General features: G+C 38.6%; 1 long non-coding RNA gene across 1 annotated transcript; it reads right to left on the bottom strand.

The window, feature by feature from the left end:
* Positions 1-29,869: 29,869 nt before the first annotated feature.
* On the bottom strand, positions 29,870-52,558 carry LOC141419579 (uncharacterized). Its single transcript, XR_012444217.1, has 2 exons — positions 52,471-52,558; positions 29,870-30,347 (listed from the first exon to the last, which is right to left on the bottom strand). It is a non-coding gene; the product is annotated as an uncharacterized lncRNA (long non-coding RNA).
* Positions 52,559-72,089: the final 19,531 nt, after the last annotated feature.

Here is a 72,089-nt window from a genome sequence, read left to right as displayed (position 1 = left end):
GGATTGGCCTTCCATTTTGTTTTGCAATTCTGTTTCGCTCTTTTTTCTGAGGTTTTCCATATCCTGAGTCCCTTCCTCTTTAATATTGTCTATTTTTATCCTGAGTTCATTTATCTCTTTATTTTATTGTGTTCTTTGTTTCACTTTGGTGTTTATACAGTGCTTCTATAGTTTCTTTTATTTGTTCTTGTGCTTTCTCAAATTCTCTGTTTTTGTTGTCTCAAAATTTCTTCAGTGTCTCCTGTACATTTTGGTTGATCATATCCAGTATCATCTCTATAAAATTCTCATTGATTACTTGGAGGATTTCTTCTTTTAGGTTGTTCTTGTGGGCTTCATTGGGTTCTTTGGCATAGTTTATCTTTATTTTGTTGGAGTCTGGATCTGGGTGTCTGTTTTCTTCATTTCCCTCTGTTTCCTGTAGTAATTTATTGCTGGGGGGAAAATAGTTTCCCTCTTTTTTCCGTCTTCCCATCATTGCCCTTGCTATTGTTACTGTCCCTGTACTGTGTGTAATTCAGTATTGTCTAGCTTGTAATAATAACAATGGTGATACCTAGAATGGAAGGGTAAGAGGAGAGAGAAAGCAAAGAAGGTAAAGAAAAAGGGAAAAAACCCAAAACAAACAAATAAACAAACAAAAACAAAAAAAACAGAGCAAAGAAATAAACAGGGAGAGATAGTGTGCTAATCAATGGTAAGCTAAACAGGCATTAGAGAGACAGAGTGAGGATAATAATAATAATAATAAATCCCCAAGTTCAAATGCAATAAAGTGTCAGTATTAATAATTTTGGTGTTAGTCCTTCAGCCTCCAGTCCTGGTGTTGGTGTCTGAGAAGTAGTTCTGGTAGTCTGCTTCTCCCAAGCATGTTAGGAGCTGGCATCTGGCAGTGCGGGAGCCCTCCTGGTTTCTCCATTTAACATGGAGTGGGGATGCTATGCGTAGGCTGGGAGTGTGGTGGCATTGGAGTTTTGCCTCTTCTTGGTGGTTTTTCCTGTAAGGTGTATCTCCAGCGTCTCTCCAAGATTTTACTTTAAGAAGTATGCTTTCTGCTTCCTGCCTCTAGTTGCCATCCTGGAATCTCTCTCCAGATGTCCTATAATTGATGAAGGGATTAACAAAATCTCTTCATTCTGTATGCATATATATGTGTATGTATATATATATATATATATATATATATATATATATATATACACATTCACAAACACAGGAATATTATTCAGTGATAAAGGAGAATGAAATTGTGTCATTTTCAGGTAAATGGATGTAATTGGAGATCATTATGTAAGTAAAGCATGCCAGATTCAGAAAGACATCACTTACATGTCTTCTCTCATATAGGAAAATACGTCCAAATACAAATACAAACATAATCATATATACAGAACATGTTTCCAAAAGTGGGACTGTTAGAGGAGCCTGCAGGAGGAGAGAAAGAAGAAAAGAATGATAGAGAGTGAATAATATTGAAATGCATCACATCTGTGTAGGAACAAAATATGACAAAATGCACTGAAAATGGTTGAACAGTGCAGGGTAGGAGAAAAGGATAAGGAGAGTAATAGAGGGGTTTTCACTGATTGAAGTACAACATATTTGCAGGTGTAATACCAAGGTACAACCCCATTGAATAATGAACAGACACTTACTCAAGGAAGGACAGGAATGTAAAACAGGTCATGATAAGAGGAGGGTACTAGTGGGAAGGGGAGGTAAATTAAGAGGGTAAAGGAGGGTGAATATTGTCAATGTATTTTCTATACATGCATGAATACAGAACATTGAAACCTGTTGAAGTTGTTTTAATAAGGGAGATGGGGAAGAGGGAGAATAATGGAGGGGACGAACCAATCTTGGATACATCGTATGCATATATGGAAATGTCACAATGCAAACCCCTGTATAACTATTATGTAGAAAAATAAAAATGTTAAATAAATAAAGCTTATTAGAAAAAATTAAATTTATTCTTTAGCAAATAAAAATTCTATATTTGAATGGGGTAACATTTGGTGTTGCAATACATGTAGACAATATGCAAAATGTTTAATTGGGTTGAACAAACCTGCTTACTCAAATATTTCTCCTTTATTGTAAAAACTTTGAAATCCTTTCCTTTATCTTTTGGAAAAGTATAATACATTGTTGTTATGTATAATCACCCCACTGTACAACAGCATGCCAAACTTTCTTGCACTCATCTATCTATACCTTAGTACTCATCGATGAGTCTTTCCACATCTTTCCCTCCCTCTTACTCTCTTTGGGCTCTGGTACCCACCATTCTCTTGACTTCGATGAGATCAACTATTTTTAGATTCCACATGTGAGTGAGATAACATGGTAATTGTCTTTCTGTTCCTGGCTTATTTCACTTAGCATAATAATCTCCAGTTCCATCCATGTTGTCACAAGTGACAAGATTTCATCTTCTTAATGATCAAATAGTATTTATTTGCTTATATGTTTCTTCATCCATTCATCTCTTAAGATTCTACATTAAAATATTAAATAATCTCTCTGTTTCTTTAAGCTCTTGATTTTCTTTAAAACAATTCTTTTAAATCCTGAGAAAATTCTTCCATACTGATTACTATCTGTTCAGTGTCTGGCACCTATTTTGACTGTTAGAGCAGATCATGGTATCCTGAAAGTTCCTGAAGCTTGTTGGTATGTGACAAAGTCTGAACATTGAAGGACTAGGTGTTTATTGTAATCTTACCATTCTTGGCTTGTTTTTGCCTCTTTTCTTAGAAATTCTAATCAGTCTGCTTATTTTCTATGAGCCTGTAGTTACTTACACTATATCAGTACTTGATGGTACCCAAGCCCTAATTAGTTGGGAGTTGGCTATTGGTGTGTTTTCACTATGTAAGCACTAGAGGGCGATCCAAGACCAGAATTATCCCAAATCCATAGCTGACACGTGGTTCAGAGTGAAGCAGGTCGGTATGTAGAAAGAGTACTCCATCTATACAAGTCTCTCCCTGGGGCCAGGATAGGTTCAGATACCTCATCCACAGTCATTGTAGGCAGGCCAGAATCCCCATTCGTGAATCAGCCCCAGGCTTATATGCCATATTTGTGGCCACTAATGTGTTATACTCTGAGCCCACAGCCTGTCAAGACCTGAACAGCACTGGGTAAGGACCAAAGCCTATGCTGCTATAGGCTGCCTATTTCAGATATGGACTTATAACTCAAGACCACTGCAATTAGCCACAGGTGAGGTTGGCTGGAATAGATGTCTGATAGACTGGGCTATGTGTCTTGCCCTAGTACTGAGGCTATTCCTGAGGCTCTGTTCCCAGGCATGCCTAGGTATGGGGGCCATTAGGATCTGCAGTGTTGTGTTTTAGCAGTCTAGCACTAAGTTCCAGAGCAAAGTCCTGAGTTTGCTCCCCTGTTTTATCCTCAGTGAATGGAGTCTTGCTCCATGCTACACTGCCTGAGGTTTGGGTAGTGTTGGTGAAGGAAGTTCCTTGGCCATAAAGTCTGACACTAATCTGGGCCATGACTAAATTTTACAGCTTCAAGAAACTGCAGTCTCAAGGGCACACTGAGACACATGGTATAGTTGGTGGTAATGCAAGTTAAACACAAGTCCATCTTACCAGGGCTCAGGTCTCTTCCTGTTGCTAGGTAAATTCTCAAATCCAACTGTGAGCATTGATCTGGCAGAAGCTGTGATGCCCTGGTTTGGGAATGAGTGGTGGAAGCAGTTCTTTGACCACCAAGGCTGAAGCTAAGCTGGGTCACACCTGAGTGTCACAACCACAGAGACCTTCACAGTTTTGAGGAGGAAGTGTGTATGGTTCAGGCCCAGTCCGTTCCTGGCAATGATGTTGAAACTCAAATCTGTCCCATAGTCATGCAGTACTCTGCTGAATGCTGGAGCAGGTCTATAGGCTCTGTCTGTGATCTCTGGCCTGCCTACAGGACCTTTGGTTTCTACCCAGTGCTGGGTCTCACCATGGTAGGCCTGCCACTGAGTTCTAAGACAAAGCCTTGTGTTAGTATTCCATGCCCTGCTCCCCAGAAGGAGGAGTCTTGCTTCCAGGTCTGCATGCCAAGGTTAGGGGAAGGATGGTGGAGGAAGTCAGCCTTCTGGATAACAGGGCTCCAAAAATCCATGGGTATTCACCTGGCCATAAGAGCTGTGGGGCTCTTCCAAACATCAGGTTTCATGTTGGTGGGCCTCATACTCGGCTAAGGCCTGAACTTAATTCCCTCTCCGTCCCCCCAAGTGGGAAATGTCTCTTTTCATGCTGGTTGGCGTAAGAGGAGGGTGATGTGGGCAGGTGACTCCTTGCTTCCTGACTTCCTCAATGCATTTTCTTATTTGCTATATTAAATTCAGGCAATACAGCTAGTTTCCTTAGCTCTTGTGAAGGTAGTTTCATGCATATGTAGCTGTTGTACTTGGCATGTCTCTGGAGATACGATTGCCAGATGCTCTTACTTAGCTGCCATCTGACTCTGTCCCAAGCTTAACATTTTTACTCAACAAGTATTTCCTGTATGCTTACCATGTACCAGGTGCTGTTCTAGGCACTTGTGATATGTCACTGAATATAATAGACCAAGATCTCTTACCTAGTTGGGGCTTGTATTTTAGCAGGGGGAGATACACAATAAAAAATAAATAAGTCAACATATATGTCATAAGGTGGTAACTGCTGTGGAGGAAAGGAGAAAAAGTCAAGTAGAGATGAAGACTGTCGAGAGAAAGGTAAACAATATTAAGTAGGATGATCACAGTTGACCTCAAAACTGAGTGAAGACTGGAAGTCACTGAGAAAATTAACCAGGTGAATATCTGGGGAAATGCTATTCTAGCAGGGGGAGAGAATTACTAAAGTCCTTAAAGAGCAAGTGTGGTTGGCATGTGTTGGGGAAACAGCAAGGTCATTAATTTTGGAGCCAGATGAGTGAGGGATAGAATAGAATGAGAAGAATTTAGAAAACTAAGAGGAAAGGAAAGCCAATTAGGTGGTGTCTTGTAAGATATTATAATTGTGTGCTTTCTTCTGCATGAAAAGAGGGATCATTGCAGGATTTTGAAAGGAGAAATTATGTATTATCTAATGTTTTAATATGATATTGTTGCGGGAATCTCAAGCTGAGAATGGGACACTGAGGCAGTTTAGCAGGAAGCAGACTTGTGTCCAAAGGCTGAGCCCCAAGAACAAAGGGGTCTCCTTATATACTCTTGCAAGCAGGTTACAGAAGCAAAAGGCAAGGTCTAATCCATATATGGTTATATTCAATTCTATAAGCTACTTTACTTTAGTACTACATGACTTTCTCTCCTCCCAGTGCTACATGACCCTCTCCACGTTTAGATTCCTCAGGTTTTATCTCTCTGCTATGCCATCCATACTTCCCTGCTATTTTATCAGAACTCAGGCCTAGTCTGTTTTCTTCTGGTTCTCCTCCCTGCTACATTATTCTCCCCTTTGATGCTTGGAACCACCTAGGGTCAAAGAGTATCATCTTGATCTAGGGGTTTGTATTTCCACAGCATCATTACATGTGCGGTAATTTTTTTGTTTTTTGTTTTTTTATAATGGCCTCCATAATAGTCCTGATAGACCGCAATACTGGGCAGGGCAGTATTAAGCATGCTCCTATCAGGGTTTTGAATCCACCTAAGGCAGAGAACCATCCTCCAAACAGGTCATTGGGATTCCATCCTCTCCGGGTCTGGATGGGGACACAGGCAAGTTCCTCATTCAGTCTGTGATTTCTTTTATGACCTTCCCTTCATTATCAATCTGTCAGCAGCAGTTGTTTAGGTTAAATTTTCCACAAACTCCTCCCTCAGAAGTCAGAAAATAGTCTAAAGCCAAGCAGTTCTGATAGATAGCATTGTGCATTTTAGTGCTTTGTTTTGTCAGCAAATTGGGAGCTCTGGCCATTTCATTAGATATAATTTCAACAACAGCCTGCAGCCTGATGATGTGGTTGAGCATGTACAGAGGTATGTGATAGCCCGAGGACCGTCTTTTGTCTAAGTGGAAGGACCATAGTACTGGATGATTTGCTCAGGAGGCAATTTGTCATCTTTCCAATTGTCAATTTCTAAGGCACCCCAGTTTTGTCTACTTAATCTTTTTTTATATATGAGGACTCCTGGTTTTTTACTTTGAGAGGAAGCAAGAAAAAGGATGGTCTGATTGGGCTTAGGACACAAGACCCAGACCAGCTACTAGGTAGCACTATGTAAACTTGCTTTCCACAGATCCAATACAGCCTCCTGGGTGCCCACCAATCTATGTTTGTGGTAAGATTGTCCAAGCTTTCCTGAAATAAGAATAGCTGGCCAGTGGGTGGGGGTGAGGCTTGGTGTGGTTTGCAGCTCCCCACCATTGGGTCTCTTGGGCAGTGTCATTGTAAAACTTCTGTCCTAAACAAGTTAAATCCCCCACTGAGGTAGAGAATTGGTCTTCTGGGCAGGAGATACAATAATTTCTGATGATGGAAGTCTTTAGGAGCCAGACGCCTTTCCTGTGTTTTGGTAAAGCAGTCTCATTAAAAGGCTCCTGTGGGTCCAGTTCCCTTGCTTCCCAAGGCCAATGGTCTCCCATGTTTGTCCACCCACAAGCATAGCACAAAGTGACATTCAGTGTCTGGGCTATAGACTCAGCCAACAAGAGGAACAAGTTTTTGGCCTTGGTAGAGATAGAAAATTCACTCCTCATCGCCTCATAAAAGGAGTGGAAAAACTTGCTATGAGGAACTCTCATGGGTATCAGTTACTAATTTGAGGTGCATCAGAGTCCCAGGGTCAAGGCCCTCTCCATCTATCCTTATACCAATTATATGTCCCTGTTTCCAATCAGATGGCTTAAGTACAGTGAAATTTACAGGGTTACAGGTGCCAGGGGTACAGTTAGGGGCAGCTATCCCCTTGTGAATGAGGACTGCTTATTTTGCTCTTGTCATGTGGCCCATGAAACACAACCCCAATAAGGGCAATAATAAGAACCCACATCATCACATGGCCAGGAGTTATCTCCCCTTCACATATACTTATCGTTTGATGTATAGGCTCTCTCCCAAGCTGGACCTCCATAGCCATAGCCTATACCTCCATATCCATCTTGGTCTATGGTCACACATGCATCAGAGAACATAGACACTGGTTTATCAGGGCTAAACACCTGGGTGTGGCTGATGAGGTTCTCAGGGTTGTGGATGCTCCCGATCTCTTAACCATTGCTCCTGAGGGTGGTAAGAGGGGTTGAAGCAGATATGCTGATTACCATGGGAGCACACTAGATAGGTGGTATGGTTGTGAGTGTATGACCTGATGACAGAGCCTGCACAGTAATAGTAAGTATGGAAAAGCAAAGTCCTAGTGACAACACTTCCTGCCCGAGTAGTATGCATACATAGGTCACAGGAGGAGGGCTCTGGGACCACAAAGGGAGACCAAATCAGTAACAATAAATAGTGACTATATATCCTGCCCAAAAGAGGTAGAAGGGAACTAATAAAAACCTTTCACTGTGAGTTCAGTTGGTGGGGGCGGTTTCTGTGAAACCTATGGTGAAGACTAGGGCGAGAACTATAGCAACAGATACAGAGAAGGGGTGACAATGCATTACAGTGAAATAACTGGTATGGAAAATAAACCATTAGTCTCATTGGAGAGTCGACTCCTTAAGCTTCTGCCTATGTAGACTACTCAGTTTTCCGGGGTTGACTAGAGCAGGGCTGTCATCCCACTCTTCGTGGTCCCTGGTTGTTTCCTGGGAAGCAGAGTCCTGCCGAGGGATGGTGCTCAGGTTCTGGAGGGTGATCCTACATGGTGAAGCCAGATCGGGGATGCATTCCCACTCGAGAGAAGCTGGCTTGACTCGGTGGTGGTAGATCCAAGGAGCAATCTCTGTTAATTTAATTGCAGTGAGGGTAAATAAGATAACAACAAAAAGGCCCCTCCAATGGGGTTTTAGTGGTTGGACATTTCATTTTATTCTTTTACCCAGACAAATATTTTGGCTTTTTTTTTTCACTCAGTAGAATTACCATGGCAACAATATATTATCAGTATATATGTCTAAGAAAATGTGTTGTTTAAAAAAATGTTAAAACCACCATCTTTAAATATGAAAGGATGTGTTTAGAGCCAGTAAAAATAGCTATTTTTTCCTTATTTAAGTAGAAGACCCTGTCTAAAAATACGAGTTTGTGTCTGGAAGGGCTTTAATGCCAGATAGCCACACATGTATAAGAACCATTTCCTCAATTCTCTCAGCTTTGGTTATTTTTAAGAGGTCTGGCACCAGTGACTGTAATTGAACTTTGATGGCATTCCCCCCTTGTCTCCAAACTGCATGTCTCTGAGCAGTCTCTTCTGAAGATCTGTCCCAGTACTAACCAGGCCTGACCCTGCTTGGCTTTCGAGACCAGATGAGATTGGTTGTGTTCGGGTGATATGGCCTTTGACTGAAGATCTTTCTTTAGTGGTCATTTTTTCTCATTGTCAGGATTTGTTCTTTCCTGAATTTTGTTTGTTAGGTTGGTCTTGGTCCCACGTCAGGGGGCAGGGTGCATAACGAGCAGATCAGGTGGGAGTCAGTGCCAAATTTTGGCCAAATTTAAGCAACAAAGAGACTTAGAAGGAGTGGCTCTTAGGCAGTGGGCTTCTAGACAAGGACAATTCAAAACAAAATCTAAAAGCAGACGTCTAAAAAGCTAACCTGGCTGACATATAAGTAGTTATTAGAGTCATTTTTTTATGGACTTGATTGTAAATACCCCAGAAGGATCACAACTGTACTGACAAAAACTTAAAAGAGCCATGGTTAAAATTTTGATGGACAATTTAGCAACTAACAGAGTAGTATATCAGTACCACTACCTTTTTGTTACCGTGTTTATCTAAATTTGCTATTTTAGTATATTTGATATACTTGAAAAACATAAATATGTTTAGTATACAAGAACCAGCAACAGCATCACAGCTCTATAGAGGTTATATATACATAGTAGTTTAGTTGTTGCTCTTGAAGTAAAACCTTAGATTTTCTCATCAGTTGGTGTGTGTGTGGGCAGTGTCAATGACCCTAAATAGCCCAGTGACAGACACATATAGGATAGTAACTGCATTAGAATCACCCAAGACAACAGTTGTTTAACCATGAGGTCATATAGAAAATTTTACACAAACCATTTCTTAATGAACATGACTCAGTTACCTTAGTAGTCAAAACTCTGACAAAAACCACCAGAGAACACAGGTAAATATGTATGGGGACTAAGTTAGGAAACCTAATGGTCAAGAATCATGGCTCAGATGTTGATAAGGAATCATATCCCAGATTGTTGACATTAACATATGGCTCATGACATACAGCAGGATCCCACCAACCTGTAGTCAGTGGAGCCCCCCTAAAATAATAGGCCCAATCTGGACATCCCAAGTCCAAAACTCCCTCCACCTGCCATATGGAAGGAGTAAGAGTAACATCTCCACTCTGTTGACTCCAATAAAAACTGGAGGTCTTGACCTCCAGTGTAGTGCTCCTTTTTGAAATTAAAAAAAATTTATCTGGAGGATGCACTTTGGCTTTTTTTTGATTAACTTTGCTTTACATAAGTAAATCTGTTTCAACTCTCATATCAGTGCAGCAGCGCTGTGCTCAGCTGTCTCTTATCTCTCTGTGTTTTAATAAACTCTTGTTGTCTTGACAAATTTGTGGATTAACCTGTAGCACCAAAAATTCTTGACAGTTATCTTGACAAAACAAAAACCATTTTAAGACAGTTTTTTGTAAATGTTATCAAGAACAATATAATATTTTTAAGATAGCCTTGCTGTTATAAGCTTAGAGAACTAAGTTTTAGTTTAACATCAGTACATTAAAATTTGACCTTACAAAACCTTTAATGTAACTGGATTTTAGTTGACTTACTCACTTACATAAGCACTTATAAGCTCCATCTTTTTATGACAACTTACTCTGTACCTTTGTGACAACTTATTTTGTATCTTCTGGGGGAGTTTGTCTTTATTCTTTTTTTTATTTAAAAGTATTTTTCAACCTTCTATTTTTTAAAAACCATATCCTTAATACCATATATATATATTTATATACATATAATTGTTACTTGTTGAGAATAACTCATAAACCTTTTTAACTTAGAACCTTATATTTGTATGAAAAAAAACCAGAAAGAAAGCAACCTTAAAAATTTTTTTGTATAAAAACAATTTATAGAAAGCCCATTTATTAACAGATGCATGTATTATAAGAGAGAATTAAATCCCAGATTTTATTTGCAACAGAATGAAACAGGCTAAGGTCAATTTTTAACTACCCCAATTTTTTTTTCTTTTATTATTCATATGTGCATACAAGGCTTGGGTCATTTCTCCCCCCTGCCCCCACCCCCTCCCTTACCACCCACTCTGCCCCCTCCCTCTCCCCCCAACCCCCTCAATACCCAGCAGAAACTATTTTGCCCTTATTTCTAATTTTGTTGTAGAGAGAGTATAAGCAATAATAGGAAGGGACAAGAGTTTTTGCTGGTTGAGATAAGGATAGCTATACAGGGCATTGACTCACATTGATTTCCTGTGCGTGTGTGTTACCTTCTAGGTTAATTCTTTTTGATCTAACCTTTTCTCTAGTTCCTGGTCCCCTTTTCCTATTGGCCTCAGTTGCTTTTAAGGTATCTGCTTTAGTTTCTCTGCGTTAAGGGCAACAAATGCTAGCTAAGTTTTTAGGTGTCTTACCTATCCTCACCCCTCCCTTGTGTGCTCTCGCTTCTATCATGTGCTCAAAGTCTAATCCCATTATTGTGTTTGCCCTTGATCTAATGTCCACATATGAGGGAGAACATACAATTTTTGGTCTTTTGGGCCAGGCTAACCTCACTCAGAATGATGTTCTCCAATTCCATCCATTTACCAGCGAATGATAACATTTCATTCTACTTCATGGCTGCATAAAATTCCATTGTGTATAGATACCACATTTTCTTAATCCATTTGTCAGTGGTGGGGCATCTTGGCTGTTTCCATAACTTGGCTATTGTGAATAGTGCCGCAATAAACATAGGTGTGCAGGTGCCTCTGGAGTAACCTGTGTCACAGTCTTTTGGGTATATCCCCAAGAGTGGTGTTGCTGGATCAAATGGTAGATCAATGTCTAGCTTTTTAAGTAGCCTCCAAATTTTTTTCCAGAGTGGTTGTACTAGTCTACATTCCCACCAACAGTGTAAGAGGGTTCCTTTTTCCCCCGCATCCTCACCAACACCTGTTGTTGGTGGTGTTGCTGATGATGGCTATTCTAACAGGAGTGAGGTGGAATCTTAGTGTGGTTTTAATTTGCATTTCCTTTATTGCTAGAGATGGTGAGCATTTTTTCATGTGTTTTTTTGGCCATTTGAATTTCTTCTTTTGAGAAAGTTCTGTTTAGTTCACTTGCCCATTTCTTTATTGGTTCATTAGTTTTAGGAGAATTTAGTTTTTTAAGTTCCCTATATATTCTGGTTATCAGTCCTTTGTCTGATGTATAGCTGGCAAATATTTTCTCCCACTCTATGGGTGTTCTCTTCAGTTTAGAGACCATTTCTTTTGATGAACAGAAGCTTTTTAGCTTTATGAGGTCCCATTTATCTATGCTATCTCTTAGTTGCTGTGCTGCTGGGGTTTCGTTGAGAAAGTTTTTACCTATACCTACTAACTCCAGAGTATTTCCTACTCTTTCTTGTATCAACTTTAGAGTTTGTGGTCTGATATTAAGAAACTACCCACATTTTAAGATTACTGCTGCAGGCTGTGCCCCACCCCCCCACTTTTTTTCTTTTCTTTTCTTTTTTCTCCTCTGGTCTGAGCCAGAGTGTTAACCCCTGAATTCCTGCATCCTAGTGAGACCTGATTGAAATAAGTTTGAAACCCTGTTTTTTAAAAAGTAGCAGTAGAACAGAGTAATAAATTTTTACATTAACTCTATAGTAAGAACCATCCTCAAGATGTTTACATATTTATGTGTAAAAAGCTTAAGCAGTTTGTAACAGAGATCTTTAAAACAAACACCCTGGTTTTTTGTTACCCTGAATATCACATTAACATTATAAGAGCAGTTTAAGAACCATTTGAAGATACTTACACACACACACACACACACACACACACACACACACACACACACACAGGTTTTATAAATTAAGCATGCCAGAAAAAAATGTCAACTTAAGTGTGCATCAAATGAACTGGAATTCCAGGAGCAAATTAAATTTTGCCCAATGTTGTAAACAAATTGACACACACAAAATTACAGTGCACGCTCAAAAAAAAAAAAAGAAAAAACTTTTAAATTATACCTAGAGGGCTAGCAGTAGAATGGTGGATGATGCATCTGTTCTCTTGAGAGTCTCCCCTCTTTGAAACTGATTTTTTTTGTTATCCATCCCTTAACCTCGATTGTGGCTATTTCCCAGGAAAAGCTCAACCCTCCCTAACTCTCGGAGGTGTCTCACACACTTTTGCCCCATTCCCTTAACCTGAAAGACATGGTTTCACCCCAAAAGGTGGTTGCTAGTGGTCTCTGGGAGTTGGTTAATCTCCCCTTCTGCCTCCTGAGGCAGGTTTGAATTTGAACCCGGGTCCTTACAAGTCTGATGAGTGGTGCTCCCCTCCCCTTGCTTGTTCTTGTGCCTCACAGGGTTCCGTTGTGCATCCGAGGCCCTCACCCTGACTTGCTGGGAGGACAAATCCCCCTCCGGATCAAGCTGTCCATTGACACTTGATGGGATCTTCTCCTGGCATTTCCGGGGGATGCACCCTGGTGACAAGGGAGATGACAAATCACTGTCTCCACAATCCCAGCAAGGAGCCCCCAGAAATATTGCAAGAATCTCAAGCTGAGATAGGAGACACTGAAGCAGTTTAGCAGGAAGCAAAGATTTATTGTGTAGGCACAGACCCGTTGGACTCATGTCCAAAGACTGAGCCCTGAGAACAAAGGGGTCTCACCTTATATACCCTTGCAAGCCGGTTACAGAAGTAAAAGGCAAGGTCTAATCCATACATGGTTATATTCAATTCTATAGGGTACTTTACCTAGTGTTACGTAACTGTCCCCTTCCCCAGTGCTACATGACCCTCTCCATGTTCAGATTCCTCAGGTTTTATCTCTCTGCTATGCCATCAATACCTTCCTGCTATTTTATCAGAACTCAGGCCTAGTCTGTTTTCTTCTAATCCTTCTCCCTGCTACAATATGATTTAACATTTCATCACTCTGGCTACTGTGTATTGAAGTGGCTTGGCGGGAAAGGGATAAGGGTGGAATCAGGAAAACTTGTTAAAAGGTAATTCAAACAAGAGATGATGTTCATTCCCACCAAGGTGATATCAGTACAGGTCATGAAAAATGGCAGGCTTCTGGACATAATTTCAAGGTAAAATCAGTCAGATTGTCTAAGAATTTGCACATGGGTGGGAGACAAAGTGCACTTAAGAATGATTCCGCGGCTGGGTGCCAGTGGCTCATGCCTGTAATCCCAACTATTTGGGAGGCTGAGATCAGGAATGAATTGTGGTTCCAGGGAAGCCTGGGAAAAATGTTTTGAGACCCCATCTCAAGGAAAAAAAACCTGAGCATGAGCCTGTCATCCCAGTGGCAAGGAGAATCATAAAATAGGAGGATCAGTGTCCAAGCTGGCTTGGCATAAAAGTAAGACTGCTTCAAAAAAATACCTAAAGCAACAAAGGCTGGAGAACTGGTTGAAGTAGTAGGGCACCTGCTAGCAAGCACAAGGCACCCCCCGAAAAAAAAAAGACTCCATGGATTTGGGCTTGAATAACTGCAAGAATGGTGGTGCCATCAACTTAGATGACAGCACTACAAATAGATCAGGAGTTCAATTTTGAACAACTAAACTTGAGGTATCTGTTTGGCATTCAAGAGCAGAAGAGAAGTGTGAAGTTGATATATGAATCTGCAGTTCAACAGATAGGTCTGCTCTGGAGTAATGCATTTGGGAGTCATTGCTGTAAAGATATCTAAAGTCTGAGATTCATGAAAGCAAGAAGCAAATTATTGTTCTACTTAGAGAAGAAAAGTGATTTAAGCAGTGAGCCCTGGGCCTTTTCAGTATTAGATCAGAAAGATGGGAAGGGACTGGCATAGGAGAGTGAGAAAGAGAAATTGTGTAACAGGAAGAAAATTGGGAGTGTTTGGCATTCTGAAAGCTGAGTGAAAAAAAGTAAATCAAGGAGGGGCTGATTGATAAGTGCGTCAAAGACAAAAACGTGTGTCAAAAGCTGTTGATACCTCAGGTAAGATGAGGACTGAGAATTGACAAGCAAACAGGAGTGTTCTAGGCAGAGGGAGTAGCATAAGAATGGAGGGATTTCAGACAACTGCAAATAATTCATGATCGCTACAGTGCAGGAATATAGCAGGGACTGGAGAGAAACTCAGCTGAATAGATGGACAAAGCCTGGATCATAATGTCAGACTAGAGATTTTGAATTTATCTTAAAAGCTATGAGAATCCCCAGGACAATGTTAAGCTGGGGAGTGACAGTCAGATTTGCATTTAAAAGATCAACTCAGCAGCAGTAAGAAAAATAAAGAACAAATCTGAAGGCAAGGAGACCAGTTCAGAGGCTGTTAGGATAGTCTGGGGAGAAACTTAAGGCAGTGATGTGGTGATCAAGATGAGAGGATGGGGGCTAAGGGTGTAACTCAGTGGTAGAGAATGTGCTTAGCATGTGCTCTACATTAAAAAATGAAAGAAAAAAGTAAAAGGAAAGGAAAGGAAAAAAGGATGAGAGAATGGACCAGATAAATATTTAGAAGTAGAGTCAATGCCTATTTTGACATGTAGGAAGGATGTGTTAGACAGAGGAGGGAGTCCAGGATGGGTCAGGTTCTGCTTTGGGCAAGTGGGTAGGCAGTGGTTCATTCACTCAGAGAACAGTGGGGAAAGAGCAAATTGGCAGGAAAAAACTCCACACATTCCCAAAGAAGTGAAGAAAGTACCCTAATACCTTAGAATTATACACTGTATCACAATACTTCATCATTTAATCCTGTTATTTAGGGAGACAAGAAAATAGACTCAGGGAGATTATATAATTTACCCAAAGTTACAAAGCCAGGAAGTGAAGGTCCACACTAGAACTCTGTTTCCTGATTCTTGTTCACTGCTCATTCCAATTCACTAAAACTGCTGTGCCAAAGACTTTGGGATAAGGAGAAAGAGCATTTTTAAAAAATGTGTGAAGGACAGCAGGTGGAGAAGAGAGAATGCTGTCAGCTTTTTAAGGGAGGCTTCCCTGCCTTATTTTTATTTTAAGCCTGTCTGGATGAAGATAGCATTGATAAAATGCTTATTGGCAACATATTTGGTTACTTAATTGAATGGTATGTTATATAAACTAGGGAAGACCACTTGGTACCTTTTCCAGAACTTCTCTATGTTTTCTTTGCTTGTCTTCAGCATCCTAGGGGTTCCCACAAATATCAGAAGGCACAAGAGTAGTGCTGAATGGAATATGCTCTGGTGGTGTTCAAAGTCTAGTGTGAGAGAAACACATAATTATAATTATGGCAGAGTGTCCATAAAATCTGGCAACATAGTTTTTTAAAAAATAATTTTATTTTGGATTCACGGAAAAGTTGCAGTATTGTATACTCCTTGCCTAGTTCCAAAGCTTAGAAACCAACATTGGTATGTTGCTATTAGTTCAATCCCAGATTTAATTTGGATTTTGTCAGTTTTAAAATTAACGTCCTTAGTTTCCTCTGATTTGTGGCAGTTTCTCAGTATTCCCTAGTTTTCTGGAAACATAGATTAAAAATATTATATATGATATGTATCACATTACATGCAGTTTACAGATTGAATCCCCTTGAATACCTTTGCTGGTGTATGCTAAATGCCCAAGTTATTCAGTGAAAATCAGACACAAAACATCTGAGGCACATGTAATGTGCAAGGATTGCTGGAAATGCTGCATTAATGCACTGTGTTCATTGAGGTTTTACACTGTGCATTGAACTACATGCATTGCCAATGAGGAACAAATTTGAATATACCAGGAATTATAATGTAATGCCAACAAGCCATTACTACATTCAGTTGTCCATATTTCTGCTACAATGTAGCAATTTGTAAACTTAAGATCATCCCAAATAAAAACAGAAACATAGTTTATTTTTTAACTAGAGAAGTTGGTTTTAAGTTCATATGGAAAAAAAAAGTAAGCAAAAAATCCTGAAAAATAAAACAAATAGTAGAGGGAGACACTATAAAATATGAAAATATCTTAAAACTTCAATAATTTAAAACAAAGGGTACTGGTGCACAATAGATAGACATCTCAATTAACAATAGAGAGCTCATGGGAAGAAAAAAATGAACATTGAAATTTAGGATGCGTTAAAGATGACATCTTAAGTAAGTGGACAAAAGACAAACAATCTGATAAATAAATTTTCCCAAATTGAGTAGCCATGTGACAAAATAAAGTGGATCCATACTTCACACGGTATACCAAGATAAATTGTAAATGAATTGATTGGAATGTAAAAGTCATGAAATAATAAATAGCACTAGAAGAAAACATGGGAGAAAGGGAAAGCCTTTTTAACTATGATTCAAGATCCAAATGCCATAAAACATGCTGTAGAATTCAATAAAAGCCCAGCAACTCAATAGAAAGATAGGCAAACCTGACGAACATACAAGTGACAAAAAAGAAGATATAGATGGCCTTCAAAAATGCTCATCCTGCAAAAATTACAATAACAAAATTATAGTAATGAATAATAATAAAAATTACAAAAACACAAAATAGAACTACAAAGATTAGTAACCAATCCTCAAAGTGATTAAGCACTTTATTAGCAAGGCTGTAGGAAATTAAACACTCTCATACACTCCTCATGGGAATGCAAACAAGATAACCACCCTGACAAAAGGAAATTTGGCAGTACCTGTCAAAATTATAAACACTTTTTTTCATTGAACCAGCAATCCATCTTCTGAACACTTACCAATACCCAAATTCATATATAATAAAATATGTACAAAGTTATTAATTTCAACTTTTAATAGCAGCAAAAGATCAGAAACAATGCAAGTATTTGTCTATAGGGGAGTAATTATATAAATTAAGTATCAAACAATGGACTACTATAACCTATGAAAAATGAGAAAACTCAAAGATCCTCAAGATGTATTGCTATGTGAAGAACATCAAGGTATCAAACAGAGTGCATAGCTATGCCATGTATGAAAGGAAGTAAAATAAGTGTATATATTCATTGTTGCAAAAATAGCTCTGGAAAAATATGCATTTGGAGGATTAACTACATGGAGGAGGAGGGAGTATAAATGGGAGGGATGGGAGAGGAGTAGGAGCAAAACTTTTTAGTATATATATTTTATTATTGTTTTGGTTTTTGAAGGATAAGAATGTATTATTATTTCAAGAAAAGGTAAACAAAGATTAAGGATGAAACTAAAATTCCAGGTAATAGTAACTATATGAAGAAAGAAGTTTTTCAATGAGTTATAAAGCATGTGACAAACATTTTTGTTATGTTTTAGGAATAGAGGACCAGGCTGGGCACTGGTGGCTCATGCTTGTAATCCTAGCTAGTCAGGAGGCAATGATCAGGAGGATCACAGTTCCAAGCCAGCTGGGGCAAATAGGTGGTGAGACCCTATCTGGAAAATGTCCAACACAAAAACAGGGCTGGTGGAGTGGCTCAGGTCGTAGCCTGCCTAGGAAGCATGAGGCCCTTAGTTCAAACCCCAGTTCCAACAAAAAAAATAAATAAAGAATAGAGGGAGCTGGTGGCTTACACCTGTAATCTCTTTACTTGGTAGGCAGAGATAAAGAGGATCATGGTTCGAAGCCAGCCCAGGCAAATAGTTCGTGAGACCCTATCTCAAAAAAACTCAACACTTAAGAGGGCTGGCGGAGTGGCTCAAGTGGTAGAGCACCTACCTAGCTAGCATGAGTTCAAACCCCAGTACTGCTGGTGGAGTGGCAAGAATACTGAAATGTTTTACATGTGTTAAAACATTTTGTGTCTAAGCGTACACATTAAACACTAAAGTTAATCACTAAGAGAAAAGAAATGCAAATGGTAGTTTCTAAGTCAGCACAGGGAGCAAAAAGGCATATAGACAGTTTTATCAATCCAAGAGAAAGAAGGAAATAGGAAAAAAGGTTAAAATGGTAAAAAGAAGCAAAACAAGATAGTGAAAATAATACTCCAAATATGACAATTATACTTTTAAGCTGATGTAATTGATCAATTAAAAGGCAGACGATCAGAATAGATTAGAGATATGTCCAAGGATATTTGTTGCAGCATATTTATATCAGTAAAAGACTAGAAATGACACAAATGTTCCACCAGTAAAGGTCTGGCACATCCATAAAGTGAAGCACTATGCAGCTTGGAAAAGGAATGAAGATATCTCCATATAAAATGATGGAGTGATCTCCAGAATATATTGTTCATCAAAAAAGCAAGATGAAGAAAAGTATGGGTCATATGATACCAGCTACCCAAGAAGGGGAAAGATAAAAATATATCTTATATATACATACTTTTATACTTAAAAAATAAAGATACAACATAAAATAAGGAAAAATCATTACCTATAAGAAGAGTGAAGCAGGGTTAAAAGCTAGACTTCCTTTTTGAGACAGGGTTTTGCTTTGTAACCTAGACTGACTTTGAACTCACTAGGTAGCCCAGACTGATCTTGAATTCAGGATCCTCCTGGTTCAGCCTCCCAAAAGCTGGGATTACAGCTGGGTACCACCATGCCTGGCCAGAATTCTTAAAGTATGCCCCTTGTTCTGTAGATTTGACTTGGAAAAACATAAATATATTGCATTATTATAAAATAATGTTTCTAAAAGTGATTAAATTTCAAAAGCAAAATGAAGTAAATGAACCTATGCATCCAGATGATCCCATCAGCCCCTAGAAAGTGAGTTTAAAACACAGCCATATTAAAATGGATACTCTAATAGGACACATCCAAAGGTAAGGACAAAATATCTGCAAAAGGAACTTTAAAGTCTTTGTAGTAATTACATTTTTGGTTCTATAGCACTGGTATTGTTATTCTGAAACTATTGTCTGATTCTTGTGGGAAAAAGTGAATGAGTATGTTGTTGTCTTGAGACCAGGAGTTTAGGTATGAGAGAAAAGAGATTGTTCAGGTTAAATAAAACACCTGTATTCCTGACTTCGAAATGGAAAGACCATGATGCGCACGGCCCAAATGTTTCCTTGGAAATACCATTATACACTAAAAGGAACAAGGGATCCTAGAAGAAATGGCTGACTTCCAGTCTGTGGCTAGAGATGTACAAAAAGAGCCTCCAATACCCTGCATCCTAGGAAAGCAAGGAAGCTCTCACAGACCACTGGGGCTGTGTCAAAAGGACATGAGAGCCAGTGTGTAGAGGCTCCCACTTGCCAAAGATAGAACAATGCAGTCATCAGTAAATAGCATAACTTTAATGGATTGAAATGCTTCAAATGCTTAAATCCATGTTTCTGAGGACATTGAAAAAATGATCACATTCAAAAGGTGATAGGGAACAAACTCATTATTTTGAAAAGCAGTAAATAAAGGGTCAAGAAAAGCATTAACCCTACCTGTCCTATGCAAACTGTGTCATTAGGTACCAAATAGTAAGTGAAAGGAAGTCTTCTTTATAAAAGAATGACAGTAAATGAATGTGGAGTGATAAGATATCACTATTTTGCAACCCTTGATGAATTACAGGCTGTAGACATTGAGAGACAGCCAAAACTGTATGGAAGTATATTAAATCTTGAATTTGTTTAAGAATAATATGAAGACCTTTGGGGAAAGATGTTGGATTGTATACACACACAACATTCCTGTGTCTCCCTGAACCAGAAATAAAACCTCAGGTTTATTGGTACTGGAATAGGTGGGCAATTTGAGAGTAGACAGATAGTGGCTAGAGAAATTTTAAAAAAATAGCAAATTTTAGATCTATGAAAAAATAAACAGAGAAAACTTCACTAGGGCAGAGCTGAAAACCACCTAGCAGAAGCACAACTAGTTCTGTTCCATCCTTCAAACATTTCATCTTGTTTTATTTTTTGTTTCTGGTGTCACCCTGTGAAAAAAATAACTGCATGGAACAAAATAACTGCATGGAGGGCTAATCACAGTCCAGCAAACTTTGCTCCAACCACCAGACAGAAACTGACCAGCAACTGACAGTGTCCCTGTGCTCAGTGCAAAGGTGGGTGTGGGACCAAGCAAACCAGGTGGACTTCTACTATAACTAGCTACTGGCCTAAAAGTACCACCCAGTGTGCATATGTGAATACAACTGTCCATGAGAGACTCAGGCTTCCATACCTGGCTCTGGTCAGGTGGGTGGGTTGAAGCCATTAGGTGACTGGGTCTCTGACCAAAAGCAAAGACTGGGCACAGGAGAGAGTAAGGAAGACAGGGGAGTGAGCAAACTGCCTGGTTGCAGTCCTGAACCTACTATCCAATCCAGTGGGCATATGAATATATACATATATTCATATATGCATATGTATATATATATATATATGTATATGTATATATGTGACAAGAGCTATCCACTCTTGCAAATGAAACATTAAACTACTGATGCAGGCAGAAAAGGGAAAAGCTCACTGCAGACAAGACATAACTGCCACTGAATCCCCTCTGCAGGGAAAAGTGTGGGCTTCAAAAATGCCCGAGTGCTACCTGAACCACTAGCTATACTCAGAGACCCTTCTACCCACCCCCCAACTGCTACTTTACACACCTGGAACCATCCCTAATAAATCCCAACAGAACAACCAACCCCTGGAAGTTGCTGCTACTCCAAGGATCTGCCTGACTTCAGCAGCTATTCCTGGTCCAGACCCTTAACCAACCATGGAACACCACACCCAGATGGAAATCTCAGGAGTCTGGGGCCCAAAGGAGACACATGAGTAAACATAACAAGAAAACTGCAAACAGAAAGCTGAGGACAAGAGATTGTAGAATATCCACTGTACCAATATATTCTGTTCCTCAATAAGGAAGAAAAACTGAGTTTTATTTTTTCTATTTCTCTTTTACAAATTATTGTGTTGATGGTTGTTTCTACCTCTTTATTATTCTTAATTTTTCTATCCCTTTGCAATCCCCGACTATAACATTCTTCTCCAGAATAATTGAACTGTATTCCTGCACACTGTTATCTGTTTACCTTCAGTACACATACTTCACCCTGTTCTCTCCATCTCCTTCTTCTTTTTTCCCCTAACCACCAATATTTTAGCTATCTAATTTTTAACTCCTACACAAATATATTTTTCTTACCCTCTACTGTACAATATAAGAATGCCAATACCTTTCATATATAATATAATTGGTGGTTTTCATGATGTCTCCAATGGTATTTTCCTTCATGTAAATATATGGTTTAGTACTGAGTTGATGAATTTGTTATTGCTGAGTTATATACCCAGGCCAGTGATGAGAAATGGCACACCAGCTCTGCCATTATCTAGTCCCGCTATAACATAGAAAATAATTTAACTGAAAGACATTAAGTGATTAAAACATCCAACCAAAGACTTGAGTTCAGATGATCAAATCCCCATGTGGAAACACCAGAAATATGAAAAATCAAGGCAACTCATGTTGCCTCGAAAAGTCAACAATCACATAACAAAGGATCTAAATGATATTGAAGTGGACGAAATTTCAAATCTTGAACTCCAATGAATGATGACAATAGTGATTAAGCAAAGGGGGCATATATAAACATCTCAGTGAAATAAAAGAGAATACAAATGAAGAGCTAAATTAACTCAAAGAGAATAGAAATAAACAGCTTAAATGAACTCAAAGGGGATACAAGTAAACAGCAAAATGAAATAAGGAAGACAATGCTAGACATAAAAGGAGAATCCAATAAAGATACAGAAATCCTAAAAAAAATCAAATGCAAGTTCTGGAATTGAAAAGTTGTACAAGTCAAATACAAATTCAGTTGGAAGTCTCTCTAGCAGACAAAATGGAAGACAGAATATCAAGGCTTGAAGACAAAGCAGATGTAATAGAAAAATCAGATGAAAATAAAAAGGAATGAAGTATGAATGGAATATGCAAGAACTCAGGGACTCCATTAAAATACCAAATCTATGAATCATGGGCATAGAAGAAGAGAAGAGGTGAAAACTAAAGGCATAGGAAACATATTCAATAAAGTAATAGCATAAAAGAAAAAGAGAAGTCCATCTAGGTACAGGAGGCCTTTAAGACTTCAAATAGACAAGACTGAAATACAACCTCTCCATGTCATATACAGTTAAGTATAGAGAACAAGAAAAGAAGGCTGAAAGGGAGAAGCCCCAAGTCACCTATAAAGGCAGACCCGTCAGAATAAGAGCAGATTTCTCAACAGAAACCTTAAAAGCAATGAGGGGATGGAATGATGAATTTCAAGCTCTGAAAGAAAATAACTGCCAATCTAGATTAGTCTCCCAGCAAAGCTACTATACAATTGAAGGTGAAGCAAAAACCTTCCACAATAAACAAAAACTAAAGCAATTTATGACTACTAAATCAACACTGTAAAAGATACTCAAGGACTTCTACACACTGAGGTTGAAAATAAGGGAAAAATAAATCTCATTAGACAAATAGATAAGCAAATGTGGAGTAGGGAAAAATCAAACACCACAAAACAACAAAATGGTGGGAATTACTACATCTCTCTCAATAACAAGTCTGAATGTTAATGGTCTCAATTCTCCAATTAAAAAACACAAACTGGTAAACTAGATTGAAAAATAAGACCCAACCTTTTGTTGCCTACAAAAAATGCACCTCACTGACATAGACAAACACAAGCTTAAAGTAAAAGGATGGGAAAAGATCTTTTAAGCAAGTGCAGCCTGAAAGTAAGCAGGATAGACATACTCATATCTGACAAAGCAGACCTCAAACCAAAATTACTCAGAAGAAACAAAGAAGGTTATTTCATATTGACAAAGGAAACAATTCATCAGGAAGACTTAACTGTTCTAAACACATATGCACTGAACATCAGTGCACCCAATTTCATAAAGGAAACTATACTAGACATAAAACCCAGATGGATGGCAACACAGTAATATTGAGTGATTTTAATACCCCACTCTAACCAATGGATAGATCATACAGACATAGAATCAACAAGGGAGCTTCAGAATTAATTGACACTATAAATCAAAATGTACTTACAAGACATCTATAGAATATTCCACCCAACAGCCACAGAATTCATTTCTTCTCAGCAGCCATAGAACTTTCTCCAAAACAGATCACGTTTTAGGACATAAAGCAACTCTTAACAAATATAAGACAATTGAAATAACTTCCTATATTTTTTTCAGACTACAATGCTATTAAAATAGAAATCAATAACAAGAGAAACTATAGAAAATATTCTAACACATGGAGACTGAACAATTCACTTTTGAATTATCAGCATGTCACTGAAAAAATAAGGGAGGAAATAAAAAATTCCTAGAAGAAAATGAGAATGAAACATGGTTTACTAGAACCTTTTAGGAAAAAGCAAAGACAGTGCTAAGAGGAAAGTTTATAGCTATGTGTCTACATTAAAAACTCAGAGAAATTTCAAATAAATAACCTAATGATACATCTTAAGCTCTTAGAAAAACAAGAACAAGCCAAACCTACAAGCAGTAGATAGAAAGAAATAGTAAGGACCAGGGCAGAAATTAATGAAATGGAGACTAAAAGAATAATACTAAGAACCAATAAAGCAGAAAGTTACATCTTTGAAAAGATAAACAAGATTAACAAATATTTAGCCAAACTAACCAAAAGAAAGAAGGAGAGGATCCAAATTAATAAAATTAAAGACTAGAAAGGGGACAATCACAACAAATACCAAAGAAATCCAGAGGATCATTAAGGAATACTTTGAAAACCTATATTCTAATAAACTGGAAAATCTAGATGAAATGGGTAAATTTATCGACACATATGACCTATCAAAATTGAGCCAAGAAGATATAAGCCCCTTAAACAGAACTTGAACAGAAATTGAAGCATTAGTAGTTTCCCACCAAAGAAAAGCCCAGGACTGGATGAATTCACTGCTAAATTCTGCAAGACCTTTAAAGAAGATCTAATAACAATCTTCCTAAAACTTTTCCATGAAATAGAAATGGAAGGAACACTACCTAACCCATTCTATGAAGCCAGTACCTGACACCACAACTGGATAAGGGCATGATGAAAAAGAAAATTATAGACCAATTTACCTGACTGACATAAACACAAATATTCTTAACAAAATACTCACAAACTGAATTCAACAACACATTAAAAAGATCATAACCATGATCAAGGTTTTATTGCAAGGATGCAAGGATGGTTTAACATATACAAATCAATTAATGTAATATAACATAAAAAATAAAGGACAAAATATGATCATCTTAGTAGATGCAGAAAAATCATTTGACAAAACTCAACATCTTTTCATGATACAAGCCTTGAAGAAACTAGAAATAGAAGGAGCATACTTCCACATATTAAAGGCTATATATGATAAACCTAGAGCCAACATCCATACTAACTGGGGGGAACCAGAGACAATTTCAATTAAAGTCAGGAACAAGACAGATGTCCACTGCCCCTGCTATCATTAAACATAAGTGTTACGATTCTTAACCAGAGCAGTAGACAAGGAGAAGAAAAAAAAATGGATGCGAATAGGAAAAGAAGGAGTAAAATTATCCCTATTTACAGTTGATATGATCTTATATCTAAAGGACTCTAAAGAGTCCATGAAAAAACTCTTAGATCTTATGAACACTTTCAACAAAGTAGCAGGATACAAAATCAATATTAAAAGTCAGGAATTTTTCTATGTACCTATAATGAACAGACTGAGAAAGAAATCAGGAAACCAATCCCATTTACAATAGCCACAAAAATTAAAAACCTAGAAATAAACCTAATAAAGGAGGTAAAAGCCTGCTACAATGAAAACTATATAACACTGAAGAAATTAATTGAAGAAGACACTAGAAGATGGAAAACTTCCCATATTCATGGATTGGTACAAATAATATTGTGAAAATGACTATACTACTGAAAACAATCAGTGCCTTTCCCTATTAAAATTCCAATGTCATTCTTCACAGAGAAAGAAAAATTAATCATAAAATTCATTTGGAAGCACAGAAGACCCTGAATAGCCAAAGCAATCCTGAGAAAAATGCTAGAGGTACCACAATACCTGACTTTAAATTAGACTATCCAGCCACAGTAACAAAAACAGCATGGTACTGGCATAAAAACAGATATGTAGACCAATGGAATAGAATAGAAGATGCAGACAGCTACAGTCATTTAATTTTTGATAAAGGAGCCAAAACATATGTGGGTGAAAAGACAGTCTCTTCAACAAATGGTGTCAGGAAAACTGGATATCCACATGTAAAACAATGAAACTATATCCCTATCTCTCACTCTGTGCACAAGTCAACTCAGAGGGGATCAAAGATCTAAATGTAAGATACGAAACTGAAAATACTACAGGAAAACATAGGAAAAACACTTGAAGAGACAGGCACAGGCAATTACTTACTAAATAGGACTCCAATTGCTCAGGATATAAGAGCAAGAATTGACAAATGGGATTGCATCAAAATAAAAAGTTTCTGTACATCAAAGGAAACATTACTAGAATTAAGAGACAACACACAAAATGGGAGAAAACCTTTGCAAGCAATTCATTGAACAAATGATTAATATCCAGAATATGTAGAGTTAAAAAAATTAAACATAAGGACAAATAAGCCAATTAAAAAAATTGGAAACTGATTGAACATACAGTTCTCAAAAGAAGAAATACAAATGGCTAATAAATACATGAAGAAATGTTTGACACCCTTAGCCATAAAGGAAATGCAAATGAAAACGTCATTGAAATTTCATTTCATTACAGTCAGAATGGCTGTTGTCAAGAAAACAAGTGACAAATGCTGGCAAGGATGTGGGAAAAAGGAACTTATACGCTGTTGGTGGGAGTGTAAGTTAGTGCAGCCACTATGGAAATCAGTATGGAGGTTCCGTAAAAAAACTAAAGATGGATATATATGATCCTGCTATACCATTCACAGGCATATGTCCAAAGGAATGCAAGTCGACATACAATAGGCATACCAGCATACCCAAGTTTATAGCAACACTATTCACAATAGCTCAAATAAGAATGAAATTATGTCATTTGCAGGAAAATGAATGGAACTAGAGATCCTCAAGTTAAGTGAAATAAGCTAGACTGAGAAAGACAAATATTGCAGAATGCAGTCCTTAAAATGAACAACAGGAATGTAAAACAGGTTCAATCTAGTGGGTGAGTTCCAGTAGGAGTGGGGAGGGTGAAAGGAGAGGGTGCAAGGGGGTGAATATATTCAAAATACTTTATATACATGTATAAAAATAGAACAATGAAACCTGTTGAAATTGTTTTAAGAAGGTGGGAGGGGATAAGGAGGAATATTAGAGGATATGGATTTATTCAGGTTACATTGTATGCATATATGGAAATATCATAACTAATTTATATTAATATATACTAATAAAATGGAAGAAAGAAAAATATGGAGGAGAAGCAGGTAAAGTACATGAATGCAACAAGATTGGCTATGAGCTGATAATTGGAGTAGGTGGTAAGGTTAATTGTATTTTACACTCTATTTTTGTAATAAAATATTTAAAAAATATGTATACTTATTAGGTCCCCAAGGAATATAAAAATAAAGTATGATCAATCAATAGAACTAAGAGCTCATCTGGGAAAAGACATAAAATACACAAATGCCTTGTTATGCTCATCATATAAGAGTAAAGAAGGCACAAATAATGCACACCAAGAAGACAAAGGCATATACCAGAAGGAATATACTCCAGGATACGATAGAGCCACTTACACATCCACGCTTATTGCAGCACTATTCACAACAGCCATGCTTTGCAAAGAGCCCCATGCTGATGAATGGATTAAGAAAACACACACACACACATACACACACACACACACACACACATACAAACACACATGCACACACACACACACACAATGGAGATTTATTTAGCCATAAAGAATGAAATTATTGTTTTCAGGTAAATGGATGGAACTAGAGAGAACAACATGTTAAGCAAGTAAACCAGGCTCAAAAAGTGAAAGGTCACATGTTTCCCTTCATATGTGGAGGCTAGACCTATAAGTTAAATGTACACACACACACACACACACACATGCACAGGGAGAAGGAGAACAAGATTGTATTGGGGGTCTGTCTGAGGGGAATATAGGAGGAGGGACAGGGGAAGAGAATATTAGAGAATGAAAAATATTGAAATATCCCATCTATATATGAATTAATATAATACACTGTAAGCTGTTGAATAATAGGGGAACATGGTGACAGAGAAAGCTTAATGATATATACATGTCTGAAATGTCAATCCCAGCACCTTTGAACTATTAACATACACTTAAAAAATGAAGGACAGAGGGTGAAAGAGGTCTTTTCTGGGGGTGGGTACTAGTGTGTGTGGGGGAGGGCATAAGGAAAAAGTGAATCAGGGTGAATAATGTGGATATATTTTGTATTCATATATGAAAATAGAAGAATGAAACCTGTTGAAATTGTTCTAAGAAGGGGCAGAGGGAGGAGGAGGGAGAATGATATAGGGGGTAAATCTAATTAAGGTATATTTTAAGCACATATATAAATATCACAATGTATCCCCCTGTACAACTATTATATGCTAATAATAAAAAGAGATACCAAAACCAAAATACAAAGGGGGAGGTAATTCAGATTTAGATGAGACTTAAAAGTTCTAATTCTAGCAAAATTACACTAAATTTTATGTTGATAAAAATTGCTCTCCTGAGAATATTTGGCAATATCTGGAGACATTTTGGTTGCCACAAATGGGGAGGGCAGCAGAGGCTATTAGCTGCTACACATCCCACAACCAAGAAGAATCCAGCCCAAAATGTCAATAGTGCTGTCACCAAGAAACCCTGAAATGGTTGGCAAGCTTCTAAGGAAAATATTAATAATAAAAACTGACCCAGGAAGAAATAAATAATCTGGGTAATGGAATAACCAGAGACAAAATTGAAATGTATTTCACAAATCTATCTGTTCCCAAAAAGGCATCAGGCAAGTGACTTCTATCAGGTAAGAACTTCTATCAGGTGAGTTCTATCAAGTCTTCAGTAATAGATAACTTTCATTTCATCTAAACAAAAGAATAGAAAAAGATGAGAAATGACCAAATTCATTTAATAACCCAGCATAACCTTGATACTGATACAGTCAAGGCCACCATAAAAACAGAAGGCTACAGGCCAATAAAATTTAAAAACAAAGACACAAAATGCTAAATAAAATATTAGCAAATTGAATCTATTGCATACAAAAGGATGGTTCATCATGGCCTAGTGTGGCTTGAAAAGAAAAAATAATCGTTCATCACAAAGAAAGCTATGGATGTAGTTCACATATGAGCTGAGCAAAGGAATAAGACTACATGATTTTTTTAAGTAAAAGAATGCAATAAAATTCAATATTCATTTATACTAACATTAGTAAGAAAGTTTTTGGAAGCCAAGGAGAGAAATGATTTTAAAGTGATAATGTTTCTTCCAGAAACTTACTACAAACATTTTTTATTTGCAGTATATGCTTTTCAAATTTTTTTGGTGGGACTGGGGTTTGAACTCAGGGTTTCACACTTGCTAAGCAGGTGCTCTACCACTTGAGCCACACCTTCAGTCCCTAAAGACATTTTTACAGTCTCTTAAAATTTTGATTTATCATACATTAATAATATGAGGGCATTTCATTGTGATAATTCCACACATATGTAGAGTACCTTGAACAAATTCATCTTGTCCATTATATTCCCATTCCCCCTCTACTCTAGGCATTTTTTACTTGTGTGTATTAATCATACAAATTAAGGGGTTCTTTATGACATTTCCATATATGCGTATATATTATGGTGAGATATTGGACGAAGTTCCATTAAAATCCAGAGCAAGAAGTGATAACCATTATGCCCACTGTAGGAGTCTTTAGGATATAAAAGGCAAAGATTTTACAATTTGAAAGTGATATGACTATCTATCTAGAAAATCCCAAACGTCACCTTCAAACCTTTGTAATTAATGTAAGCAATTAACATAGAACAGGATTAAGATAAACATATGAAATAAATATATAGTTACAATAAATTTAAATAAAATAGAGAAATATTTGTTTATATTAGCAACAAAACTATAGAACCCAAGAAATAAACCTTACAAAAACAATGCAAGGCTTTGATGGAGAAAAGAATAAAATTTTCTGAAAGAAATAAATGAGGTTTGAATAAATAAATATATTTTTTCATAGACAGGGGTGGGAGATATTGTCAAGTCTCCCCAAATGAATATATAAATCCAGTGCAAATACAAAAATCAGAATTTTACTTTGGACCTGAAAGGATAATTCTGAAATTCCAAGGTAATACAATATTGGTGAAGAAGCACAAAAATAGATCAAGGGGTGTGTTCTCTGGGTGTGTTCAAAGTAGCATTTCAAATCTACAGGAAAAGAATAGATCAATAAATGGTGTTAGCACAATATTTTCCATTTAGGAAATATTCAGCTAAGTTTCTACCTAAACCCATTTATAAGGTATAGAAGAATTAAAGGTTATGAATAAAACCACAATAATAAAGATATCATAAAATTATAATGTATTGATGAACTTAGGGGTAGGAAGGCTTTATTAGTTTCTTAGGGCTGTTATAATAAATTACCACAAATTGGGTGGCATACAACAGAAATTTATTCTCTCACAATATAAAGGCCACAAGTCCTAAATCAAGGTGTCGTCAGGATTTGTTCCTTCTAGATGTTCTCAGGGTTAATCATTCCATGGCTTTCGCCTGCCTTCTGATGGCTGCTGAACATCCTTGGCATCCCTTGGCTTGCTCATGTACCACTCTCATCTCTGTCTGGCTTTTCACATCCCCGTCTTCTCCTTGTATGTCATCTCCTCTTCTTACACAGAAATTCGTCATTAGATTTAGGGCTCATTCGGAAAATCTGACCAGATCTTCTCTCCATATCTTTAACTTAACGATACTGCAAAGACCTTTTATTTTTCCCAATGAGGTCACATTCACACCTTCCAGGTGGACATGTCATTGGAAGGAGGTCATTGCAATCCACTACGAAGACGTGCTAAAATAAGACAAAAGGAAAAAGACTCATAAATCTGCGTTCATTAAAAAAATAAAAGCTACATGAGAAAAGACAGAACAAGCAATGACAATAGAAAACCCACTTATGGGAAAACATGTGGCATATATCTTTTAGAAAAGAGTAAAAATCTTCAGATCTTGAGCCAATATCATATTATTTTAAGTACTATAATTTTAGAGCATGTTTTGACACATGGAAGTACAAGTAGACTTATGTTACTATCTTTCCAAAATATTTTTGGCTATTTTTATTTTTCTACATGCACTTAAGAACAAAGATTTCAAGTTCCACCAAAGATCTAATTGAACATGTAATTCTAGTTACATTCAATGTGGAGATAGATACAGGAGAGATATAATATCTTTACATTACCAAAATCCCTTTTGCTTGAAAATGGATACATATTTTTATTTAGGGTCTTTTTGCATGCATCATAGATTGTTTTTGTTTATGTCATGTGGCTTACACTCAATTTAAAAAAGAAGTTCAGTGGTAGATGCTGTTGCACATGTAATCCTTTTCAGTTATATTGTCATATTAGTGGTTACATTTGCATAAGGAAGATTTTACTACTTATATATGTTTATTTGGAAACTCCCAGGTCATGGTTTCTAATCCATGGATTCTCTTGTTTTATTTTGGGGTGAGAAACTATTATAAAACTATAAAAATAGTTTCCTTATAAATAATTTCCTCCTGGAATTTCACTTACTTTACTGAAATATCCTGCCATGATCACAACAGTAGAATTCTGGGTTTTTAATTCTGGAGGGAAAAGAGCCACTAAGACTTGGGTGGTGATCCATTGAAAATTTTCCCAAACAGTATTTTTTGGTTCTTGGAGTAGGTATGAGATGAAAATGGAGACTTCATTATGATGTAATTAAGTTAAAGATCAGGAGAGGAGATCTTGTGTGGGCCCTAAAACTAATGACGAATGTCTGCTGATGGATGAAAACATCAGAACTAATGGTAGTCTTCTGTGGCAGGCAAATATCAAGTTTCCTCCAACAAAACCATACTTCCAATGCAATCTGAATCCCAATTTCAACAAAGATTTCTTCTGTGTGTTTATGTGTGTGTGTGTGTGTGCATGTGTGTGTGTTTGTGCATGCATGTGAGAAATTTTTTTTTGTTTTTACATAGGTAATAATTGTTCATCATAGAAAACTGCACTAATTAGGATGCATTTGACTGCAGAATTGCTATGCAATAAAATCCAGGTAATTATCTTAGGATAATTGAGGCTGAAGTCCCAAGTTTTACATCACAAGGATTAATTCTTTTACCACCATCCTCTTAGCCATCTTCATGGTGGAGGTTCCTTGTCCTTGGATTCGTTGACTCAGTGCTCCAGTTATTGTTGCTGGGTGAGTCAAATAATCACAAATGAGGAAGGATTAAAAGGAAAGGAGAAGAGGTAGTGAGACCTACTCATGTGTTTTGTATTTTATTAAGAAATGAAGTTTACTGGAAATGCCAAGCAAAGTTTTCCTTTCATTCTATTGCTCAGAAAGTAGTACTTGGGTGCAAAGAAAGTGGGGGTAGGAAGGGTTGGGAAACAGAAAGTAGGATAACTAGGACTGGCTTAAACCAGCCATGATTCATTTTGGGTGCAGAAGGAGAGGCCTGCCATCCCTGAGGATAGAGGATCCCCACACATTTCCTGAACAAACACAGGATTCTGTTAGCACTGACTAGGAAAGTCATAGTCTATTGAGCAGCACCAAGAAGTATCAGATACAACAGCTTAAAATGTAGAGAAAAGATGAAAGATGAGAGACACCCACCACATTCCTGCATCTCCATGAACCTGAAATAAAACCTCAGGTACATGACTATAAGGAAAGACCGATGATTGAGAAGGGCAGAGGAGGGCACTGGTAAATGAATAATAGAAAGGGATCAGGAGAAACAAACATCGAATTTAGATTTATAAAAGAAAGAGAAAAATTCACTCAGGTAGAGCTCTAGAGTGGCTGTGTCTGGAGTCTTGCTCCCAACTAGTGCTAGCCACAGGAACAGGTTCTGTAGAGCAGAACCTGACCTATTCTATCCCCAGACCCACTGCCCTGTAGATTTGTGTGGTGAGAGATTACATGTGCTGGATGTCACTTTGCAAACAGAGTTTCACTCTGGTAGGACTAGCTGGAGCTAGTCCAGCGTGGAGTCTCCCACGCAGGGTAAAGTTCAGGCAGAGGGTAAATGTGGAAGTGGGCAAACTCTGTGGAATCCATCCTAGTCCACTTGGTCCACAGACCCACTGCCCCATGTATTTGTGTGGTGAGAGCTAGTTGCAAGCCAATACCACTTTGCAAATGGAGCACCAGCCTGGCAGACTTGGGGGAAGATGGCAAACCTTGCTGTGATTGAGCTGGAGGTTATTGATGCCTGAGTCCTTTGCCCAGGGTGAAGTGCAGGCATAGGGTGAGCCATGAAGTGGGCAAACACTGCAGTGCATGCTCTAACATGCTTCATCCCTAGACTCAGTGCCTTGTGTGGCATAGAGCTAGCTGCACGCCATATTGTAAATAGAGCACCAGCTTGGCAGGCTAGATAGAAGACTGCAAAACCCCACTGCAGACAAGCTGAAGTTACCCGGCACACCAAGTCTTCTGCCAAGATAAGGTGTGAACCCAGGCTGGGCTGTGGGAGGGGATATAATGAGCAGAGTCACCCTAACACACTAGCTGTGCAAGGCCACTCCACCCACCCAGCTACAGCCTCACGCCTGGAGCCATCCCACCCTTCTCGGAATTGCTGCAGTGTGCTGTAGTGCCCCTCTCCTCAAGGAGTAGCCCCACCCTGTGGAATTGCTGCTACTCAACAGGACTCGCCATGCCCCCTCTAGCCACTGTCCTGTCCCAGAGCCTTAACCGACCACCAACCACCATACCTAGGCTATGCACAGAGGGAAATCATAGGCAATCCTGGGTCCAGAGGGGAACTGGGGATGAACACATTGGAAGAACCACAGACAATGCTGAAGGCCAGAGACTGGAGAACACCAGCTGCAATGATGAAGCCCAACTGGTATATACTTTTCTCCTCCACAAGGAAGACGTACTGAGTTTTAGTTTTTCCTATTTTTAATTTTTTTCTATCTTTATTTTATTTTACATTTTTGGTCATTCTTATTTTTTCTATCCCCTATACTCTATACTACTATTTTGTGTCCTGTCATATACTTCATCTTGATCTCCCCATCTTCCTTCTTTCTTTTTTCTTCCCTAACTTTCTTTTTGTGATTTTTTAAATGCCTATACCTTTAATAATTTGTAAACCCCTAGGGTATCCTCAGAACATTCAATCCTTTTGGGGGGATAGATGATGTTTCCAATTGTTTTCTTTTATTTCATTTAAATAATCACTTTGGTTTTGGACTGGTGACTTCATTATTGCTTCATTATTTCACTCCAGTCCAGTGGTGAAAAACTGCACTCAACCTCTCCAGAGCACAGTCCTACCTGAGTATTGAGAATACTTCAACTGAAATTAATTCTCCATGTATTTGAATTTCAGCCTTTCCATTTCTTAAAAAAGGCCATTGAAATTTTAATGAGGGTTGTATTGAATCTGTAGATCACTTTGGGTGATATTGGCATCTTAATAGTAAGTCTGCCAGACCATGAACATGACGTGCAACTTCGTTTATTTGTTTTCTTTAATTTCTTTCACTAATGTTTTATAGTTTGCAGTAAACAAGTTTTTCACCATTCTGAGATTTTTACTCATCAGTTGTGCATTTCTTATGGACACTAACACTTTGAGAAATTTCTTCTCTATTCTTACTTATCTGAGTATTTTTGTCATGAAAGAAGGTTGGACTTTGTTTTCTACATCAATGGAGTTAATTGAGATGATCACATTTTCAAAATTCATTTTATTGATAAGGTTATTATATTGATTGATTTTCTTATGTTGAACAAATTGCATTCTTGCAATAATTACTAAATTTTTATGGTGTATAATTATTTTAATACACTGTTGGATTTGGTTTGCTAATATTTTGTGTCATATTTTTGCATCTATTTGTATAATAGATAATAATCTTTCATTTTCTTGTGATGTTGTTGTAGTACCAGTTAATGTTGGCCTAATTTAATGAGTGTTCCCTCCTTATACTTTTTGAAGATTTTGAGAAGTATTGATGTTCATCTTTAAATATTTTGTGAATTCACCAGTGAAGTCATCTGGTCTTTGAATTTTCTTTGTTAAGAAGTTTTTGATTACTGATTCAATCTTTTTCCTTGTTGTATATCTATTCACATTTTCTTCTTATTTGAGTTTCTAGAAATTTGTCCATTTCATGTAGTTATCTAATTTTTTTCTGAACAAATGGCCATAGTATATTCTTTCAATCTTTTTTATTTCTTTAAGGCTACTAGTAATGCCCCCACTTTCATTTCTGAATTTACTCATTCATGTCTTATCTCATTTCTTTGTAAGCCTGCCTAAAGTTTTGCTAATTTTGTTGATCTTTTCTAAGAACCAAAATTTGACAGTCTATTATTTTTATGTTTTCTATTTGTCTCTAAGTATTCTGATTTCTTGTTTAATTTTTTGACCTATTCTGCAAAAAGGGATTGTTTGATTTCTTCCATTTCTATTTATAACCCTTTTATTTCTTTCTGTTGTCCTATTCTTTTGGCTAAAAATTCAAGCACTATAATGAATAAGAGTGATGACAGTGGACACCTTTGTATCATTCCTCATCTAGAGTAAACACTTTCAGTTTTTACCCCATTAAGTAGAATAATGGAAATCTGTCATATATAGCTTTTTATTATGTTGAGGTATAAACTTTCTTTTCTTAGTTTCTATATGGCTTTTCTTATGAAGGGATGTTGGATTTTGTCAAAGACCTTTTCTGCATTTATTGAGATGGTTATGTGATTCTTGTCCTTACTTCTGATTATATACTATAATGTATTTACTGATCAGTGTGTGTCCAACCATCTTTGCCTTCCTAGAATGAGGCCAACTTATCATGGTGTATGATCATTTTAATGTGTTCCTGAATTTGGTTCACTTGCATTTTATGGATGATTTGTGCATCAATGTTCATCAAGAAAATTGGCCTATAGTTTTCCTTTTTTGTTGTATCCTTATCCAGTTTTTATTTTTTGATATTAGGATAATACTAGTTTTATAGAATGAGTTTGATAGCATTCCTTCTCTTTCTATTTTTTTGAAATAGTTTGAGGAACATTTGTACTAGTTCTTCTTTAATGGTCTGATAGACTTTGGCAATGAATCTTCTGGTCCTGGTTTTTGTTGTTGTTGGGAGGTTTCATATACTGTTTTGATCTTACTGTTCATTGTTGATGTTTTTAAGTTATTTGTATCTTCATGGTTGAATTTTGGTAGGTTATGTGTGTAGAAACTTATCCATCTCTTCCACTTTAGTGGAATCCTAATGATTCTCTGGATTTCACTGGTATCTGTTGTCATGTTACTTTTTGTCTCTAATTTTTCATCAATTTGGGTCTTCTTTTGGTTAATTTGGCTAAGGATTTGCCAATCATGTTTATTCTTTCAAAGAAACAACTCTATTCCATTGATCCTCTATACTATTCCTTTAGCTTCTATTTCATTGATTTCAGTTGTGCTAAAACACATTTCTTTCCTTCTACTAATTTTAGTATTGGCTTGTTCTTATTTATCTAATACCTTGAAGTGCATCATTAAGTTGTTTATTTGCGGTCTCTCTGATTTTTTAGCGTAGGCATTTCTACTATAAACTTACCTCTTTAGAACTGCTTTCATTGTATACAGTATATTCTGGAATGCTGTGTTTTAATTTTCATTTACTTCTAGGAATTTGTTGAACTCCTCTTAGTTCTTCAGTGATTCACTGATCATTCAAAACTGTATCATTCAGACTCCATGTGTTTGTATATTTATTGTTGTTTCTCTTTTTGTTAATTTCTAGCTTTATTCCATGGTGGGCTGATAAAATACAGGACATTATTTCAGTTTTCTTATATTTGTTAAAACTTGTTTTATGTTCTAAAATATTATCTATTTTGGAGAAAGTTATGTGGACTACTGAGAAGAATGTCTATTCTATGGGTGGAATATTCTGTAGATATATGTTAAGTCCATTTGCTCAGGCTAGAGGTATAGATTAAGCAGTAGAGTGCTTGCCTCTCAAGTGTGAAGTTCTGAATTCAAATCCTAGTACTGCAAAGAAAAGATGTGTTGGAAGCATGCCTCAAGTGGTAGAGCACCTGCCTAGTAAGTGTGAGGCCTTGAGTTCAAACCACAATACTGCCAGAAAAAGTCCATTTTGTCTATGGTGTCATTTAATTCTGATGTCTCTTTGTTGATTATTTATCTGGATGATCTACCTATTGATGACAGTAGAGTATTGAATTCATCCACTACTACCGTGTTGGGGGGTCTATCTACTTTATGTCCATTAGCATTTGTTTTATGAAATTTGCTTCACTGATGATCAGTGCCTATATGTTTACAATTGTTACTTCCTCTGAAGGGTTCTTCCTTTTATCAATATAATATTAAGTGACCTTTTTTGTCTCTTCTAATTTTGGTTTGAAGTCTCTTTGGCACATATGAGTAGAGGTATTCCTGTTTGCTTTTGGATTCCTTTTGTTTGCAATATCATTTTCCATCCTAAACTTTAAGCCGGTTATATCACTTTGCCAGTGATATGCATTTCTTGTGTGCAGCAAACTACTGAGTCTTATTTTTAATTCAATCCACCAGTTTGTGTGTTTTGATTGGAGAATGAAGACCTTTGCAATTAGGAGTTATTATTGAAAATCTGCACTAAGTCTAGTCATTTTGTTCTTTTTTGTAGTGCTTCATTCTTTCCTAATCTTCATTTTCTTATCTACTTTTCTATCGAAATTTATTATTTCCTCTCTTAGCTGTTTTTATCTTCATCTGTGTGTAGATTCCTTTAAGTATCTACTGCAGCACTGATTTAGTGGTCAAGAATTCCTTTAGTTTTTGTTTATCATGGAGTGTTTTTATTTCTCTTTCAATTATGAGGGATAACTTTCCTGGGTACAGTAATCTAGGTTTGCAGTTTTTTTTTTTTCAGGCCTTGAAGTAACAACATTCCATACCTTTCTGGCCTTTAGAGTTTTGAGAAATTTGCTGTTATTCTGCTGGTGTTTCTTTGGCATTTCTCTTTTTTCAGCTTTCATATTCTTTCTTTTTTCTGTATGCTTCATGCTTTATCTATAACATGATGTGGAGACATTCTTTTCTGGTCTTGTCTGTTTGATGTTCTAAAAGTATCTTGTATGTGCATGATCATCTCTTTCCCAAGATTTGTAAAATTTCTGCTATTATTTTGTTGAACATATTTTATGTCTTGAAATTGTGCACTTCTCCTCTTCTATACCCATGAATAAGCTTGTTCTTTTGTGTCCCTGAAGTCTTATATGTCCCACTTATACTTATTTTTCTTTATTATTGTATGAATGTTTTGATTCATCTATCTTGTGTGCAAGCCCTCACATTATCTTCATGAGTCAGTTGATTGTTGAGGTTTTCAACTGAATTGTTTTGACTTATTGAGCTTTTCATTCCCAGAATTTCATTTTTATTTTTTCAAGATTTCTATATCTTTATTGAATTCCTCTTTCAAATTCTGCATTATGTTTATTTCTTCATCTGTTTATTTTTGTTCTCTTTGAATTCATTCAAATGTTTGTTGGTGTTCTCTTTAATTTTGTTAATCATTCGTATAATCATTATTTTGAATTCTTTTCTAGATTTCTGTTCACTTCACTTTCGTTAGAGTCTATTATTGTGGAATTGTTGCCATTGGAGGAGTTGTCTTGCCTTATTCACATTTTAATGTTTCTGCATTGGCATTTGTGCATATGAAGCCAAGTCACTGGTTGGAAGTTTTAATCACCTGTATTCTTTCAGTTCAGTGTTTAGGCAGGACTGGATAGTTGCACGGCTAGGCGTAGTTTCTCACTACTGGACTGGGGTGTATCTCAATAGCCAGACATTCACCCACATGCACAGGATCCACACCCTGATCCCCAGTACCACTATGAGAAAGAAAAATAGCTGGAGTTTCTTGTAGTTCCTACTGTTTATGTTGGTGCTATATAGGCTGAGGGCTGGGGTGGTCAATGGTGAGCTGTCAGCTTCAGGTTTGCATACACTTTAGAATCTTCCCTTATTTGTGTACTGGGAGCTACTAGTGGCCCCAACATTGGCTGGACAGGCTCCCCCTATCTCCATAGCTCTCCCACACCTTTTGCTTCCAGGGACAAGATTAGAGTTGTCCCTCCAACTACATTGGAGAGTGAGGGAAGCAAACATAGCATTGAGTCCTGCACTGGAAGCAGAGAATGAGAGAACTCATCACTCTGCCTACAGATCTCAGCACTTTCAGACACCACTTAGTAGTTAACCACTTTTCAGGAGAGGGGCCTGTATAAATCAAATGATCTGTGGGGCCTGGTTTCAGACATCTCAGTCTTGCCTGACAGCAAATCACATGCAGTGGTGGGGAGCGGGGGTGCAGCAGTGGGAGACTATGCTACCTGCTGGCCATGAGCTTGGAGCTCAGTTTGCTGTGATCACAGACAATGAGGTTTGTTCCATGCCTCAAAGGTTAGGTTTGTGTCCCTAACCATCTGAGATCCCTGCTGCTTAAGCTTCTCATTGCATCCATGATAGACCTTCCTCCTTTCCACAACCACCTATCACGGCTATCTCCCACCCAGACACTGTAGGAGGATGTCCCTAGGCTCCATGACTTGTGATTATTCTTTGTTTTTAGGTCCTCAGAGTAGCTCAGTCTCAAGCAATAGACCCCCTTCTTAAGATGGTGCTTTTGAGATATGGGGAGCAAGAAAATGGCTTTCTTATTCAATGTTAGCCTGCCTTTCAGGAGGAATGACTTTCATTCTAAACTCTTGTACTGTATTTAAGACTTGTGAAAACTGGGCTTATGCTGCAGCCAGGTCTGCCAGTCTGTTTCACCAGGGTTGCCTGGCTTATCTTGCAGTTGTGGCTTTGGCTTCCTTCCTTGTGCCCCCCAGCTGGGATTGGAGCTGTGGAATGTTTGCTCCTTTTTTCTGCATAGTCTTTGTTTCTCTATGATTTTCAGCTGTCCTGTCACCTTTTTTTGTGATTCCTGACGTTCTTCTTCTACTTCTGTCTTTAGAATATATTCTCCTTTTTGTTACTCTGACTCTTCTCATTCACGGGGTCATTTAAAGGAAATTTCTAACTTGTTATCTTGTCTTTCTATCCCCACAAGAATTACCTTAAATAAGGTCCATTGTGGTAGAGAACACAGAAAAATAGCTCAATTTAACTAATAGCACAAAGCATGAACTAAGTAGTTCAAAAACAGAAATCATATAAAAGAACAAAGAAATTATGAAGCTCAAGAATACAATTAATACTGGGTATCAGTGCCTCACACCTGTAATTCTAGCTACTTGGGAGGCTGAGATCAGGAGCATCATGGTTCCAGGGCACCCAGAGCAAATAGTTTCTTAGATCCCATCTCCAAAATAACCAGAGCAAAATAGACTGGATGTGTGGCTCGAGTGGTAGAGCACCTGCTTTGCGAGCACCTGCTTTGCAAGTGCAGAGCCCCAAGTTTAAACCTCAGTCCCACCACCAAAAGACCCAAAAATACAATTTAGATTTAATCAAGCAGAAGAAACAATATATGTAAACTCAAAGACAGGACATTTAAAGTGACCTAGTCAAAAGAGGGAAGACAAAAAATGAAAAGAGTAACAAAAGCCCGTGGAATTTATGAGACACCATTAAGTGAAAAAATACATACATTATGGAAGTGTTGGAATGAGAACATATACATAGAAGTAGCAGAAAGCTTATTTAAAGAAGTAACAGTTTAAAAAAATCCCAAATGGGGCCAGGTGCAGTGGCTCAAGCCTGTAACCTAGCTAGTTGGATGGTAGAGATTGGGTGGATCACAGTGTGAGGCCAGCCCAAGGAAAAGAGTTTGTGAGATCCCATACCAATTAATTCCTGTGTGTGGTGGCACATGCTTGTCATCCAAGCTATGTATAGAAGCACAAATAGGAGGATCATAGTTCAGGCCTGACCAGAGATAAACTGAGACCTTATCTCAAAAATAACTGGCAGAGTGGCTCAAGTGGTAGAGCACCTGTCTAGCAAGCGTGAAGCCCTGAGTTCACCACCCAGTACTGGAAAAAAAAACAACTCCCAAATCCTGGCATGGATCTAGGCATCCAGATTTATGAGATTCTAAGGATCTCAAGTAAGATCAACTCAAAGAAGACTATAGCAAAACATATTATAATATAGTTGCCAAATCAAAGGCAAATAAGAAATATTGAATACTGAAGGAAGAAAAGGGCTCCTCACATATAAAAAGAACTCTGATAAAACTATTAGGAGATATCTCAATAGAAACATTTTATATCAGGAGACAGTGCAATAAAAGTACTGGAAAAAATTTTCCAATGGAGAATAGAGTCATGTACCACATAATGACATTTTTAGTTAGTGAGGGCCTGTATATAAGATGGCAGTGCCATAAGATTATAATGAAGGTTGAAAATTCTTATTTCTTTGTGATATCATAGCTATTATAATTCATAGCACAGCATACTACTCATGTGTTTGTGGAAAGAAACCTACTGTGCTGTCAGTCGTATAAAAATGTAGCACATGCAATTACATATAATATGTAATACTTGAAATGATAATAATCAACTATATTATTGGTTTATTACTGTGGTACTTACTATATTACAATTTTAAGTCATTATTTTAGAGTGAACTCCTACTTATAAAAATAAGTTTACTATAAAATATTATTCTGTGTTGTGCCACCAGCAGCTTCATACAGCTTGTGCTTACTGTCATTTTTGATTGCAAAAAAGAGGTCATATTCAGTGAGTAGTATACACCATCTAGGTTTGGGTAATTAAACTCTATATTTGCACAATGATGAATTTACCTGATGACACATTTTTTAGAATGTATTCTTCTTATTGAGTGATGCAATGAATGTACTATATTGGAAAAATATCTTTGATAAAATGTAACAAAACCAAAAACTAAGGGCGTCATCACCATTAGACTTGCCTTATTAAAATGCATAAGGAAGATTTTCAAATAGAAACAAAGCTTCATTAAACAGCAATTTAATGCCACATAAATCTCACCATTAAAGGTAAATGTATAAATAAATGCAGAATATTGTAAGGCTGTCATGGTGGCACATAAATTACTTTTAATCCTAATATAAAAGTTAATAGATACAAATTTGTTAAAGGATACACAATATAAAAAATAACAAATTCTCTCTGAAAGGACGCAAGGTCGATGTGTATGTGTGAGGGGAAGTAAAACTATAGAATTCTGGATATTATTGATGTTAAATTGTTATGATCTAAAAATTGGTGAGCTAAAAATGAAATATATTTTATGTAGTCCATCTAACCATAAAGAAAAATCTATAACACATACACAAAAGGTAAAGAGAAAAAAAATCAAAGAAAATCAGTATAAAAGCCAATGAATAACAAAGAAAGCAAGAGCAAAATAAAAGGATAAAACTTCAGAACAAACAGAATAATGAACAGAAAAGCTATATTATTACCCATCTTTAACAAATTACTGTAAATGGAAATGGGTTAAATTTCCCAATCAAAATTTGTAGAGTGGCTGAATAGATAATAAAAAATGCAAGCTAAAGTGATATGTTGTCTATAAGAGACTCACTTTAGATTTAGACACTCATAGCCTAAAAGGGAAGTGATGAAAAATGATATTATATGCAAACAGTAACCAAAATAAACACAAAATGGTTGTACTTATATCAGAGAAGATATACTTTAAGTCAAAATCTGATTATACAGAAAAAGAAGTAGTTATATAATGAGAAAGTCTGATTTAACAGGAAGATAGAACAATCATAAATATATACATACCCAATATCATAGCACTTATATGTGTAAAGCAGAAGTTGACAGACCTGAAGCGGTAAACTGACTTCAATATCCCACTCACAATAGTGGATACAGCATCCAGAAAAAAAATCAACAAAGAAACATCTGGCTGAATAACATTACAGACCAAATAGTAGAGATAAGCAAAACTTTCCATCTACAAAAAGAACAATGCACATTCTTCCAAAGTGCACATGGAACATTCTCCAGGATAGATCACATGTTAGATCACAGAATAAGTCTTAATAAATTTAAGAAGATTGAAATCATTCCAAGTACTTTTCTCACCATAAGGAGTGAATGTAGAAATAATAACAGAAAAATGGAGGGGTTTGCAAATATGTGTAAACTAAAAAAATGCAACATGAACAGACATTGGGTCAAAGATGAAATCAAAACATAATTTAAAAAGTTTCTTAGACAACACAAATTAAAGCACAACATGCTAAGGCTTATGGGATGTGGCAAAAATAACAGTAAGAGGGACATTTATAGTGAGAAGTTAAAAAAGAGGTCATATGCACCTAAAAAACTAGCTAGCATTTGTTGCCCTTAACGCAGAGAAACTAAAGCAGATACCTTAAAGCAACTGAGGCCAATAGGAAAAGGGGACCAGGAACTAGAGAAAAGGTTAGATCAAAAAGAATTAACCTAGAAGGTAACACCCACGCACAGGAAATCAATGTGAGTCAATGCCCTGTATAGCTATCCTTATCTCAACCAGCAAAACCCCTTGTTCCTTCCTATTATTGCTTATACTCTCTCTACAACAAAATTAGAGATAAGGGCAAAATAGTTTCTGCTGGGTATTGAGGGGGGGGAGCGGGAGGGGGTGGAGTGGGTGGTAAGGGAGGGGGTGGGGGCAGGGGGGAGAAATGAACCAATCCTTGTATGCACATATGAATAATAAAAGAAAAAAGAAAAAAAAAAGAAAAAAAAAGGAATTGTTACTACAAATCTCCCCCATATAATGAATATATTCTAATAAAAATTTATTAAAAAAAAAAAAGAGGTCATATGAAAAAACCTAACTTTGCACCTTAAATAACTAGAAAAATATAATTAACTAATCCTAAAATTAGCAGGAAGAAGAAAATAAAGTTTAGAACAGAAATAGAGAATACAAAAGCAGCAGAAAAAAACTGAGCTTTGAAAAAAAGATAAACAAAATTGGCAAACCCATTACCTAGACTAAGAAAAAAGAGACCAGATACCAATAAATGAAATTACCAATGGAAGAGGAAATAAAAAGAATTAAAAAAATCATAAGGGTATTATAAAAAATTATAAGCCACCATATTGAGTAACCTAGAATAAATGGATAAATGCCTACAAATATACAATCTAACAACACAGAATCAAGAAGAAATAGAAATGGTATATTGTAAGAACTTTGGTGAATGTCACAATGTACTCCTAGTACAACAATAATAAAGATAAATAAAAGAAGAAATAGAAAGACTGAACAGACTAAAAATGTGATTTTAATAAAACTAATAATGAGATTGAATCAGTAATCAAAAATGTCTCAACAAATTAAAATCACAGGAGTATATGGCTTTGTGAGTGAATTCTAGCAAATATTCAAAGAGTATCAATTTTTTTAAACACAGCCAAAAACAGAAGAGGGTATAATACTTCCAAACTCATTGATGAGAACAATATCAAACTGACTTCTGACTGAATAATACACCACTGCATATAAGTTATGTTTTCTTTTATCTATTTGTTTTCTTGATGGTGTAAGGTGGATTCTCTGTGTCATTTTCATTTTCATTTCCCTGATGGCTAAATATGTTGATCATTTCCCTGTGTATTTATTGGCCATTTGTACTTCTGTTGAGAATTTTCCAATTCATTTGCTCATTTATTTATTAGATGATTTGCTTCTTTGATGTTTAATTTTTTGAGTTTTTCTATAATCTTGATATTAATCCCTTGTTAGATGAATAGCTGGGAAATATTTTCTCCCATTCGGTAGGTTGTCAATTCATTCTGGTCATTATTTCCTTTGTTGTTCAGAAGCCTTTTATTTTGATATGATCTCATTTGTCTTTTCTTGCTCTTATTTCCTATGCTTTAGACTCCTATTCAGGAAGGTGTTACCTATGCTTATATATTCAAGGGTTTTGCTTATGTTTTCCTCTGGTAGTTATGAAGTTTCAGGTCTTACACTAATGTATTTGATCCATTTTGAGTTGATTTTTGTATGGTGTGAGAGATGGGGATCAAGTTTCAGTCTTCTACATATAGATATACAGTTTTCCTAGCACCATTTGTTGAAAAGGCTGTTTTTTTGCCAATGAATATCTTGACGACTTTGTCAAGAATAAATGGCTGCAGCTGCATGGGTTTATTTCTGAGTCCTCTATTCTATTCTATTGGTCAATGACTCTGTTTCTGTATCAGCACCATTTTGTCCTTGTTACTTTGACTCTATTGTTTTCAATCCTTGATATTCTTTCTTCTGCTGGTCTAATTTATTGGCAATACTTTCTATTGAGTTTTCTATTTAAATTATTGACTTTTTCATTTCTAAGAGTCCCATTTGGTTTTATTTTCTGACTCTATCTCTTTGCTTAATTTCTCATTCAGGTTGTTGACTTTCTCACCCAGGTCTTTGACTTCTTTATTTCATTCACCAGTTTATTTAAATCCTCTCTGAGGTCTTTGATCATTTTAAAAACTAGATTTTTGAATTCTTTGGCACTTTGACCTTTTCAATATCTTTGGACTTATTTATTTAAGAGTTGTGAACAATTTGAGGAGTCATGTTGCCTTGATTTTTCATATTTTTTGTGTTTCTAAGTTGTGATTTACACATCTCTTTGGATGGATATCTCTTTTAGTATTATTCAGGGGTCTTCTTACTGAGCATCTTTCTCTTGAAAGAGAGATGCTCAATCCCCAGTACTGCTTGGAGAGGAGAAAATGAACTACTATAACAGCAACAATACTGTTAGGCTGGTTCTTTATGAGGGCTGAGGACAAGGCCAGTCAAGGGTCAGTTTTCAGTTTCAAGACTGCATTTACTTTAGAAGCGTCCCTTCTTTGCATACACAGAGCTAATGCTGGCTCCGGTGAACTTTGTGGCCTGTGGGCTTGGCAGATTCCCAATTGCTACACAGACCCCCTAGTTTGTGCACCCAGGGGTGGCAAACATCCAAGCCTATGGGTGTTCCCCAAGTGCATTAGAGAATGACACAGGCAAACAGAGCACTGAGATCTGCACTGTGTGTGTGTGTGGGGGGGGGGAGTTAAGGGAGCTAGCCACTTTGCCTTCTGATCTCAGTGCTTTCAGGTCCCACACAGTAGTAGACCACCCTGCAGGAGGGAGAAGGTGGAAGAAATCAAGTGATTCACTGAACCTGGGTTCAGAGTTCTCAGTCCCATCTGGTAGTAAACTACATGCAGTAGGGAGTCAACATAGGAGATTGTACTATCTTCTGGTCATGGATAGCTCTTAGTCTTTGCTATGATCACAGGCAATGAGACTATCTCCTTCTTACATAAGGTAGGACCACCAATCACAGTGCCCTTCACAATCTAAGTCACTCCATGACTTCCTTTTGTGGCTATCTCCCACCCAGAAACTGTGACAGAGTGTCCCTAGTCTCCCTGAATTGTGATTGGTCCTTTTCTCCCAAGTCTCAAGAGTAGTTCAGTCTCAAACAATAGGCCCCTCTTAAGATGGGGTCTGGCTATAGCTCTACAAGATATGGGAGTGCCAGAATCTCAAGGGTCCCTGACCTGAATGGACCTAAGGAAGGACTGAAGACACGAGACACACGAAAGGACCCTTCTACTTTCAATGAGGACACCCAAACCTCCCTGTTTTCATCTAGCTTCACTTGGTTTCACATACAGAAAACTCGGGCCTGGTTGCGAAGAGCTTGTGTCCTGTTTCTGACCTTTCATAAACAAATACCTTCAGGTTAATATTTCTTTTTTCCAGACAAAGGGAGCCACTCCATGTTTCCTCAAAGCCTCAGTGAGAGATATGGTGCACTTGCAGTCCCTGACCTTGTCAGGATCCTGCTAAGCCACAGTGACATTGTCAGATTGTGGCTCATGGCTCCCAACATGGGAGTAACTAAAATAAATTTTTTCTCCAATGCTGACCTGCAATGCAGGGGGAGTCATTGCCCCATCAAATCCCTATGCTAAATTTAAGGCTTGCAAGATTTATGGGTTTCTCCTGTGGCTAGGGCTGCCATTCTGTTTCACCAGGGCTCTCTGTATTACTGCATGGTTGTGGCTTCAGTTTACCTTTGCCCCTGGGAGCCAGGGTTAGAGTTGTGTGCTATTTCCTAACTTTTTCAATTCTCCCCCTCTTTTCTTTTTCTTCTTTTCTTTCTCCTCCTTCCTATTTCTGTACAATCTCTATCTCTTCCTAACAAACCACTCAATTAGTGGTTTATTCTACCATCTTCTTATATTACTCTCATCCTTTCTATCCTTTTGCAATCACTGACAATAGCACACTCCTCCACAACAACTGAACTACACTTCTACACACTAGGGTCTTATTAACATGCAGTCCCTGCACCTCACACCTCTTCTCCTCCTCTTCCCATCCCCCTTTCTTCCTTAGCGTCTCTCCCACTCCCATTATTTTTATGCCTAAATTTTAATCTCTGGGAACAATTTTTATTTTTCCAACACCCATCCATTTATAGACTATACTGCCAAGAGTTTTATATTTCACATAAATATCTGGTTTGGTATGGAATTTGTGAATTTGTTATACAGTACATAAAGAGAAGCAAGGAGAAAAATCACAGACCATCTCAATAGATGCAGAAAAATCTTTGACAAAATTCAACATCCTTCTTGACAAAAGTTCTAAAGAAAGTAGAAATAGAAGGAATGTACCTCAACATAAAACAGGGTATCAACGACAAACCTATAGCCAACATCACACTAAATGGAGAAAAACTGAAACCATTTCCTCTAAAGTCAGGAAGAAGACTCTCTCCACTCTGATTCAATATAGTTTTGGAATTCTTAGCCAGAGCAATAAGACAGGAAGAGGGAATAAAAAGAATTCAAAAAGGAAAGGAAGAAGTCAAATTATTCCTATTTGCAGATGACAAGATCTTATAGATAAAAGACCCTAAAAACTCCACCAGAAAACTCTTAGACATCATAAACACCTTCTGCAAAGTAGCAGGATACAAAATCAAAATACAAAAATCAGAAGCTTTTCTATATACCAACAATGAACAGACTAGGAATGAAATTAAGAAAAGAATTCCATTTTTTTCTTAAATTACCCAGTAATAAATTTAAAAAAGGAAGTTTCTCTACAATGAAAACTACAAACCTCTAAAGAAAGAAACTGAAGAAGACATCAGAAGTTAGGAAAATCTTCCATGCTCATGGACTGGCAGCATTAATATGAAAATGGCTATACTACCAAAAGCAATCTATATGTCCAATGCAATCCCCATAAAAATTCTAATGACATTCCTCACAGAGATTGAAAAATCAACCCTAAAGGGCATATGGAAATACCAAAGAACTTGAGTTAGCCAAATACTGAGCAAAAAGAGCAATGCTGAAGGTATCACAATACCTAACTTCAAAGTATACTACAGAGCCATAATAATAAAAACAGCATGGTACTGGCACAAAACAGACACGAAAATCAATGTAACAGAATAGAGTGCCCAGGCATAAATCCACATAGCTACTCCCACCTGATTTTTGACAAAGGCTCACCAAAACATATGATGGAGAAAAGACAGCCTCTTTAGCAAATGTTGCTGGTAAAACTGGATATTTGTGTGTAGAAGACTGAACTTAGATCCCTGTCTTTCACTCTGTACAAGTATCAATTAAAAGTTAAGGTCAAAGACCTTAATATAAGGTCTGAAATTTTGAAACTAGTGCAGGAAAGAGTAGGGAATACAGTGGAATGTATAGGCATAGGCACCAAATTCCTAATAAGAATTCCAAAGACTCAGCAATTAAGAGAAAGGAGTGACAAATGAGACTACATGAAACTAAAAGCTTCTGCACAGCAGAGGAAATGGTTACCAGACTGAAGAGACAGCCCACAGAATGGGAGAAAACCCCTGCCTGCTATGCATCTGACAAAGGATTAATAACTAGAATTTGCAGGGAGCTCAACAAACTAAACTCCCAAAGAATCAATGAACCAATGAAGAAATGGGCAAATGAACTGAACAGAGGTTTTTTCAAAGGAAGAAATACAAATGAACAAAAAACACATGAAGAAATGTTCAACATCCTCTGCCATAAAGGAAATGCAAATTAAAACCACATTAATGTTCTATCTCACACCTGTTAAAATGGCTATCATCAAGAACACAAACAACAACAAATTCTGGCAAAGATGTGGGGAAAAAGAACTCTTATACACTGTTGGTGGGAATGTAAATTAGTACAACTACTGTGGAAAACAGTATGGAAGCTCCTCAAAAACTAAAAATAGAACTACCATATGATCCAGCAATTCCACTCCTGGGCATATACTCAAAGGAATGTAAGTCAGGATACAGTAAAGACTCTTGCACACTCATGTTCATTGCAGCATTATTCACAATAGCCAAGGTATTGAAATAGCCCATCCTACAACTGATGAATGGATTAAGAAAATGTGATATATATATATATATGATATATATATATATATATATATCATATATATATATATATATATATATATATATGATGGACTATTATTCAGTCATAAAGAAGAATGAAAATTTGTCATTTACAGGAAAATGGATGAAACTAGAGAACATCATATTGTGTGAAGTAAGTCAGGCTCAGAAAGAAAAAAGTCACATACTTTCTCTCAAATGTAGAAGATAAATCCAAATCCAATATTATCATATGTATATATATATATATATACAGAATGTGTTTCCAAAGTGGGACTGTTAGAGGACAATAGGAAAGGAGGAAAAGGAGGAAATGAGGACTGATGGGGATGAATAATATTGAAATACATCACCCCTATATAAGAACAAGACATAGCAAGACACACTGAAAACTGCTGAACAATTCAAGGTAGAGGAAAAGGGTAAGGAAGAGTAATAGAGGGGGTTTGACTGATTGAACTACAATATATAGGTAGAATACCAAGCCAAAACCCCAACAAACAATGAATAGACACTAAAACAATGAAGGACAGGAATGTAAAAACAATTCATATAAAGGGGAGAGAAACAGCAGGGGGTGGTTGGGAGGGAAAATGAAGAGGGTAAAGGAAGGTGAATGTGGGTGATGTACTTTCTATACATGTATGAATGTGGAACATTGAAACCTGTTGAAATCATCTTGAGAAGCAGAATGGCATAGGAGGGAGAATAATGGAGGGGATGAACCAAACTAGGGTACAATGTATGTATATTTGGAAATGTCACAACATTACCCTCCTTATAAGTATCATATACTAATAAAAACTTTCATAAAAATAAATGAAATATCATTCAGCTATTAAAAAAAAGAAGAATCTGTATTCTGTGGCTATTGGGTGCAATATTCTGTAGATGTATGTTTGTTAAGTACATTTGATCTAGAGTGTCATTTAATTCTTAAATTTCATTGTTGAATTTTTGTTTGGATAATCCATCTACTGATGACAGTGGGGAATTAAGGTCACCAAGCATTATTTTATTGGGGTCTATCTGTGTTTTTATGTCCAGTAGTGTTTGCTTTATGAAATTGAGTGCACTGACCTTAGGTATATATATTTCTATAATTATTATTCTCTCCTGCTGAAATGTTCCCTTTATCAATACGATGTGACTGCTTTGTGTCTTCTAATTTTGGCTTGATGTCTGCTTTGTCATATATGAGTATAGCTAGTCCTGTTTGCTTAGAGCTCCAATTGCTTGGAAAATCTTTTCTTAATTCTTTCACTCTAAACCTATATTTGTTTTTGCCAGTGAGGTTCATTTCTTATAGGCAACAAATGGTTTTGTCTGTTTTTTTTTAAGATCCTATGTGCCAGTCTATGCCTTTTGTTTATAGAATTGAGACTGTTAACATTCATTATTTTTTGAAATGCATATAGTAATTCCTGTTATTATTTTTGTAGGGTTTAATTCTTCTGTAGTGCTCATTTGCTTGTTTATTCATCTAGTGAGATTTATTCTTTTCATGGTTATGTTTATTTACCTCTTCTGTGTGTAAGATTTCCTTAAGTATCTTCTGTAGAAATAAGTTAGTTGTCATGAATTGCTTTAGGTTTTGTTTGTCATGGAAGACATTATTCCCCCTTTTATTATGAAGAATAGCTTTTCTGGGTACATTAGTCTAGGTTAGCAGTCATTTTTTTTCAGGGTTACAAATGCATCATTTCCTGCCCTCCTTGCTTTCAAAGTTGATATTGAGAAATCTGTTATTCTGATGGGTTTGTTTTTATAGGTGACTTTGTGCTTTTGTCTTGCAGTCTTCAATATTGTTATCTTGTTCTGTATGAATAAAGTTTTAACTATAATAAACACAGGTATATTCTCTTCTGGTGTTGTCTGTTTGGAATCCTAAAAGCCTCCTATATCGGAATACCATCTCTTTCCTCAGATTTGGGAAGTTTTCTGCTATTATTTTATCAAATATATTTTCTGTGCTTTTAGCTTGCACTTCTCCCTCTTCTATTGCCAAGATTCATAGGTTCGGTCTTTTAATGGTGTCCCAGAGGTCTTGCATGTTCTGTTCTTTAGTATTTTTCTTTGTTTTCAACTGCATGTTCTAATATATCTACTTTGTCTTCAAGGCCTGATATCTTGTCTTCAATTTGAGGCAGTCTACAAAACAGACTTTCAACCTAGTTTTTTATTTGATTAATTTAGCTTTTCATTTCCAGAATTTTGATTTGAGTTTTCCAGAATTTCTATATCTTTATTGAATTCCCTTTTCATGCCCTGCATTGGGTTATTTAATTTATTCAGTCCTTTATTTGAGTTTTCTTGGAATTCATTCAAGTGTTTTTTCATGTCCTCTTAACATTCATTGATCATTCTCACGATCATTTTTTGAATTTTTTGAGATTTCATCCACTTCACTATTGTTAGTCTTTGTTACTATGGAGTTGTTGTGTTTGGGAGGGTCATGTTGCCTTAGTTTTTCATAGTTCTTGACTTATTGTATTTATGTGTTGGATTTGCACACCTGAGTTGAAGTCATTGGATGGAAGTTTTAATTTTGGTTGAAATAGTCTCAATGTTCAGACAGCACACTGTAGTGTTTCGTTGACGTGCTGTGTCCACCACAGCATGGAGGGTATAGCTCAAAAGGTAAATATTTACTCCCAAGCTCAGAGCACCAGGTCTGATCTTCAGCACTGCTCAGATTGATAAAAATAGCTGGAGTCTCTTGTAGAAGTGCTGGTTGTCTGTTTCTGGGTTCCTTTCATGATAGAAGCTTGTCTTTGTTGTGTACTGTGAGCTACTGCTGGCTGAAGGGAGCTTTACAGCTTTAGGGAGCTTTATAGCTATTAGATCATTCAGATTCACATTTGCTCCACAGATGGCTCAGTTTGTGTCCTTAAGGGAAGAATGTTTCCAAGCCTAGGGTTGACCCCTTAATGCATCAGAATATGGGAGGAGCAAACAAGGCAACTGAGTTCTGCACTGATAGGGGAAACTGAGTGACCTAGGCACTCTGCTGCTGGTCTCAATGCTTACAGTTCATACCAGGAATTCACCTCCCTGTGTGGAGGATTCTGTGGAAATCTTGTGGATTCAGGGCCCTTGGTCTTGCATGGCAGCAAATTGCTGGGATGCAGTACCTAGAGGCAGGTCTCAGTGATTTCAGACCCTGCCCAGTCATTCACATCCCTGTTGGGGGAGGAGGCTGTGGAAATCATATGATACAGAGGGCATGGTCTCTGTGGCCTAAGACCTGCCTTATGTTAAACACACACTAGGATGCAGTTCCCAAAGGTGAGCCTCAGTAATTTTGGATGCTACTTAGCATTCAGTTGAGAGAGAGAGAGAGAGAGAAGGAGAGGGAGAGGGAGGGAGAGGAGAGAGAGAGAGAGAGAGAGAGAGAGAGAGAGAGAGAGAGAGAGAGAGAGAGAGAGAGAGAGAGAGACTATGGAAATTATGTGATTACAGAGGGTCTGGACTTGGGGCCCTCAGACCCATGAATCAGCAAATACTCACTGAGATGCAGTTCTCAGAGATGTGTTAGAGTGATTTCAGCTTCTGTCCACCAGTTGACTTTCCTTTCCTGTGTGTATGGGAAGAGGCTGTGGAAATTATGTGATTTGCAATGGCTCTGCTCTGGATTCTCAGACAAACCTGGAAGTGCACACACACACACACACACACACACACACACACACACACACAATCAGTTCCCAGAGGTGGCCCTTAGTGATTTCAGGCCCTGTCCAGCAGTTTGCCTCGCTGTGGGTGGGAAGAAGCTGTGGATATCAGGTATTTTGAGGGTCTGGCCTCAAAGATCTCAGACTCACCTAGCAGCCAACAAATGCAGTCAGGAGGCAGGCCCTGGAGGCTAAATACTTCACCAGCTACAGGCTTGGTGTTCTGTTTCTGCTGCAACCCTCAGATATGGGACTTGTTCCTTGCCTGGGAAGGTGGGGCCTCTAACCACCAACCCCTTCACTGCTGGAGCTCTCCACTGCTTGGATTCTCTGCAGGACCACAGTCAGACCCTCTCCCTCTCCACAACCACCTCTCTTGGTGTCATCTACCAAGACACTGTAGCAGAATGTCCCAAGACTACTTGAGCTGTGATTGTTCCTTGTTTCCAGGCCCACAAAGTAGTTTGGTCTCAAACATCTCAAGACCCCTTGTTGGTATAGCTTCAGAGATGAGGGGAGTGACAGAATGTCTTTCTTCAATGAGGCTATCCTTCCAAACTTGAGCAGTCACTGTCTTACCAAATCCCCATATTAGGTTTAAGTCTTAAGGGAGGTGTGTACTTATGCAGCTAATCTGTCTCCAGGGTCATTTGGCTTACCTTGTGATTGTGTCTTCAGCTTCCTCTCTCCTCCTGAAGAGGAAGATAGCCTTGAAGCAGGGCCGTAAAATAAAGAGGAAGACAGCCTTGAAACAGAGCTGTAAAACATGCCAGAGATGTAAAGCATGAGGAATTGCCCATGAAAGCCATGCACAAAGTTCAGGACCGAGATAAAGGACATGATGCAGAGATAAGCACCCATTCCTGCCTTCCTTTGTCTCCACTTGTAAATAAACTTTCCAAAGCAGGTCTCCCCTGCTGACCTTATCTAAACAACATTAGGTCTCTAGCTCACAACCAGCCCAATTAACTTAAACAATCTTAGGTCTCTAACTCACTGGTAGCCCCAATAAACTGAGCACATTTTTGTAACTTGATGCTCTTCACTGCCTTTTAAATATCCTGTGAATCCTTTGTTCAGGGCTCAGACATGTTATATGTCTGGGCCCGCCAGAGTAAAAATAAAATCTGAGTTCTCCACTCCTCCGAGTGTCGCTTGGTTTCTCATCTGCTAAAATATTCCCCCAACATTCTTGGAGGCCCCAGTTAGATCCCAATCGACTGGTCCCTTGAGCCACCAGCCAGTGGCTGGGCTGCATCTGAGTAGGGCGGGACACAGGACCAAATGGGGTGGCACACTACCCAATGGTATTCCGGGTCCTCCTTCACTCCAGCGCTCTATCTGTCTGAGCGTCTTGACCTGGCTTGGACTCCAAGGAGAAGTGGACCAACTCATCTGGCAGTCTTGTCCGGACTCGGTAAGCACCACCCCCAGGAAATCAGTCCAACTGATGGAAGGGAGCTTGATTCACTCCCAGGAACCTCTGAGAGGAGTTCCACAGGTCAGGGAATTCTCCAGAAGAGGGGAAGGAAAACTGTAATAACTTTGGAGTGAGTGTGTGTGTGTGAGTGAGCAGCCTGATTCGTCCTCACTTCAGGCTCGAGTTTGTGACCCCATGGCTGAAAAGCTGTGGGGTCCGAGTGGGTCTGTTCTGTGGTACCATGGTGAACCTCATATGGCTTAGGGTGGTGTTGGGGGAATCCCCCAATCCAGAGTCACAAGGCTGTCCCCGCCATCAATGCTAAGAGGCACTGAAGTTCCTTCAGAACATGGCCAGGCAGACATCTGATTGGTCTCTTCTCCTGAAGGGACATCCACTCTTGTTTGTCTTTGTGCCACTGAAGCAGGAGGGGAATACATAAGGTGGAAATAGGGGATATCTCACAGGAGATTATGGGATTAAAATGTCTCCCAGAAGGCTGTGCACACTATGTGAGTCAGAATGGCCTACTTTTGGGGTCAACTGGCCCCCTGAAGGCACTCTAGATTTGTCCACGGTCAGAGCCATTTATCAGATCGTAATAGAAAGCCCTGGATACCCCGACCAGACTCCTGGCTCCATGTGGCTCAGACCATTCCCTCTTGGGTCTGATTCTGTGCTAATAAAAAGGGACAGAGCAGAGTTTTCATGGCCCAGGCAATAAAGCCTAAAGACCAGAATCTGACCAAACCTGTTCTGCAAGGGGATCCAGAAGATGAGCTGCCAGTGCCCCCACTGTACATTCCCAGCATACCTCCACCATCAGAGCAACCAGTGTCACCTTTCCCAGACAGCCCACCACCCTCAGTGACCCCTTCTCAGCCCCGCCAGCAGCCTCCTAGTCCCAGCGATGTCCCACACCCATCCCTGGCTTGGAGTCCGTGTCCACAGCCCCTGAGCTGCTGCCTTTGCTCATCTCAGACACTGGCCCCTCAAGTCAGAGCCTTGCAGATGCCTCTCCATGAGATGCAAGGGCCCCAGCAGGTTGATGCTGATGGCACGGTCCAGCCCAGATACTCTATCCTTTATTACCAGCCCTTCAGTTCAACTGACCTCCTAAATTGGAGGAATCACACACACTGTCATATTCAGAAAAACCTCAGGCCATGGTCAACCTCCTAGAATCCATATTCCAGACCCATCAACCCACTTGGGATGACTGCCAGTAGATCCTCCTGACATTTTTCAATACGGAAGAGTGACAGTGAATCCTGACAGAGGCTCACTGCTGGCTCCAAGAGCAGGCCCCAGCAGGAACCCTAGGTGCAGAAGCATGGGCAAGAGAGGCAGTCCCTGATGCTCGATCCACTTGGGACTTCAATGCAGCAGAAGGACAAGGAGACCTTACTCAATATTGTGCCGCCCTCCTACACGGGCTTAGGGCTAGATCTAAGAGACCTACCAACATGTCCAAAATTGCAGCAGTTATTCAGAAGCCAGAGGAAATCCCAACTGATTTTTATGAGAGACTCTGTGAGGCCTTCTGAATATACACTCCCTTTGACCCGGAAGCAACAGAAAACCAGTGAATGGTCAATACAGCGTTTGTGACTCAATCATATGCTGACATTCACAGAAAACTTCAAAAACTTGAAGGTTTTGCTGGGATGAATGCCACCCAGCTGTTAGAAGTGGCAAATAAAGTCTTTGTAAACTGAGAAAATGAAGAAAAACAGGAAGCTGATAAAAGAATGAAAGTCAAGGTGTCCTTATTGGTTGCAGAACTGGGGAAGCCGGACCCAATTCAGCAGTCAGCCCTGCCATGGAAGAGGAGACCCATGGGGGAACCCCACTCTGGCGAGACCAGTGTGCCTACTGCAAGGAGATTGGCCACTGGAAAAATGAATGCCCCTGCCACAAGGGGACAACATCGGAGCCTAACAAAATTGCTCCAGGAAAGAAGACAGGATGGCAGCCCAAATGGGAGGCCCAAGATCTCATTGGCCTAGCAGGAATTGGATCAGACTAGGAAAGACTGAGCTCCCTACTATTAGGCCCCCAAGAGCCCACAGTCAAAATGAAAGTGGGGGGGCCAACCAATGATTTTCATGGTGGACTCAGGCGCTAAACATTCTGTGGTCACTAAACCAGTGGCTCCACTCACTCAACGCAGAGCCACAATAGTCAGAGCCACTGGCACCCAAACTGCCTGACAGTTCTGCCGACCCAGACATGCCAACTCGGAGGGCATGAAGTGACTCATGAATTCCTGTATTTACCAGAATGCCCAATTCCTCTGCTGGGAAGGGACTTATTAACAAAGCTCGGAGACCAAATCACCTTCAACCAGGGAGGGCCTGCAAATCTTACCACAAGGGAACCAAATGTCCTCATCATGGCAGTGACCATGCCTATGGAAAACGAATGGCAACTCTACCACCAGGAAAAGTGGGACCTAGAAAAGCCCATCTGCCTGCTGGAGGAGTTTCCTGATGTCTGGGCTGAGAACGGGCACCCCCCACCCCAGCCTGGCTGTCAATCATGTGCTTGTAGTGGTAGAACTCAAGCCCGGGGCTCTCCCTGTCACACAGAGGCAGTGTCCAGTACCACGGGAAGCACGCCTAGGAATTCAGACCCTCCCACAGCGGCTGAAGGATGCAGGGATATTAACTGACTGCCAATCACCATGGAACACCCCACTGTTGCCCATCAAGAAGGCAGGGGGAGATGATTAGCGGCCCTTCCAGGACCTGCAGGCAGTCAATAATGCCATTATCACACTGCACCCAGTAGTCCCTAATCCCTACACTCTCCTGAGCCTTCTACCACCACAAGCAAGATCGTTCACTTGCCTGGACCTAAAAGACGCTTTTTTCTGCCTTTGCCTGGCACCAGTTAGTCAGCCCCGATTGCCTTTGAATGGGAAAACACCCATACTGGAAGAAAAATGCAAATGACTTGACTAGAATTCCTCAGGGATTCAAGAACTCATCTACCCTGTTTGGGGAAGCCCTAGCAGCAGATTTGTCAACTTTCCCAGAAGAAAATCCAAGCTGCACTTTGCTTCAATACGTGGATAATCTGCTCTTGGCAAGCTGTGACCAGGAGAAGTGCTAGGAAGGGACAAAGGCATTGCTAGCCTGACTCTCCAAGGCAGGCTACAAAGTCTCCTGGAAAAAGGCCCAAATTTGCCAGCAAGAGGTCCGATACCTCAGATTCATCATCTCAGAGGGACAGTGCACCCTGGGCCTGGAGAGGAAGTGGATTGTCTGCTCCATTCCTCAGCCAAAGACCAAGAAGGAGGTCCGAGAATTTCTAGGATCCACAGGATTCTGTCGCATATGGATACCTGGATATTCAAGCCTGGCCAAACCACTTTATGAGGCCACAGCAGGCTTTAGAAAAGACCATCTAAACTGGGGACCTGACCAAGAAAAGGCTTTCCAGGAAATAAAAAGGCTGTTAACCAGCGCCGCCCCTGCATTAGGGCTGCCAGATGTAAAATAACCTTTCAATCTCATTTGTCTGTGAGAAAAATCACACAGCTCTGGAGGTTCTCACTCAAACAGTGAGTCCATGGCAGCGGCCAGTGGCTTACCTGTCAAAGTGCTTGGATCCAGTGTCCTCAGGGTGGCCTCCATGTCTCCAGGCCCTGGCGGCTACAGTAACCCTAATCAAGGAGGCTGACAACTCACCCTGGGACAGGACATTAATATCAAAGTTTCTCATGCAGTCGTAGCTCTAATGAATGGGCAGGGTCATAAATGGCTGACCAGCTCCAGAATGGCCCATTACCAAGGATTATTATGTGAAAATCCACAAGTCAGACTTGAGACTGTATGAACTTTAAATCTGCCACTTTCCTGCCAACAGAGGAAGGACTTCCAGATCACGATTGCGAAGAGGTGATGGACGAAGTGTATTCTAGCAGGCCAGACCTGATGGATCTTCGCCTCTCAGATCCAGAGCTCGAACTTTTCACAGATGGAAGCAGCTTTGTCCAGAACAGATGACAAAAAGCTGGATTCACAGTCACCACTGCTAACAACGTTATACAGGCTGAAGCCCTACCACAAGGCTGCTCTGCACAATGAGCTGAACTTTGGGTGTTGGTCCAGGCACTACGATATGCAAAGGGAAAGGGGGTAAACATCTATACAGATTCTAAGTGGCCTTTGCCACCTGCATGTGCATGGAGCAATATACAAAGAGAGGATTACTGACAGCAGGGGGAAAGGAGATTAAAAACAAAGAAGAAATCCTCCAACTGTTAGAAGCAGTCTGGGAACCCTCTTGAGTGGCTATCTTGCACTGCAGAGGCCACCAAAGGGGCATGGACTATGTTAGTAGAGGAAACCACTTGGCAGATCAGGCGGCAAAAAGAGCAGCAGAAGAACTGAGCTCCCCTGAAGTGCCAAAGCAAATCACCAAGCTTCTGCTGGCTCCAGAGCTGCCTCCCACTCCAAATTATACCAAGGAGGAAGAACAATGGTCAAAGGATGAAAAAGGAATAAAAGAAAAGGGGAGAAAGTGGAAGTTGCCTGACCAGAGACTCTTTGTCCCCAGTGCTGTAGCAGCCCCTCTGGTAAAACAACAGCACAAGCTAATGCACTTGGGGAAAACAGCCCTGGAAAAACTACTGAACAGATACTATTTCATTCCCAAGCTCCCGACCTTGTGTGCCCAAGTGAGTGCTAGGTGCATCACATGTGCAAGAAACAATGCAAGTCAAGGGTCTAAGCCAAGCCCTGGAATACAAACTACAGGCACCATGCCTTTTGAAGACGTGGAAGTGGACTTCACAGAGGTCAAGACCTGTCAAGGATACTGGTACCTCTTGGTCCTTGTCTGCACTTACTCAGGGTGGGTCGAGGCTTACCCTCCACACACAGAAAAAGCACGAGAAGTAGTAAAGTTTCTTTTAAGAGAAATTATCCCCAGATATGGGCTTCCCCTTTCTATTGGATCAGATAATGGGCCAACCTTTGTGGCAGAAATAGTTCAGGGCCTGGTCAAAATTTAAAAATAAAATGGAAACTCCATATAGCATACAGCATTTCTCAGAGTTCAGAGAAAGTAGAGTTCATGAATCGAACCCTTAAAATTACCTTAGCTAAACTCTGCCAAGAGACACAATCTCCCTGGGTAGACATGCTACCTTTATCCCTGCTTAGGGCACACTGTACCCCCGGACCCTCTGGCTACTCACCCTTTGAGATTCTCTATGGCAGACTCCCTCCCATAATAAACAGGCTCAGAGGGGACCTCAGGCAAATTGGAGGTCTAGCAGTGTCCCAACATCTCCAGGCCTTAGGAAAAACCCTATGCCACATTTCCCAGGAAGTTTTAGAAAGGGCCCCAATCCCCATGAGTAACTGGGCCCATCCTCACCAACCGGGGGATATAGTATGGGTAAAGGATTGGAAAAAGGACCCACTCCAACCCAGCTGGGCAGGTCCCCACCTAGTAATATTAGCAACTCCTACAGCTGTTAAAGTTGCAGGTACCACTTCTTGGATTCATCACTCCCAGATAAAGAAGGCTTACTGCTCCTGTAGATCCCAACGACTGGCAGGCAGTTCAAGATTCAACTAACCCCCTCAGATTAAGGCTCCAGAGGATGTCACAGCGGCACGCCATTGCCTGAGAGACCTCCAGCCCTGCTCCAACCACATCCCGGAAGCTGGTTGGTCAATGCATGGTGGAAGCCTGAGGATTCATCCACCAGGACACAGGTGTATCCCCTTTTCTATCACCCATACCTTATCCTGCTGATTAACATTGTTGCAATACTGTTTGCACTTGGACTGGCTGTCACTGCCCCCCAGGATTGGAACCTAGGCCAGAGATTACTACTAGCCTTCTGTTATCTCCTCATAGTTGGAAGCCTAACTGCTGTCCGGTGTTGTTTGTAGCCTAGATCCCAGCCTCAAGCATGAGGTCTCTGATGTGTTATTGCCTTCTAACTCTTCTACATTTTGAGGTTGTTCAATTGAGAGGTCAGGATGACTGCTCAGCCTGCATAAGGCCACTTTCCTTCCAGGGAAAACTGTGGTATTCCTTCACCTTTTATCAGCATCTGTCACCCGTGTGCAGCATGTCAATTTCTGAATGCACCAGGAGAAGGACGATTTACTATAAAGGAAAGCTGACAGGTCTAACTGGGTCCTGTAAGAACAAAGGCACTAAATGGCAGACAGTTTGCTGGCAGAAGGACAAGGATCCCTTAAAGGCATGGAACGATGAAATGACAGGGGGAGGAAACAAACCTTGTTATGTCTGGGCACCTTACCCTTCCACCCCACCCCCATATCAATTTACTAAGGGGAGAGTCACAGAACTGGAAGGGCCACCCAAAGGTGATTACCTAGGTGGACATGAGCCTGTAGAAGACAATGATCTGCCACCACCACGACCCCCGTTAAGGCTCCCCTCCAAGACAGGGAAACTTAACCTGGAACCTCAACTGTACAACCTGTTAAATGCAACCCACTGCCTCCTTAATCTTACGAACCCACCATTTGCAGGTGATTGCTGCCTCTGCATGTCCTCAGGTCCTCTCCAATATGTAGCAACCCCAGTAAGCCTCCTCAACCAGAGTGGGCATGAAGCTCCTCTCAACTCTACCAGTACAAAACCCAAAGTAAGAAATATACAGCTATTCCAGAAGCCCCCAGTTGTATCTACAATTCAAAAGGATACTATTCTGTTGAGGAACTGGCTGGTGACCAATGTGCTCAAGTCCAAAACTGTACAGCTACCGCCATTAGATGTACAGTTGACAGGCTATGGTGCAGCAGCCCAGGAATCTTCTTTTTCTGTGGGACCCGTGCTTATCAGTGCTTGCCAAGGGTGTCTGTACACTAGCATTCCTCACCCCCAAAATAAACATAGTGCCCAATAATCAGACCCTCCCCATGCCTTTAGTAGCTCACATGTGGTCAAAGAGAGCTATCCAATTTATACCTTTTTTAATCAGACTGGGGATAATGGCTGGGATAAGAACAGGCATAGGGGGAATTGCCTCATCAGCCTCCTACTATAATCAATTATCCACAGAGCTGACAAATGACATAGAGCAAGTGGCTAAGTCCATAATGACTATGCAGGACCAACTGGATTCCCTAGCACCAGTGGTCCTCCAAAACTGGAGAGGGTTGGATTTACTCATTGCCAAAAATGGAGGGCTTTGCCTTTTCTTAAATGAAGAGTGTTGCTTTTATGTAAATCAGTTGGGAATAGTCAGAGATATGGCTCAACAACTGCAGGACCAAGTCACAAGTAGGAGACAGGAATTAGCAAATTCTTAGAACAGATGAAGCAATATCTGGAACTGGGCATTGTGATTCATTCCGTTATCTGGCCCCATCCTCATGCTTCTATTGGCACTGGTGTTTGGTCCATGCATTCTTAACACCATAACTCACTTTATTAGCTCTCGGATGGAGGCTATAATGTTGCAGCTCTTAGTAACACAATACAGACCTTTGGGACAACAAGAACGTTATGGAATTTCTAAAGTCTAATGTTGATGTTTGTCCGCAAGTGGAGAAAGCATCAAGAAGGGGGGAATGAAGAGGAAGATAGCCTTGAAGCAGGACCATGAAATAAAGAGGAAGACAGCCTTGAAACAGAGCTGTAAAACGTGCCAGAGATGTAAAGCATGAGGAATTGCCCATGAAAGCCATGCAAAAAGTTCATGGCTGAGATAAATGACACGATGCAGAGATAAGCACCCATTTCCACCTTCCTTTGTCTCCACTTGTAAATACACTTTCCAAAACAGGTCTCGCCTGCTGACCTTATCTAAACAACATTAGGTCTCTAGCTCACTACCAGCCCCAATTAACCTAAACAACCTTAGGTCTCTAACTCACTGGTAGCCCCAATAACCTGAGCACATTTTTGTAACTTGATGCCCTTCACTGTCTTTTAAATATCCTGATGGAGGGATTCCAAGATGGCGGCTAGAGGTAGGAAGCAGAAAGCGACCCTCCTATAGTGAAATCTTGGAGAGACACTGGAGACACACTTTGCAGGCATAATCACTGAGAAAAGGCATAACTTTGACCCCTCCACATCTCCAGCCGGTGCAGAGAATCTCCACTTCACATTAAACGGAGAAACAAGGAGGGCCCCCAGGGCCACCAGTGGCTGGCGCCCATACGGCTTGGGAAGACGCGGACCAGGTGAGCTTCGCGGTACTGCGGTAGCCCCACAGACAAGCCTGGGCCAGAGCAGCATAGCCCCCTGGACAGACTGACCTCCACCCGGGAAAAAAAGAGAAACTGAGTAATAAGCAATAAGAACAGTTAAGACACGCTGGAAAGAGGGTGGGGCGCCCTGAGCGCTGAAGATTGGGGGAAGGGAATCCTTCCCAGGACTGTAAATAAACAAGCCGGGCAGGCCGGAGAGGATCTGGTGGGAGCAGGGCGCGCGCCCAGCAACCAGGAGTGGGGAAGCTTGTGAGAGTGGAGAAGGGAGGAAAAGTCCACAGGAGAGGAGGGAAGACCCACTTCCCACGTGAACTGTAAATAAACAAGGCGGCCAGCAGGAGCAGCAGCACCGCCCAGTAAGCAGGAGCAGGAAAGCTTCTGAAAGTGGCAGTGGGAGGAAAACTTCAGAGGAGAGGGGGGAAGACCCACCTCCCACATGAACTGTAAATAAACACGCAGGCCTGACAACGCGGGGGCAGTGTCACCTTTCCCAGTGCTTGGAAAGGGGAAAGCCTATAGCAAAGGCTCCCGCACAGGAGAACTCTGAGCAAACAAAGCCTGTGGGACCAGGTGAGTGCTAGCTCACCCCAGAGATCTGCATAAATAACGCCGCCAGCTACAGGCTGAGAGCAGCAGGCAGGCAAGCCACAGTTGCAGATACCACTCTCAGAACTGTCTCCAGACGCTTTTTTTTTTTTCTCCCTACCTTTGATGAGAGAACAACCGAATTACACCTGCAAGTCGAAAAACTTACTGAAACTGTATTGCATTTGAACTGGGGACACTTGGTGGGGCTTTGTGTGTGTGTGTGTGTGTGTGTGTGTTTGTGTGTGTGTGTGTGAGTGTGTAGTTTTGTTCTACTTTATGCATCCCCTTTGATGAGACAACTACAGAACAACATCTGAGGCATCAACTCCAGGACTGGAGATTGAGACGGACACCCAAATTATTAAGACTGAAACTGCATTGCATATAAACTTGGAAGTTTTTTGGTTTTTTTTTTCTTTTTAATTTTCTATTTTCCATTTTATTTTAATTCATTTTTATATATAGATATTTCTTTCATTTACTTATTTTTTATTTTTTTTATCTTTGATTTTCAATCCTCTCTCTGTTTCTCTAATGTCTGTTCAGCTTACTGTCGATTAGTATACTAACACTCCCTGTTTCTACCTTTGAAACTCTCTTGTCTGATACCTTGTTCTGCTTTCTCCCTCTTGTCTGTATATTTGTTTTCCCCTTTTCTTTAACTTCTTGCTTTCCATCTCAGCTCACTCTTCCATTCTAAATATTACCATTGTTATTATTACAAGCTAGAAAATACTTAATTGCACACAGTACAGGGACACCAAGGACAATGACGGGAAGACAGAAAAAACAGGGAAACCAGTTTCCCCACAGCAAAAAATTAGTACAGGAACCAGAGGGGAATGAAGAGAACAGAAACTCAGATCCAGACTCCAACAAAATGAAGATAAACTATGCCAAAGGACCCAATGAAGCCCACAAGAATAATTTAAAAGAAGACATACTACAAGTACTCAATGAGAATTTTATAGAGATGATACTGGATAGGGTCAACCAAAATGTACAGGAGACACTCAAGAAATTCCAAGACAATAAAAATAGAGAATTTGAAAAAGCAAAAAAAGAAATAAAGGAAACCATAGAAGCACTGTATAAACACCAAAGTGAAAGAGAGAACACAATGAATAAATGGATAAATGAACTCAGGACAAAAATAGACAACATTAAAGAAGAAAACTGCCAGGATATGGAAAACCTCAGAAAAAAGAACGAAACAGAACTGCAAAACAAAACGGAAGGCCAATCCAGCAGAATAGAACAAACAGAAGACAGAATCTCAGAACTTGAAGATGAAATGGTAATTAAAGGAAAAACCAAAGAACTATTAATTAAACAACTCAAGACCTGTGAAAAGAAAATGCAAGAACTCACTGACTCCATCAAAAGACCAAACTTGAGAATCATGGGCATCGAAGAAGGAGAAGAGGTGCAAGCGAAGGGAATGTGTAATATATTCAACAAAATAATAACAGAAAATTTCCCAAATCTAGAGAAAGATATTCCCATACAGATGCAAGAGGCCTCCAGGACACCAAACAGACCAGATCAAAATAGAACTACTCCACGACATATCATCATTAAAACAACAAGTTCAGAAACTAAGGAAAGAATATTGAAGGCTGTAAGAGAGAAAAAACAAGTAACATACAAAGGTAAACCCATCAAAATCACAGCAGACTTCTCAACAGAAACATTAAAAGCAAGAAGAGTGTGGGGTGAGATCTTCTGGGCACTGAATGAAAATAACTTCAACCCCAGGATACTCTACCCAGCAAAGCTATCATTCAAAATAGATGGAGCAATAAAAGTCTTCCATGATAAGCAGAAACTAAAACAATATGTGACCACAAAACCACCACTACAAAAGATTCTTCAAGGGATCCTGCACACAGAAAGTGACACCCAACTTAACCATGAAAAGGCAGGCAGCACCAAACCACAGGATAAGAAAAAGCAAGACAGTAGAGAGTAACATCAAGTTAGGTACACACAATCAAACCTTCAAACAACTAAGACAACTAAATGGCAGGAATCACCACATACCTATCAGTACTAACGCTTAATGTTGATGGACTTAATTCACCCATCAAAAGACACCATTTGACAAAATGGATTAAAAAAGAAGATCCAACAATTTGTTGCTTAAGGAGACTCATCTCACTGACAGAAATAAGCATACGCTTAGGATGAAAGGCTGGAAGAAGATTTACCAAGCCAATGGCCCCTGAAAACAAGCAGGAGTAGCAATACTTATCTCTGACAAAGTAGACTTCAAACCTACATTGATGAAACGAGATAAAGAAGGACATTCCATACTAATAAAAGGGGAAATAGACCAAAAGGAAATAATAATCATCAATCTGTACGCACCCAATGTCAATGCACCCAATTTCATCAAACATACCCTGAAAGACCTAAAAGCATATATAAACGCCAACACAGTGGTTGTGGGAGACTTTAACACCCCATTATCATCAATAGATAGGTCATCCAAACAAAAACTCAATAAAGAAATCCAAGATCTAAAATATGCAATAGATCAAATGGACCTAGTAGATGTCTATAGAACATTTCACCCAACTTCTACACAATATACATTCTTCTCAGCAGCCCATGGAACCTTCTCCAAAATAGATCATATCCTAGGGCACAAAGCAAGCCTCAGCAAATATGAGAAAATAGAAATAATACCGTGCATACTATCTGACCACAATGCAGTAAAAGTAGAACTCAACAACAAAAGTAAAGACAAAAAACATGCAAACAGCTGGAAACTAAATAACTCATTACTTAATGAAGAATGGATCATCGATGCAATAAAAGAAGAAATTAAAAAGTTCCTGGAAGTCAATGAAAATGAAAACACAACCTACTGGAACCTATGGGACAGAGCTAAGGCAGTCTTGAGAGGAAAGTTTATAGCCATGAGTGCATATATTAAAAAGACTGAAAGATCCCAAATCAATGACCTAATGATACATCTCAAACTCCTAGAAAAACAAGAACAAGCAAATCCCAAAACAAATAGAAGGAGAGAAATAATAAAAATAAAAGCAGAAATCAATGAAATAGAAACCAAAAAAACCATACAAAGAATTAATGAAACAAAAAGTTGGTTCTTTGAAAAAATAAACAAGATCGATAGACCTCTGGCAAACCTGACTAAAATGAGGAGAGAAAAAACCCAAATTAGTAGAATTAGGAATGCAAAAGGGGAGATAACAACAAACACCATGGAAGTCCAGGAAATCATCAGAGACTACTTCAAGAACCTGTATAAAAATAAATTTGAAAATCTTAAAGAAATGGACAGATTTCTAGATACATATAATCATCCAAAACAGAACCATGAGGACATTAATCACCTGAATAGACCTATAACACAAAATGAAATTGAAGCAGCAATCAAGAGTCTCCCAAAAAAGAAAAGTCCAGTACCTGATGGATTCTCTGCTGAATTCTGTCAGACCTTTAAAGAAGAACTGACATCAACCCTCCTTAAACTGTTCCATGAAATAGAAAGGGAAGGAAAACTGCCAAACACATTTTATGAAGCCAGTATTACACTTATCCCAAAACCAGGCAAAGACACCTACAAAAAGGAGAACTGTAAGCCAATCTCCTTAATGAACATTGATGCAAAAATCCTCAACAAAATAATGGGAAACCGAATTCAGCAACACATCAAAAAGATTATTCACCACGACCAAGTAGGCTTCATCCCAGGGATGCAGGGGTGGTTCAACATACGAAAATCAATAAACATAATAAACCACATTAACAGAAGCAAGGACAAAAACCACTTGATCATCTCAATAGATGCAGAAAAAGCCTTTGATAAGATCCAACATCATTTCATGATAAAAGCTCTAAGAAAACTAGGAATAGAAGGAAAGTACTTCAACAGTATAAAAGCCATATATGACAAACCTACAGCCAGCATTATACTTAACGGAGAAAAACTAAAACCATTCCCTCTAAAATCAGGAACCAGACAAGGATGCCCACTATCTCCACTCCTATTCAACATAGTACTGGAATTCCTAGCCAGAGCAATTAGGCAAGAAGAAGGAATAAAAGGAATACAAATAGGTAAAGAAACTGTCAAAATATCCCTATTTGCAGACGACATGATCCTATACCTTAAAGACCCAAAAAACTCTACTCAGAAGCTTCTAGACATCATCAATAGCTATAGCAAGGTAGCAGGATATAAAATCAACATAGAAAAATCATTAGCATTTCTATACACTAACAACGAGCAAACTGAAAAAGAACGTATGAAAACAATTCCATTTACAATAGCCTCAAAAAAAATCAAATACCTAGGTGTAAACCTAACAAAAGATGTGAATGACCTCTACAAGGAAAACTACACACTTCTGCAGAAAGAGATTGAGGAAGACTATAGAAAGTGGAGAGATCTCCCATGCTCATGGATTGGTAGAATCAACATATTAAAAATGGCTATACTCCCAAAAGTAATCTACATCTTTAATGCAATTCCCATCAAAATTCCAATGACATTCATTAAAGAGATTGAGAAATCTACCATCAAACTTATATTGAAACACAAGAGGCCACGAATAGCCAAGGCAATACTCAGTCAAAAGAACAATGCTGGAGGTATCACAATACCTGACTTCAAACTATATTACAAAGCAATAACAATAAAAACAGCATGGTACTGGCACAAAAACAGACATGAAGACCAGTGGAACAGAATAGAGGACCCAGATATGAAGCCACACAACTATAAGCAACTCATCTTTGACAAAGGAGCTAAAAATATACGATGGAGAAATAGCAGCCTCTTCAACAAAAACTGCTGGGAAAACTGGTTAGCAATCTGCAAAAAACTGAAACTAGATCCATGTATATCACTCTATACCAAGATTAACTCACAATGGATCAAGGATCTTAATATCAGACCCCAAACTCTTAAGTTGATACAAGAAAGAGTAGGAAATACTCTGGAGTTAGTAGGTATAGGTAAGAACTTTCTCAACGAAACCCCAGCAGCACAGCAACTAAGAGATAGCATAGATAAATGGGACCTCATAAAGCTAAAAAGCTTCTGTTCATCAAAATAAATTGTCTCTAAACTGAAGAGAACCCCCACAGAGTGGGAGAAAATATTTGCCAACTATACATCAGACAAAGGACTGATAACCAGAATATACAGGGAACTTAAAAAACTAAATTCTCCCAAAACTAATGAACCAATAAAGAAATGGGCAAGTGAACTAAACAGAACTTTCTCAAAAGAAGAAATTCAAATGGCCAGAAAACACACGAAAAAATGCTCACCATCTCTAGCAATAAAGGAAATGCAAATTAAAACCACACTAAGATTCCACCTCACCCCTGTTAGAATAGCCATCATCAGCAACACCACCAACAACAGGTGTTGGCGAGGATGCGGGGAAAAATGAACCCTCTTACACTGTTGGTGGGAATGTAGACTAGTACAACCACTCTGGAAAAAAATTTGGCGGCTACTTAAAAACTGGACATCGATCTACCATTTGATCCGGCAATACCACTCTTGTGGATATACCCAAAAGACTGTTACTCCAGAGGCACCTGCACATCCATGTTTATTGCAGCACTATTCACAATAGCCAAGTTATGGAAACAGCCAAGATGCCCCACCACTGACAAATGGATTAAGAAAATGTGGTATCTATACACAATGGAATTCTATGCAGCCATGAAGAAGAACGAAACGTTATCATTTGCTGGTAAATGGATGGAATTGGAGAACATCATTCTGAGTGAGGTTAGCCTGGCCCAAAAGACCAAAAATTGTATGTTTTCCCTCATATGTGGACATTAGATCAAGGGCAGGCACAACAAGGGGATTGGACTATGAGCACATGATAAAAGCGAGAGCACACAAGGAAGGGGTGAGGATAGATAAGACACCTAAAAAACTAGCTAGCATTTGTTGCCCTTAATGCAGAGAAACTAAAGCAGATACCTTAAAGCAAGTGAAGCCAATAGGAAAAGGGGAACAAGTACTAGAGAAAAGGTTAGATCAAAAAGAATTAACCTAGAAGGTAACACCCACGCACAGGAAATCAATGTGAGTCAATGCCCTGAATAGCTATCCTTATCTCAACCAGCAAAAACCCTTGTTCCTTCCTATTATTGCTTATACTCTCTCTACAGCGAAATTAGAAATAAGGGCAAAATAGTTTCTGCTGGGTATTGAGGGGGTGGAAGAGAGAGGCGGCTGAGTGGGTGGTAAGGGAGGGGGTGGGGGCAGGGGGTAGAAATGAACCAAGCCTTGTATGCACATATGAATAATAAAAGAAAAATGAAAAAAAAATATCCAGTGAATCCTTTGTTCAGGGCTCAGACATGGTATATGTCTGGGCCCGCTGGCGTAAAAATAAAATCTGAGTTCTCCTCTCCTCCGAGTGTCGCTTGGTTTCTCGTCTGTCAAAATATTCCCCCAACAATCCCACGGAGCCAAGGGTGGGTCTTGTAACTGTTTGCTTCTTTTTTGTGTTGCCTTTGTTTCCTTATGCTTTTTTGCTATCCTGTTACCCCTTTCGTGATTCCCAATGCTCTTGCTGTCTTTTTCTTTCAGCATATCATCTCTCCTGTGTTACCTGATTCTTCTCACTCAGGGAGTCAAAATGGTTGATGCTTCTAATCCACCATCTTGCTCTAACTCTTAAGATATTATGCTGAGTGAAATAATTCTGGCATATAAGAGAAAATCATGCATAATTTTACTTGTATATGAAATTTAAAATAATCAGTCTCATAGAGGCAGAGAGTAGAAGAGTGGTTGCCAAAGGCTGGAGAGAAAAGGAAATGCAGAGATGTTGGCCAAAGTGCACAAAGTTCAATTTATGCAAGATAAATAAGGTCTGGAAACCTAACAATCAGCATTGTGATTGTAGTTAACAATACTGTACTGTATGCTTGAAAATTGCTAAAGGGCTAGATCATAAGTGTTCTCACCACAAAAAGAAAGAAAGAATGAATGAAAATATTCTAACTCTATGAGTTTGTGGCACTTACTTCACAATGTATACCTGTCAAAATATCAAGTCAAGCATCTTAATTATATATAATTTTAATTTGTCAATTATTCCTCAATAAAAATGGAAAAAGAATGTGTGATTCAATTTCCAAACAATTGTCAATTTCCAGTTTTCCTTCTTTTATTAATTTCTAGATTTTTCTCATTAAAAGTGCCATGAGAAGATACTTGTTATAATTTCAATTTTCAAATTTATTGAGAGTTGATTTTTGACTTTACATCTAGTCTATTCTAGAGACTGTTCAAAGCACATTTGAGAGGAATATGTATTCTGCTTTTTGCTGAAATGATCTCCATGTCTATTAGGTCTAGTTGGTACGTAGTGTTGTTCATGCCTTCTATATCCTTATTGATCTATCTGGTGTTCTAGTCACTATTAAAAGTGAGTTATTAAAATTTCCAACTATTATTGTGGAATTGCCATTACCTCATATTGTTTGGAGTTCTTTTGTTTGGTGAATAAATGTTTATTTAAAATTTTTATTTATTTTGCAATTTTATTTTTTGAATTAGTATATATTAATAATATAACTGGATTTCATTGTGTTAATTCCATATATATAATGGGCATATTTTCTTATTGGATTGACACTTTTAACAGTATGTAATGTCCTTATTTATCTTTTGTAAGAGTCTGTGTCTTAAAGCCGATTTTGTCTGGTGTTAGTATAGATGCTCCTCAACTTACAATGGGATTACAGCTCAGTAAAACCTTCATGAGCTGAAAATATTGGAAGTCAAAAATTCATTTAGTACACCTAATGTATCAAACCATAGCTTAGCAACAGTACATTGCAGAGTACTGGTTGTTTACTTTTGTGATTGCATGGTTGACTAGGTATTCTGGCTTACTGCTGCTGCCCAGCATCTGAGAAAGTATTACAACTCATAATGCTACCCTGGAAAGAGGGCAAAATTCAAAATTTGAAGTATGTTTTGTAGTGAATGTGTACAACTTTTCCACCATTGTAAAGTCAGAAAGTCACATGTCAAACCATACTTAGTTGGGTATTATCTGTATAGCCACCCTAGTTTGCTATCTACATTGAATATCTTTTTTCATCCTTTCACTTTCAATCTTTTTATGTCTTTAGATTTAAAATGAGTCTCTTGTAGACAGCATGTATTTGGGTCATGTTTTCTCATCCATTCTACCAATGCTTGATTTTTTTATTTGAAGAATTTGATCCATTTACATGTAAAATATCTACCAAAGTACATTTTCTGCCATCTTTCTACATTTTTTTGTATGTCATATATGTTATGTCCCTTTATTTCTTCTATTTCTGGTTTCTTGTATTTGAACTTTTTGTAGTGAGCTAGTTTGATTCTCTTATTATTTTTATATAATTATAAAAATATATTATTTATTATTTTTACATAAGTTACAGAAAATAACACTGTAACATATTTACTTATGCTATTTGCTTATTGGTTACTATGGGAATTATCATTAACATATTAAATTTTAACAATATAATTTGAAGTAATACAAATTCAAGTTTCATAGAATTATAAGACTCTGCTTTTTATTTTTTATTTTTTTATTTTATTTTTTTTCCTATGCATTGTGGCCTTGCCTGTCCTCACAATTATGTCAAGCAATTAAGACTCTGCTTTTTAGGCTGGCAGAGTGGCTCAAGTGGTAAAGCATTTACCTAGTAAGCATGAAGCCTTGAGTTCAACTCCTTATATGACAAAAAGGGTTAAAACTCTGCTTTTGTACAGCTTTATTTTATGTTGTTGTTGTCATCACAAATTATATCTTTATATGTTGTTTTCCAAACAAAATAAGTTTGTAATTATTTTATTCATTTATCTTTTAGATCATATCAGAAATAAAACATAGAATTATATACTAAAAGAAAATAACACTGTAACTTATATTTACTTATGCATTTAACCTTCCCAGAGATCTATATTTCTTCATGTTACTTCTAGTTGCTATCCAGTATATATATCAACTTTAATGGCACCCTACTGTCATTTCTTATAGCTTGGATGTACAGGTAACAAACTTTCTTGACTATCATTTATCTGAGAATGACTTATTTTTTTCCTTAAGTTTGAAGAAATTTTGCCAGATACAAAATTCTTGGTTTACAGTTTTTCCCTTTAGAACTTTATGTCATCCCACTTCCTTATTCCTTTCATTGTTTCTTATGAGAAAT

The sequence above is a fragment of the Castor canadensis genome, chromosome X (genome assembly GCF_047511655.1).
Source record: "Castor canadensis chromosome X, mCasCan1.hap1v2, whole genome shotgun sequence".
Classification (NCBI taxonomy): domain Eukaryota; kingdom Metazoa; phylum Chordata; class Mammalia; order Rodentia; family Castoridae; genus Castor; species Castor canadensis.
The sequence above is the reverse complement of the archived record's forward strand: the minus strand, read 5'-3'. Positions and strand labels throughout refer to the sequence as shown.